General features: G+C 34.5%; 5 protein-coding genes, 1 long non-coding RNA gene and 1 other non-coding gene across 42 annotated transcripts; 3 read left to right on the top strand and 4 right to left on the bottom strand.

The window, feature by feature from the left end:
* Positions 1 to 8,836: 8,836 nt before the first annotated feature.
* On the bottom strand, positions 8,837 to 10,702 carry LOC112295390 (polyubiquitin). 3 transcript variants are annotated; one of them, XR_002973637.3, is made up of 3 exons: positions 9,659 to 10,702; positions 9,274 to 9,370; positions 8,837 to 9,121 (listed from the first exon to the last, which is right to left on the bottom strand). XR_002973637.3 is itself a non-coding variant. In XM_024546907.3 (2 exons), exons 1-2 carry the CDS (start codon positions 10,566 to 10,568, stop codon positions 9,127 to 9,129), a joined length of 975 nt encoding a protein of 324 aa, XP_024402675.1. In that variant the 5' UTR covers positions 10,569 to 10,702; the 3' UTR covers positions 8,837 to 9,126. The 3 variants fall into 3 exon arrangements, 2 of the variants coding, with proteins under 2 accessions (XP_024402675.1, XP_090100309.1); XM_024546907.3 differs by lacking the exon at positions 9,274 to 9,370 and having other exon boundaries at positions 8,837 to 9,191; XM_090244183.1 differs by lacking the exons at positions 8,837 to 9,121; positions 9,274 to 9,370 and having other exon boundaries at positions 9,571 to 10,702.
* A 22,440-nt stretch (positions 10,703 to 33,142) lies between these two features.
* On the top strand, positions 33,143 to 38,993 carry LOC112295416 (polyubiquitin). Of its 16 annotated transcripts, XR_016498344.1 has the most exons (9): positions 33,143 to 34,162; positions 34,451 to 34,547; positions 34,700 to 34,791; positions 35,023 to 35,715; positions 36,698 to 36,815; positions 36,963 to 37,008; positions 37,163 to 37,268; positions 37,437 to 37,521; positions 37,637 to 38,993. XR_016498344.1 is itself a non-coding variant. In XM_090244355.1 (1 exon), exon 1 carries the CDS (start codon positions 33,253 to 33,255, stop codon positions 34,168 to 34,170), a length of 918 nt encoding a protein of 305 aa, XP_090100481.1. In that variant the 5' UTR covers positions 33,143 to 33,252; the 3' UTR covers positions 34,171 to 34,250. The 16 variants fall into 16 exon arrangements, 1 of the variants encoding a protein (XP_090100481.1); XR_016498342.1 differs by lacking the exon at positions 34,451 to 34,547 and having other exon boundaries at positions 34,630 to 35,715; XR_012219578.2 differs by lacking the exon at positions 35,023 to 35,715 and having other exon boundaries at positions 37,163 to 38,993.
* On the bottom strand, positions 37,943 to 41,775 carry LOC141046515 (D-cysteine desulfhydrase 2, mitochondrial-like). 3 transcript variants are annotated; one of them, XM_073540877.2, is made up of 6 exons: positions 40,863 to 41,775; positions 40,592 to 40,671; positions 39,727 to 39,771; positions 39,247 to 39,409; positions 38,688 to 38,817; positions 37,943 to 38,453 (listed from the first exon to the last, which is right to left on the bottom strand). In XM_073540877.2, exons 1-4 carry the CDS (start codon positions 40,947 to 40,949, stop codon positions 39,403 to 39,405), a joined length of 219 nt encoding a protein of 72 aa, XP_073396978.1. In that variant the 5' UTR covers positions 40,950 to 41,775; the 3' UTR covers positions 37,943 to 38,453; positions 38,688 to 38,817; positions 39,247 to 39,402. The 3 variants fall into 3 exon arrangements, with proteins under 3 accessions (XP_073396978.1, XP_073396977.1, XP_073396976.1); XM_073540876.2 differs by having other exon boundaries at positions 39,247 to 39,570; XM_073540875.2 differs by having other exon boundaries at positions 39,650 to 39,771.
* A 63-nt stretch (positions 41,776 to 41,838) lies between these two features.
* Positions 41,839 to 45,344, top strand: LOC112295419 (uncharacterized). The gene is made up of 3 exons (XM_024546981.3): positions 41,839 to 43,330; positions 43,607 to 43,826; positions 44,048 to 45,344. The coding sequence occupies exons 1-3, from the start codon at positions 42,950 to 42,952 to the stop codon at positions 44,371 to 44,373; spliced, it is 927 nt and encodes a 308-aa protein (XP_024402749.1). The 5' UTR covers positions 41,839 to 42,949; the 3' UTR covers positions 44,374 to 45,344.
* A 5,473-nt stretch (positions 45,345 to 50,817) lies between these two features.
* On the bottom strand, positions 50,818 to 51,980 carry LOC149987426 (uncharacterized). Its single transcript, XR_016498394.1, has 2 exons — positions 51,613 to 51,980; positions 50,818 to 51,236 (listed from the first exon to the last, which is right to left on the bottom strand). It is a non-coding gene; the product is annotated as an uncharacterized LOC149987426 (long non-coding RNA).
* A 741-nt stretch (positions 51,981 to 52,721) lies between these two features.
* Positions 52,722 to 55,090, top strand: LOC112294944 (large ribosomal subunit protein eL20z-like). Of its 17 annotated transcripts, none has more exons than XM_073540525.2 (4): positions 52,722 to 52,859; positions 53,070 to 53,230; positions 53,460 to 53,566; positions 53,864 to 54,113. In XM_073540525.2, the coding sequence occupies exons 2-3, from the start codon at positions 53,082 to 53,084 to the stop codon at positions 53,557 to 53,559; spliced, it is 249 nt and encodes an 82-aa protein (XP_073396626.1). In that variant the 5' UTR covers positions 52,722 to 52,859; positions 53,070 to 53,081; the 3' UTR covers positions 53,560 to 53,566; positions 53,864 to 54,113. The 17 variants fall into 17 exon arrangements, 15 of the variants coding, with proteins under 15 accessions (XP_073396626.1, XP_073396627.1, XP_090100597.1 ...); XR_012219484.2 differs by lacking the exon at positions 52,722 to 52,859 and adding an exon at positions 54,262 to 54,380 and having other exon boundaries at positions 52,939 to 53,230; positions 53,951 to 54,030; XR_016498393.1 differs by lacking the exon at positions 52,722 to 52,859 and adding an exon at positions 54,267 to 54,380 and having other exon boundaries at positions 52,939 to 53,230; positions 53,951 to 54,030.
* Positions 55,091 to 55,709: 619 nt separating this feature from the next.
* On the bottom strand, positions 55,710 to 55,798 carry LOC112295673 (small nucleolar RNA snoR1). Its single transcript, XR_002973709.1, has one exon. It is a non-coding gene; the product is annotated as a small nucleolar RNA snoR1 (small nucleolar RNA).
* Between the last annotated feature and the right edge of the window lie 15,775 nt (positions 55,799 to 71,573).

Genomic DNA, 71,573 nt, shown 5'->3' on the forward strand with positions numbered 1-71,573 from the left:
GAGCTTAGATTGAAAAGAATCTATCAGGTAATTGCAAAACTATGATCAATCTAATTTAGAATAGTATTGAAACAATATTTTGAGTGTCACATCCAATTACATATCAATACTTTGTAAGACCTCCTTTGGCTTTGATAATTGCTTCCGACCCCCTTAATATACTTTCTATTAACTTTTGGTATAAATTTGCTTCAATATTATTTCATTCCATAGCTATTCTTTTCCATAATTTTTAAATTTATTTTGATTTTATCTTCCAAGCGTTGAGCTAGGATTTGAGGTGCTTTTAAAGAAGTTCAATGGGATTAAGATCAAGAGATTAGGTAGACTAATCTATTACTTTAATTTCTATGATGATCAAACCACTTTCATACTAATTTTGAGTTATGCTTGGAATTGTTATCTTGTTGAAAAATCACCTCTTTTTCATAAATGTCAAATTCTTGAATGCTAGGGAGTAGATTTTTTTCAAGAATTTCCATGAACTACTTGATATCCATCTTCCCCTCAACCTTTACCATATTTGACTATTTTTTTAATCTTCTTATCAAGCAAGAACTGAATTTTTTGTTTTTATACCCACTTCTTGCCATTTGACCCAAATTAGTTGATTTTTGTCTCATCTAACCATATAACTTCTTCCAATCCTCTATAATCTATTCTTTGTACTTTAAAGCAAAATCTAAGCATTGTTTTTGATGGCAAGCAAATAGTAGTGTTTTTTTTTTTTTTTTTTTTTTCACCACAACTTTTATATTCCATTTCTTCAAAACATTTCAAATGGTTTGGATCGACACAAGATTATTAATAATATTTTTAAGGTTTTTAGCAACCTCAACAGAATTCTCAACCTTTCTAATGTTAAATTTGGCTAATGATTATCTTTTTACCTATTGTAGTGAGCTTTTTTGGCCTACTTAATTTAAGATTCTTCTTATCAAGTATAATCCTTTTTACTTATCTAAAGATATTAGTTTTACTACAATTAAGTTCAAAAGCAATTTGGCCATAAGATTTTTGAAAATAAAAAAGAGCAAAGATGATATTATCTTCAAGAGAGCAAGGAATGGATCTCATGGTTGTCCGACGAATTGTGATTAAGAATGGTACTTTTATAGTTACTAGTAAGTATTAATGATGTCATTAGATTAGTAACAATATAGTCATAGTAAATGTGATGATGATAGAATGATGTATTATTGAGTAATTGATAGAATCCAAAAATTAGATATCACACTCAAAAAATTGTTTCAATACTGTTCCAAATTAAATTGGTCATAGCTTAACAATTATCTAATAGATTCTTTTCAACCTAAATCAATTTGGTAGGTATAATGTTTGAGGATTAGATAAATTGAGCATAAATTTCTTTACTTCATATTGCAATTTATAGAGAAATTGGTTAATCAATGTAATATTATTTTAATTGATATTAATTGATAGTTGTTTAAATTTTGAAGCATATATTGTTACAAATTGATTTTTTTATTAAAAAATATGAATCTTATTGATTGTAAAAAAAATTACATCATATTTTCCAAATATAGATTAAAATTCTACCAAAAAATCTTCCAAATTATCTATTATTGAATCATATAAAAGAAATTGGAATGTATATTATCAAAAGATAAAAAATCTAAAAATCCTTAAAATTAGACTAGAATTAAGATAGGAGTTGATAAGAGTGAAGAAGGCTTCATTCTTCCCTCTATGTATACTATCTAACTAAGAGCTATGTAGTGACATTTTATAGCACTTCCAATATATATCTTTCTTTTGGTGCAAGATAAGTATATCTAGAAAGGTTGTTTGAGAAATCTTTTATTTTTTTAGTTAATAACTAATCTTTAATTTAAATCTTGACAAAGATTTTTCAATTAGGCTTGGTTGCAATTTAGAAAATATGTTTACAAACATGGAATTCATGCTCTTCTATATTCTTAGAACAGATTAAAATATTGTCTAAATAAAAAATAACAAAATCATTCAGAAATTCTTAAAAAAACATCGTTTATTAGATGTTAAAAAGCAATTGGTGTATTTATGAGTTTAAAAGGCATAAAATTATATTTAGAATATTCATATTTAATTCAAAATATAATCTTCTATTTATTTCTTTTTTTAATGTATATCTTTTAGATCTATTTATTATATAGATCTTTGTATGATTTAATTAATTAAAAATTCTTAATATAAAAAATAAAAGATTCAAATTCTTAATAGTAATCTTATTGAGCTTAAGATAGTCCATATATATCTATAATGATCCATTGTTTTATTTCATAAATAAAATAGGTGTTATGTTAGAAATTTTAAATAGCATATAAAATTATTGACTAAGTTCTTAGCAATATTCGCTTTGAAAGCATTCAACTTATTTTTTGATAAAGTATATTATTGTCCTAATGGTAACTGAGCTCCTTCTTAAAGATCAATTGAATAATTATTTAGATAATATTTTGAAAGTGTATTTACATTTTTATTTTTAAAAATACCTTGATAATTCTTATACTAGCTTGAAATACCACTTAAAGTCTTTCAACTATTAAAATTGGATGTAGCATAAATAATATAAGAAGGCATTTCTTTTACAACATGCATGAAAATTTTGCACCTACCAATAAGAATTTAGATATATTAGACTTATGACTTTCTACTTAAATAAAAAAAAATTGAATTATATTATAATAAATATTGGGATTATAAGAAATTGAATCTATTTAAGACTTATATTTCTCTACTTACAATAAATCTAAAATAACTTGATTAAAAATATATATAATAATATTAAATATTACTAAGATATTATATTTATTAGTTTTTACATCTATAAAAATAATTTTAAAGATAATATCTCCAAAAGACAACAAATAACTATCTATTATTTTTATGTGCATGGACTTAGTTTTCTTAACTAAAAGAATTTTTTGATTTTTTAACAAAGTCTTTGTTTATAAAACAAGTTGAGGTTCTTGAATCTAACAAGACAAAGACTTTGTAATTTTTTGGTCCTAAACAAATATCTATTGTAAAACAAGGTGAGAGATCTAAGAAAAGAATAAGATATCTATTAGATTTTGCATAAGATTTCAATTGCATGGTCTCTATTATAGTTGGAAAAACTTATTTTTAGATACATTATGCTCTTTTGTAACTATATTCTTCATTTTGTGATTGTGTTGTTTTTTTGGATAATTTTGAATAGTGTACTTAGGTTCTCCAAAATAAAAGCACAATCCTTCTTGACAACATCAAGTCTTTTTTTACTAAGTGAAAAGTTTAAAATATATTGTATTAATTAGCATAGATTCAAGCTTTGATGAATAAATTTATAAAAACTTAAGATTTGTTGTTATGACTTGATTTATTGTTCTTTTTTCAAATCTTTGTCCTTGGCATCTTTCAAAAAGTCAATTGTTGCATAGAATGACTCGAGTAATAATTTTTTCTAATAAGTCTACTTTTGATGTTGTTAATAATCAATTTTTTATATTATCTTTTAATTTATATCAAAATTAATTGATAAAGGTTTTATTATTTCAATCTTTTTTGTAAATAAGGTTTTGAAATTCAATAGCTTATATGATAGTTGAACTTGATTTTTGTTGTAAAAATAAGAATTTTGTCTTTGCTACCTCTTTTTGATTATTTTTTCTAAATGTAGCCAAAAATACTTCTAAGAATAAATTTAGATCATATATAAGCTATGAATCTTTTTCCATTAAAGAAAAAAACTAAAAAAGAATATTTTTAGATAAAAATGGGCCTATAAATCTAACATAAATAAATCCATCAAGATATTGGAAAAAATATTAATTTAGATAGAATTTGGATTGTAAGAATATTGATCTAATTTTGTCAAACTTCTGTAGCATATTAATCCTTAATTTCCTTATAGTTGTAGTTGCAAGACTTTTTAGATTCAATTTTAAGATTGATTTACTTACTTCTCTTAGTTGCACAACTTCTTGGCCTAGATATTGGACCTCATTGTTAATTTCTTCCATAATTATAGGAATAATACTTCTATGGTTGATGTTGATAATATATAAAATTTCCATCCTAAGAATATTGATAAGCCTATAAATATTTATAATGGTTACAAATCTATTATCACTTTTACTAATTGTAGCATTTATACTTTTTTCTTTGATTTCTTTAATAAAAAATTTTAACAAATCTAGAAGTTTAATTAAAAGAAGATAATCTACAACCTCTAATATTAAATAAAATTTTCTACAAAGAGATATATTCTATTCTTCTTAAAAAAAGAATCAATATTAAAAAATAAAAAAATATTAATTTAAAGATAGATACTTCACCATCTTTAAAGCACAACAAAAGAAGTGAAATAATTTATTAATTTTTATAAATAAATAAAAATAAAAATTAGTATTCTTGCCAAAATATCAAGAACATGAATCACAAAGAATCAAAGGATAAATACACTCTTGTTTCATTAAAAAAGAATAGATAATAACTCAAAGGTGGTACAATATTAAGACTAAAATGGCTATTGCCAAAGACAAGAAGACAAGAGATTCTTAAAATAAGATTAAGAAAAAGAAAGGCATTGATAAGAGTGAAAAAGGCCTCACTCTTGCATCCATATATACTATTTAACTACAAGATATATAGTAATGTTCTGTGGGATCTCTAACACATGTCCAACTTATGGAACACATATCTGACTTACAAGATAAAATTTATATATATATGCCACAAAGCCTACTTGTATCATAAGTCGCCAATATGCATAACATGTGATCAACTTGTTGGCCAAGTTTCAACCTATCTATCACCAAAAAACACATATAAAGTGAAATTTGTATCTAAAAAGTTTTTAAAAAGCTATTCTACAAGATATCATCAAATTTACTTATTTCTATTTACTACTTTAATTTACATAAATATATTTGTTTGTGATACAAATTAGCTAAATATTAGACATGTTGACTACTTGTAATATAGGTTGACTATATATTACACATGTTGGCCACTTGTGATACAAATTGGCCATATAGAGCATATATAAGAAACTTGCATAGCAAATTAGATATGTACCTTATAAGTTGGATATGTATTGGAGGTCTTATAGAACATTGTCACATAGCCCTTAATTAAATAATATATATAGAAGCAAGCATAAGGCCTTTCTTACTCTTATCAATTCTTTTCTTACTTCTAGTTTAATTTCAAGAGTCTTTAATTTTTCTAATCTTTAATAATATTCATTTTTTTTAAAAAAAATCATCTTTTTTTTAGCATATCTCACTTCTTTATTTACAATCTTTGAATTATTATCTTTAATACTTATTTTTGAATTGATATAATTTCAAAAATAGCCAAAATTTAGGTCCTATTTTTAAAAGATTCAAATTCTTATTAAGATATATATTAAGATATATATTAAGATCCTAACATAGATAGTTAAAATTCTCATTTGAAAAAAATTATATTAAAAAATTATTATTATTAATATTTTATTTATTATTTAAGTAAAATTATTTTTTTGTAATTAAAAAAATTGAAATTTTAAATAAAGTTTTAAAGATTTGGTCTTTGAACTTAATTCTTATAGAAAAAAATTAATTATGACACTCATTTTTATTATTATTAACTATAATTATCTTCTTTTGGCTTTAAAGTAATAAATCTCTAAACTTTTCTAAAAATTTGCTTGAAAGTTTATCTATTAGTATTACTTTGAAAAAATTTGTTCTATTAAGTATATTTAGTTTTAAGGTTTAAGATTCAAGATTTCATTAAGATTTGTATGATTTATTTGCATACTTCTTTCCTTTAACATCAAATTTATGTATTTCCTTTCTAAGAAAATTATATCACTTACTAGTGCCACTAATTCCATCAATTTTTAGAGGAGCAACTTAAATTAGTTTCTCCCCTAACCACTAAAATTATAATCCTAACTTAGATCCAGTGATCAGTGGATGTTCAAACCTGATTACACAACCACAGTCGAATTTTCCTAATTTTCCTAAGTATCCGTGAAGAAGAGGTTATGAATCAAAACGGGTGTGCAGCAAAATGTGCCCAATACGTACGAAGAATAACTAGTGGAAGCCCTAGCGGAGCACAGTGGGGATACGCCATTGCCTGAGATGTCATTCAATATTGAGTAGGTCAATTTTTCAAAGCAATCATCAAGTTAGAACTTGCTCTGGAATTACCGACAACATCTAGAAAACTACGTTGAAAGTTTCCGAAGCACAGAAGATGAGTTACTCGGTCCTCGACGCCGTGACGACAGATCTTGCAAACCACAAACAGGGCCAAATACAATACAGATACAGCTTCAGATCAACACATGCACAAGGAATGGATCCACAGCAGCCTCTCCTTACCCAATCTAATCGACCCATTGTCACAGAATTGCCGTCATCATGCGAATAGTCATGTGAGTTTTATGCTGTGGGATGCAGATGTTCTCAAGTGGGCAAAAGAGACAGGTACTACTAAACCCTTCGACGAAGAACAATGGGAGAAACACTTTGCGACTTTTTTGTTTGTTTGCTGAGAAGCATCTCTTGAGTGTTGCATTTGACATCCTCTCATTTTTAATATAGTTATTAAATATATTTAATATCTTTCTAAAAAAATAGATATAAATATATATATATATATATATATATGTATATATATATATATATATATATATATGTATATATATATATATATATATATATATATAAGATTTTTTTTATCTGCAAATAACATAGTTAATAAAAATTTATCATATATTAATTGTATCTCTATTTGAATCTTATATTAAATTCAACGTACCAAGAAGAAAGAAATTACCATTAATATGCAATTAGATAAATTTTCTTTATTTAGTAATTAAACCAAGTATTTAATAATCCAATTTTTTAGAAGTTCAATTACTTTTAATATAACAATAGATTAAACACGCATTCTCACCAACTTTGAATATAACTATTTTTTTTTTTTTTTGAACACCCCTATTAGTTTTTTTGTCGTTCTTAAGCTTTAATATAGTTGTATCTTCATTGTAGTCTAAAGTTCTACTATTCTATAATCAAATTGTTTGCAATTGGTCTTTTAACTTAAAAATAAATAAAAATAATTAAAAATAAAACTCTTTTTTATAAAAGAATATAATATTTTATTATATAAATTATTCATTAATAACAAGAGAGTTGTTCAATTTTCTAAACAATGGTTGATAATGCATTATAAATATTAATCTAAATCTTGTCATATGTTTTGTTTGTTTATTATTTTAAACATGAAAAATTAAAGATAACATAACATAAAACATTTAATTTGTTAAAAAGTGTCTTCTAAAATCTTAATATAAATTATAATTTTCAATCAAATATAATATTATTTAGCTCTCCATAATATTAATTGATTTTATCTAAAAACAAAATGGTTTTATTTTTATGAATAAATTCTGTATAAAATAAAAAAATATGCTATTTTAGTTAAAAGAACTATTATCTCAAAATATAGTTGTAGAAATTTAAGATTAAAAGATCCATCAAAAAGATTAATTAAATGCTTTGATAACTTATTATATTTGAAGCTACTAAAAATATCTTATCATAAACTCCAAAGTTTTGTTGTATCTAAAATGTCTTAATGCTAGAAAGTCATGTCATGCTTGAAAACTATTTATAGTGTTTGACTTTTTAGAATATACAAACATTTTTCATGATAAAGAAAATTCTCTTTGAAATTAAAATTTTAAAGTCATCTTATAGCTTTGTTGATTGATAAAATATTTTCAATTTTCAATTATAGTGCCTAATTTGGATAACTAGTTTTTCATTAGCTTATTAGCAGGTTGTTAGGCAATTAATTCTTGCCAAATAGCTTGGTAAGAATTAAATTTAGTTATTGTAATTTGAATTCTATGTAATTGGAAAAATCCCAATAAGAAGATCTAGTTTAGTCAAGGAGATGTGACTCACACGGATTGGAAGTCATTGAATGATTATATCTTCTTATAATTTTAATCTTTCTTGTATTTGGATTTGTACTTGAAGTCCATAAAAAGTTTATGCAATTTGCCAAGAATGCAATATTAAGGCCAATTGGTTTGTGTCCCTAAAATTGATAATAATTGTGGTGATTCTAGAGAAGAAAGTATTACAAGATTGAGAATAAGCAATCATCCAATTGGTTGTATTGAAGAAAATATAATTCATTTTTTGAATTGATTAGTCTCTCGAAGAACGAACAAGTCTTATTTTAAAACAAACATTGAAGTAGATTCAATTGATTTATTATTGCAACATGAGATTTTTGATTGTAAGAAAGTATAGACTACTTGATAAAATTGTAGTGATTACTATGCAATCTATTTATTATTAGGTTTAAATTAAGTGATTTAATGTTAATAATTTAAAGAACCCCATACCATTTACTTAACATAATTTATACTACTAATATTTGATTCTATTTCTATGAAGTTTACACCAAGTGGCATAATTTGAAAAATAACTATGCTTCAAAAATCAATACATTTGTTGTTAACTTAATTCTATTCGAATGAAATATTTGATTAAAATATATCATTTGCATCTACTTGTTATAAAAACACAAGTAATGCAAATTCTGATGCACTTATTCTGTTAAGGTAACATCTTGAAAAAATTTTGACCACATACAATAGGAGCAGAGATAAAAAGCTATTTTCAAACATTGAAATGTTGATACTGCATGTCGACACGACTCCATTTTATATTATAGGGAAATTTCGTAACTGGAGCAACAACTCAGAAGAAATACTTAACGAATATATAATAATAGTTTATGAATTCTCACAAGTATATGACATCATGTACTATTCTTAAAGTTATAAAATCCATCGTAGTTGTACCTTCTCAAAACCCATTTGTAAACTCTGAGATAAGAAAATATACAAAAAGAATGTAAGGCAATTTTTATCATATCCATTCTCTGGATCTCTGCCAAGCTACACACAATTCTCAATCTATTTTAGCACACAAACATAGCAACATGAGATGATCTGTACTTACTCGGTCCCCAACCTTCCTCTGTCGATATTCAGATTTCGTATTTCACAGAGTTAGAACCGCATGATGCGCAAGAAGACAACCTTACAATTGGACTGCACTATCCACATATACACAAGTTCAGAACATGTCTCCGGTGTATTGTACCAATTTGAAGAGAATACACTGCACAAGCAACGGACTTTCATTGTAAGAACCAGAGAACGGTCCCGCATAATCTACTAACTGTGAGAGTCACGCTACATACCAAGAGATACTTCCATCCGTCGCAACTGTAAGAAACTATCATCGCTGCAGTTTGATTTCGAATTGGCCAGTAGAGTACACTCATCCAGAGAGAAAACCTAGTGAATAATGTGGCCGAGTTCAAAATGTTGCCAACACATCCAACAAATGCCTCAGATTACTTCTAAATGCAAAGTCATACACAACCTTTAATACATTCTCAAACGAGAGAAAAAGATGCAGTTCTCCCTCAAATGCCAGGAACATGTAACGCTTGCCAACACCAAGACGAAACTTTCAAACCATCACGAAGCCGAAATAGTGACCAAATCGGAAAAAAATCCTTTTATTCATTATTACACACACTATAAGGGACGTTTAACAACATAGTAGGACGACCTACTGACCACCTCGGAGGCGGAGCACCAAGTGCAAGGTCGACTCCTTCTGGATGTTGTAATCGGCCAGGGTGCGACCATCCTCCAATTGTTTCCCTGCGAAGATCAACCTCTGCTGGTCCGGAGGAATCCCCTCCTTGTCCTGAATCTTCGTCTTCACGTTATCAATCGTGTCAGAGCTCTCCACCTCCAGGGTGATGGTCTTCCCTGTCAACGTCTTCACAAAAATTTGCATGCCTCCCCTCAACCTAAGAACCAAGTGCAAGGTCGACTCCTTCTGGATGTTGTAATCAGCCAAAGTGCGGCCGTCCTCCAATTGCTTCCCTGCGAAGATCAACCTCTGCTGGTCCGGAGGAATCCCCTCCTTGTCCTGAATCTTCGTCTTCACGTTATCAATCGTGTCAGAGCTCTCCACCTCCAGGGTGATGGTCTTCCCTGTCAACGTCTTCACAAAAATTTGCATGCCTCCCCTCAACCTAAGAACCAAGTGCAAGGTCGACTCCTTCTGGATGTTGTAATCAGCCAAAGTGCGGCCGTCCTCCAATTGCTTCCCTGCGAAGATCAACCTCTGCTGGTCCGGAGGAATCCCCTCCTTGTCCTGAATCTTCGTCTTCACGTTATCAATCGTGTCAGAGCTCTCCACCTCCAGGGTGATGGTCTTCCCTGTCAACGTCTTCACAAAAATTTGCATGCCTCCCCTCAACCTAAGAACCAAGTGCAAGGTCGACTCCTTCTGGATGTTGTAATCAGCCAAAGTGCGGCCGTCCTCCAATTGCTTCCCTGCGAAGATCAACCTCTGCTGGTCCGGAGGAATCCCCTCCTTGTCCTGAATCTTCGTCTTCACGTTATCAATCGTGTCAGAGCTCTCCACCTCCAGGGTGATGGTCTTCCCTGTCAACGTCTTCACAAATATCTGCATCTTGAACTAGAAGGCGAACTACTGCGTCTAATGCTGAAACCCCACAGTGTACTCACTTTAGAACTGAACCTCACACCTCCGGATGTTCAAAGTCCTATTTCTCGAAGAATGGATCCCGGAATGAATCAGCCAAGTTTGGGCTCGCAGATATATACACTCAAGTCGAAAGACGTTTGCTGTTCGCGAAGAAACCGAGAAAGAAGTTTCAACGAATGTCGTTGAATGAAAGGTTGGTTTTAGTCATCGAAGATGACACCGCAAGAAGGGATAATAGATGATGTTCTGAGGATGGAAGATGCTGAGTTGGAAGAGTCCAGAGGTTTCCTCGAAATACGTGTGTCTAAAGCAACATGGGAAGGAACCGCTTGTTGGAGGGAGCCTCTGAAGGACCTCATTGAGGACAGTTCCATGAAATCAAACTCAGCTCGTGTCCTCGTTGAGAAATTATTTTTTTTGTAAATAAAAAAAATCTAAAAATACCCAAAATAATTTTTTTTTAAACATTAATAATTAGTTAGAACATTTTTATGTGGAAAATTCAAAGAATTATATTTAAAATAAACATATGTAATTTAGAATGCAATCTTCTATTTATTTTCTTCTTTAATACATACCAAATTATTGGATGCTTTTACATTTATTGTAGTATGGATATTCGTTTTACTCAATTAAATATAAAATTTGAACATCTAAAGCTTAGAAGAATAATTTTAAATGATTGCTTTCTAAATTCTATAATTATCTATACATATTTGTAAGGATTTATTATTTGTTTTCTTCATAAAGAAGATTGTATGCTCTTCATAGATCTATTTTTCTATAGATCTTAGCTTGATTCAACTGATCAAGGAGTCTAGATATCAAAAGTAGCAGATACCTGTTCTTAATAGTGATTTTGTTGAGTCCTCGATAATCGACACACATCCACAATGATCCATCTTTTTTCTTCACAAATAAAATTGGAGCACTTGTTGGAGATTTGAAATTGTTAGAGACATAGTCCTTAGAACCTTCTAGAAACAAGTCTCTGGAACCTTCTAGAACTTTCCTAGTTGGTGGAAGTTGCTTGAGAAGCTTCCTAGTTGGTGGAAGTTGCTTGAGAAGCTTCCTAGTTGGTAGAAGTTGCTTGAGAAGCTTCCTAAATAGGAGTATATACTGGAATCGAGATTGAATAGTTCTTTAGTCTCGACAACACATCTCTTGGAGCTCTAGTTCATCTCTCTGGTATTGTTCTTGTATTCATCTGATTAATCTAGTTCTTGCCAGTTCTTCTTGAACTTTTTGTTAGATCTGGAGCCTGTATTTCTGTGTCCATGACAGAAATGGCATATGAAGTTCTTAGCCAAATTTTCTTCAATATACTCCTTAAATTCAGCCAACTCATTTTGAGATAAATTGTAGATTGGTCCAAATGGTGATTGTGCTCTTTCTTAAAGGTCAATTGAGTTGTCATAGGAATGATGTTCTGGAAGAATATTCGCATTCTTTTTTCAAACACATCTTGAAAATCTTAATATTGGCTTGGAATGCCACTTGAAGTCTTTCCACCAGTAGAAACAGGTGTGGCATAAATGAGACAAGGTGATCCTTCTTTTGCAACATACAAGAAAGCTCTTGCACCTATAAATATAGGTTTAATTATACTAGACTTATGAATTTTTACTTGATTAATTACACTCTTAATTATACTTTCAGAAAAGTCAAGACTACGAGAAGTCCAATCTATTTTAGGATTATATTTTTCTAGCCATGATAAATCTAAAATGATTGGATTAGAAGGAGATCTAATGATATTAAATATATCACATACATAATCATGTAAGCTAGTAATTATATATACAAATAGGTAGAAGTAAGTAAAAGTAGGTAAAAGTAAGTTAATTCTATAATATTTAATGTAGAAGCTTCTTAGAAGCTTCATAGATGCTGCTTTGACTTCATAGGTGTCTTTAATTGACTTTTTGGATTAGAAACGTGGTCAAAAAGTTGGCCATGTGCCACACATGTTGTTAGCTTGAAGATCAAGCTAACTATGTGGCCTACACGTAGAAAAACTTACCTTGTAAGTCAAGGCATGTGTCCTACAAAGTCAACACATATTGATGGTCCTATAGAACATTGCCATGTAGCTCCTAGTTAGATAGTATATATAGAGACAAGAGTGAAGGCTTCTTCACTCTTGTCAACTCCTTTCTTACTTCTAGTCTAGTTTCAAGGGTCTCTAGTTTTCTTGTCTTTTGGCAATAGCCATTCCAGTTTCTCTTTCAATATATATCCTTATTTATATATTATTTGTTATCTCTCTTTGAGTAAAGGCTCACTTGTCTGAATTATTTTTTCATCGAGTTCTTGTCCTTGACAGATTGATAAGAGTATACCTACAATATCAGAGCTTTGTCTAATCTTGATTAAGAGTGGATTACCCCTTTTTCTTAATAAGATATAATCATATTAGAAGTTGTGGATTACCCTCTTTTAAACTGATATTGTCCTTAGTATCTTCTTTATTCTCAAGTCTTGTCTTCTATTTGTCTTGAGCGATATTAGACATCTTCTTTCTTCTAAGTATTATCATGGCAGAACTTGTTGAAATGAAGAGTGCAATGGCACAAATGCAAAAACAATTGAGGGAGTTAATGCTTGTGATGCATCAAATCAATTTACCACCACAAGGAGCAACAAGATTGGCAGGAAGTGAAGATATAGAAATGGTTGGAGCTGCTTCAACATCTACACCAAACCATGTCCTTTCTCCTATGGTGGAACGCCCTTCAAATATTAGAGAACCAAGAATTATCCTATCCAAGATGATTGATGGCACCAGATCCAAGTTTTGAGGATTTATCAATCAAGTGCAACTTGTGATTGAACTTCAACTCAAAGATATCCAACTCCAGGATCGCAAGTTAGATTCATTGATACGCTTCTTTCAAGTTCAGCACTATCGTGGTTTTCATCTTTTCTTGAACGACGAGATCCAATATTGAATAATTTAGAGGCTTTTCTAGTAGAGTTTTGATCCATGTATGGAGAACATGATACAATTTGTGTTGCAACCAATAAGATCCATATTTTACGACAAGGCAATCGATCAGTAACGTTATATGCTTCACAATTTTGACAACTTGCAACTGATATCAAGTGGGATGATGTTGCACTTATTAGCCAATTTCTCTACGGATTACAATATGAGGTAAAAAAATTAATGCTCAACTTACCTGATCCTCAACCATTGAGTCAAGCAATTGACTTTGCTGTGAAGTGCGACAATTGCCTTTTTAAATTTCGATCTGAGAACCGTACAAGTGGATCTTAACGTTACTATAATTCAATGGCAACACCAACACCTCTTCAACACATATATTTGGAAGTAGAGGATATGCAAATTGATGCAGTATGTTTCAAACTTCTTATTGAGTAAGAAAAGACTCGTCATCGTCAAGAAGGATTATGTTTAGATTGAGGAGAACCAAAGCACACTGCTCAACATTGTCCAAAGACATGACGCAATCACAAAATGAGGAGTATAGCTGTGAAAGAAGACAATATGTCGGAAAACGAGTTTGTCCAACTACAATAGGGACCGTGCGGCTCGAACCTTGCACGACATTTAGTAAAGGTCCTATTCTCTCCTCAGAGCCCTCTCTAGTTTTACATTAAATGTTATTTTAGGACCTAAATATTACAAAGTCTCTGCCTTATTAGATTCAGGAGCCTCAGCGTATTTTTTAGATGAAGAATTTACTAAAAGACATAGCATATCTTTAGTAAAGAAAACTAAACCTGTTCATGTAGAAGTCATAGATGGTCGTCCATTTTCTTTTAGAGATATTACTCACGAAACCCTTCCTATAGAAGTAATAATCAATGGTCATAATAATTTTGTAGTTTTTAATATCATTAGATCTCCCTCTAATCCAGTTATTTTAGGTTTATCGTGGTTAGAAAAATACAACCCTCAAATAGATTGGATTTCCCGAACTCTTACTTTCTCTAAAAGTATAACTAACAATGTACTTAATCAAGTAAAGAGTCATAAGTCCAGTTCAATTAAACCAATATTTATAAGTGCAAAAGCTTTCTTGCATGTTGCTATGAAAGAATCACCATATATTATTTATGCCACACTCATTTCTACTAGTGAAAAGACTTTAAGTGGCATTCCAAGCCCATATCAAGAATTTTAAGATGTATTTGAAAAAAGAATGTGGATACACTCCTGGAACATCGTTCCTATGATTGCTCAATTGACCTTCAAGAAGGAGCACAACAGCCATTCGGACCAATCTACAGTTTATCACAAAATGAGTTGGCTGAACTCAAGGAGTATATTGAAGAAAATCTAACCAAGAATTTCATATGCCATTCTAAAACTCTAGAAGGAGCTCCAATTCAATTTGTGAAGAAAAAAGATGGATCATTACAGATGTGTGTTGATTATCGAGGACTCAACAAGATTACCATCAAGAACATGTATCTACTACCTTTAATATCTGGACTTCTTGATCAGCTGAATCAAGCTAAGATCTATACAAAAATAGATCTTCGGGGAGCATACAATCTAGTATGCATCAAAGAAGGAGATGAATAGAAGACTGCGTTTCGAACTAGGTATGGATATTTTGAATACAATATGATGCCTTTTGGACTTACAAATGCACTAATAGCTTTTTAACATCTAATGAATGATGTTTTTTGAGAGTTTTTGGACGATTTTGTGGTCTGTTATCTAGACAACATCTTGATCTATTCTAAGAATCGAGAAGAACATGAACTTCATGTTCAATGTGTGTTACAAAAATTAAGAGATGCAGGACTCTATGCCAAGATAGAAAAGTGTGTATTCCACACTACTCAAGTCGATTTCTTAGGTTACATCATTTCAAATGATGGACTTATAATGGATCGTAAGAAAGTTCAAACTATTATAGACTGGAAGATCCCAAAAACGGTAAGAGATGTTCAATATTTTTTGGGATTTGCCAACTACTATCGGATCTTCATCAAAGACTTCTCTCGAGTTGGAGCTCCACTTACACGTTTGACTTGTAAAGAGAAACTCCAATGGAATCAAGATGCGGAAGTTGCTTTTGAATCTTTGAAGACAGTGTTTGTTTTTGTACCAATCTGGTATCATGTTGACTTTTCTAAAGCATTCTTTATGGAAACAGATGCATCGGACTTTGCTCTGGGTGCGGTTTTATCAGAAATGGGAACAGATGACAAACTCCATCCAGTAGCCTTTCATTTAAAAAAATTCTTAGCAGTAGAAATCAATTATGAGATCCACGACAAAGAACTTCTTGTAATTGTGGATTCTTTTCAAGAATGGCGTTATTATCTAGAAGGCGCTTCTAGTCTAGTCCTATGTATACAGATCACAAGAACCTCAAATATTTCATGTCAACACGCATATTATATCATCGTCAAGCTCGTTGGAGCATGTCTTTATCAAGATTCGAGTTCATCATCACTTATCGGCCAGGAAAACAACAAGGTTTGTCCGATGCCTTGTCTAGATGTTCTTATCTTGCACCAAAAGAAAGAGATGCAGCTTTTGAGCAACAAAGAACGGTTCTCTTGAAGCAGGAGTAATTTCATCTTCGAGCAATAAAATCAACATTGACAGTTGATTTAACTTTTTTTAAGCAAGTCCAGTTAAGTATGTCTTCAGACCCTCTTGTTCATGATATCAAAAATAATTCTTTTAAATCTCATGATCCCTCTAAATTTGAATTCAAGAACAACCTACTCTATTTCGAAGGATGCCTATATGTTCCAGAAGGAGAAGCGTGTTTACGTGTTCTTCAAGCTCGTCACGACTTTCCAACAACAGGACATTTTGGATATAATAAGACTTTGGAGCTGATATCTAGGAATTTTTGGTGGCCTCAAATGTGGAAGGTAGCTAAAGACTTTGTACAATCATGTGATGTTTGCTCAAGATCAAAAACTCCTTTTCATCGACCTTTTCGACTTCTTCAACCATTATCCATTCCAAAACAACCATGGTCTTCTATTTCTATGGACTTCATCACGGATCTTTCAATCTCAGGTTCTTATGATTCTATATTCGTTATAGTAGATTATTTTACCAAAATGGCACATTTTGTACCATGTACAAAATCTATCACAGGTGAAGAAACAGCTAAGCTCTTTCTTGACAATATCTATCGCTATCATAGACTACCCAAGGATATTATATCAAATAGAGGAACTCAATTTATATCAAGATTTTGGTAGACTCTTTTCAAGATTCTAAAAGTGGATATAAAATTATCTTTGGCATTCCATCCTCAAACTGATGGATAAATGGAGTGTATTAATCAAGTTTTGAGCAATATTTAAGATGTACTATCAACTACCAACAAGATGATTGGACAATTCTTTTGCCATTGGTAGAGTTTGCTTACAATAATACAGTACATTCTTCTACAAAATAAAAATATTTCTTTGCTAATTATGGTTATCATCTACAACTTGATACTTTTGATTTTTCAAAAGTTGATAATCATTCTACGAAAGATTTGGCGATTCATTTGTCAAAGCTACATGCAACGATAAAGGCGTAGTTAAAAGAGGCTCAAGAACAACAAAAGGTCAATGCAGATGTCTATCAAAAAGAACAACCACTATTCCACTTGGGTGATAAGGTATGGCTACTTCGTCGCAATATCAAGACCACTTATCCTTGTGACAAGTTGGACTATCAAAGGTTGGAACCATTTTCTATTTCTGCACAAATCAATCGAGTTGTATATCGTTTACATCTATCCGAGTCAATGAAAATCCATCCAGTATTCCATGTGTCTCTTCTTGAACCATACAAGACAATGGATATACCAAGAAGACAACAAGCTCCACGTCCTCCTATAGAAGTGGACAATAATGAAGAATTTGAAGTAGAAGAAGTCTTAGATTCAAGGCGGCGCCAAAATAAATTAGAATATCTTGTCCATTGGCGCGGATATGGTATTAGTGAATGCGTATGGAAGCCAATAAAGAATCTTGTAAATGCAGCAAAGGCAATAGATGCTTTTCATCGACGACATCCATCAAAATCAAGATGAAAACTTTCTTTATAAAAGAAACAACATCTAGGTAAGATAACATTCTACTTTCAATTCTTGTTCGTAGCTTCTTTGAAGTAGTGATGCTCAGGAGATGGAAAACCAACAACTAGCGGATTTGACTCAAGAGCCTCTATTTGCTGACCTGCTGGATGAGAAATTATGATTGTCACAACCTTCAAGACGACGCAATCGAGATGAAGATCTTCAAGAACGACATGTTCTTTCTCGAATAGATGGTGAGATACAATGCGTTTGGTATTACGATTTGGGAAGGGATTGCTGATGTTTGGTCATTGCGTTAGAGGTGGGAACAACTCCTGAAAGTGTTCCAAATATTCTATTCAAAGGAAGTTATTAAGGCCTCAACAATGATCAAATAACTGGGTGGTCTTTCCGCCCTGATATAGGACACTATCGATGGTTGAGAGGCCCTATCAATCATCTTCGAAGAGAAAAAAGATCAGAGTATGTGCCGAATACAATTCGTTGTATCATAGATTTCCTCAACATATGATGACTGCTCCTCGTGGAATTCGTCCCTAGAAAGGGGGGTAATGTCACGGACATAATCATGTAAGCTAGTAATTATATATATAAATAGGTAGAAGTAAGTAAAAGTAGGTAAAAGTAAGTTAATTCTATAATATTTAATATAGAAGCTTGTTAGAAGCTTCATAGATGCTGCTTTGACTTCATAGGTGTCTTTAATTGACTTTTTGGATTAGAAACGTGGTCAAAAAGTTGGCCATGTGCCACACATGTTGTTAGCTTGAAGATCAAGCTAACTATGTGGCCTACATGTAGAAAAACTTGTCTTGTAAGTCAAGGCATGTGTCCTACAAAGTCAACACATATTGAAGGTCCTATAGAACATCGCCACGTAGCTCCTAGTTAGATAGTATATATAGAGACAAGAGTGAAGGCTTCTTCACTCTTGTTAACTCCTTTCTTGCTTCTAGTCTAGTTTCAAGGGGTCTCTAATTTTCTTATCTTTTGGCAATAGCCATTCCAGTTTCTCTTTCAATATATATCCTTATTTATATATATTTTGTTACCTCTCTTTGAGTGAAGGCTCACTTGTTTGAATTGTTTTTTCATCGAGTTCTTGTCCTTGACAAAATATTACAAAGCTACTATGACCATTAGTTGCTATTTCAATAATAAGTATTTCATGAGTAACATCTCTTGAAGACAACAGACAACCATCTATGACTTCTATATGAATAGGTTTAGTTTTCTTCACTTAAAATATGCTATGTCTTTTAACAAATTCTTCATCTAAGAAACATGCTCAAGCTCCAGAATCTACTAAGGCAGAGGCTTTGAGATGTTTAGTTTCTAGAACATCATCTATTGTAAAATATGGAAAGGGTTCTGAGGAGAGGATATGACCTATACTAGGCATTATATAAAGTTCATGCCGCATGGTTCCTATTGTAGCTAGATAAATTTATTTTCTGACATGATATCTTCTTTAATTGCCATACTCTTTATTTTATGGTTGCGTCCCTTCTTTGGGCAATGTTGAATAGTGTGCTTAGATTTTCCACAATATAAGCACAATACTTCCTAATGACAACGAGTCTTTTCTTGCTCAATAAGAGGTTTGAAGCGTACCGAATCAATTTTCATATCCTCTACTTTTGAATGTATGTGTTGAAGAGATGTTGGTATTGCCATTGAATTATAGTAACGTTTAGGTCCACTTGTACGGTTCTCAGATTGAAATTCAAAAAGATGATTGTCACAATTCACAACAAAGTCAATTGCTTGATTCAATGTTTGAAGATTAAGTAAGTTGAGCATTAATTTTTTTACCTCACATTATAATCCATTGTCACGGACACAAAATACAGACTTGAAATCTAACAAGAAGTTCAAGAAGAAGTGGCAGAACTAGATTAAACAGATGAGTACAAGAACAACACCAGAAAGGTGAGCTAGAACTCTAAGAGATGTGTTGTCGAGACTGAAGAATCCTTCAGCCTCGACTCCTATATATACTACTAAATAGGTAGCTTCTCGAGCTACTTCCGCTAACTAGGACGCTTCTCCAACAACTTCTACTAATTAGGAAACTTCTCGAGCAACTTCCTAGAATCTATCAGAATATTCTAGAACCTTCTAAGAATATTCTAGAACCTTCTAAGAGAATCTTTAGGGAATATTCTAAGAATCTTCTAGAACCTTCTAAAGGAATCTTTAGAGAATCTTTAGAGAATATTCTAGAAGAATATTGAAAGAATCTTCCAATGTATGTCCATGACATCACCTCCTCTTCTAGCTTCGAGGTCTCCGAGAAGTAATGTTGTTATCAGTCAATACCAACGCAAGAAAATGAAAATCTGTCGCATCACATCCGCTATGAATTCCAATTGTTGTTCGCGAGGCAAATGATTTATCGGCCCTTGGAGCCAACGGTAGTGACCAACACCTTCAACCTCTGACCAAGCGTGGACTTCTGTGTCTTCATTGTGAAACTGTCCTCCAAACACACCTTCTGGCTGACCGTCGTAGGCAGGCTCGACCTCAAATACAATTACTAGCGATCTGTTGCTCGGTATCCTCCGACGTCGTCGTGGTGCAGGCGGTTCTTCATCTCGCGGTCGTCTTCGTGAGTTAGTCGCTTGAGATGACATAACAAGTGTAGTATCTTGACTATCCATGTCCAAAGGCTAAAATGATGAGAGCAAACTATAGTTGCTAGCAAAATTCTACACTATCAAACTATGGGTTTTGGAGGTGCCTTCTCCCCTTTTTATGCTACTTGATGAGCAAGCTTCAGCAAGAAGCTATCGTTGAATCGGCTTAGGTTTATGAGGATATCGTTGATGAAATTCTTGTACCTTTTTTGGTGCATTGGCAAGATTTTCGGCACGCTCCCACGTTCGTTCATTGATGTCGTATCCACTCCAATGCACTAAATACTCCAATTTTCTCCTATTATGCCGTGAATCTAGTACCTTTTCCACCTCGTATTCCTCATGGTTTTCAATTTCGATACTTGGTGGCGGACTTTGTACTCTTTGGGGAAAAGCTGACTCTCGATAAGGTTCCAACAAAGACACGTGAAAGACTGGATGTACCTTCATAGTAGCTGGTAACTCCAGACGATATGCCACCGGATTGATCTGCTTCCCGATAACAAATGGCCCTAATCTCTGATAGTCCAATTTGTCACATGGCCGCTTGGTCTTGATATTCCGTCGAAGAAGCCATACTTTACTTCCAACTTTAAAAGTAGGCGCCTCATTTCGATATTTATCTGCAGATGCCTTGTAACTCTCTTGGGCAGATTGCAATTGAAGCTTCAACGTCGCTTGAAGCTCCGATAGTTGCTTCACAAATCCTTCAGCTGCTGGGTTGTTATTTGCTGAAGAACTCAATAAATCGAGCTTGGGGTGGTATCCGTAGTTGGAGAAGAATGGTGTTTGTTGAGTTGACGCATGAAGAGTGTTGTTGTATGCGAACTCAGCAAGCGGTAGATATGCAGTCCAATCATCTTGTTGATAGTTGATGGTGCATCGTAAATATTGCTTCAAAACTTGATTCACCCGCTCCGTTTGACCGTCAGTTTGAGGATGAAAAGCCGAAGAGAGCTTAATATCCACCTTCAATATCTCAAAGAGGGACCTCCAAAACTTGGATACAAACTGAGTACCTCGATCCGACACGATATCATCTGGTAGGCCATGATAACGATATATGTTATCAAGAAAGAGTCTTGCGGTGTCTTCACTTGACGATGTTTTCTTGCAAGGCACGAAATGCGCCATCTTTGTAAATCGATCCACCACAACAAAGATGCTGTCAAATGAATTCGATGGCGGTAGGTCCGTAATGAAGTCCATAGAAACTGAAGACCATGGTCGGTGCGGAATAGGCAATGGCTGGAGAAGTCCATACGGACGATGTCGAGGGATCTTGGATCTTGAACAAACATCACAAGAAAGGACAAATTCCTTCACATCCTTCCACATTTGGGGCCACCAAAAATCTCGTGAAATGAGCTCCAAAGTCTTGTTGAATCCAAAATATCCCGCAGTTGGAAAGTCGTGGCGAGATTGAAGTACTCGGAGTCGAGTTGGTCCTTTTAGGATATACAATCGCTCCTCAAAATACAGAAGATCTCCCTCCACCTTAAACTTGTCATTATTGACACGTTGTTTGATGTCAAGAGCTATAGAATCCTCAATGGTCGCAGAACGTACCTCGCTGAGGAAGCCGTCATCGATAGTTGCAACAGTAGCAAAAATCCTAAATTTTTCCGGTTTCAACAATGTTGTACATTGTTGATCAAATGCTGCTTCTCCAGCCTTTGGTGCAAGATACGATCTCCTCGATAATGCGTCAGATAATCCTTGCTATTTTTCAGGGCGATAGGTGATAATAAAGTCAAATCGTGATACACACATATTCCATCGAGCTTGACGACGATTCAAAATTCGAGCTGTCATGAAGTACTCCAAATTCTTGTGGTCCGTATAAACAGTCACTGGATGTGTAGCTCCTTCGAGGAAGTGACGCCACTCTTGGAAGGCATCCACTATAACAAGCAGCTCTTTGTCGTGGATCTCGTAGTTGATCTCAGCAACAGAGAACTTCCGTGAATAGAACGCAACTGGGTGAAGCTTCTTGCCTATGCTCATCTATAAAAGCACAGCTCCCAAAGCAAAATCTGAAGCATCGGTCTCTAAATAGAAAGCCTTTGCAAAGTCAGGGTGTACCAAGATTGGAGCCGTAGTGAATGCCGTCTTGAGATCTTGAAATGCTTTTGCTGCTTGTGATCCCCATTCGAGCTTCTCTTTGCTTGTTAGATGCGTGAGTGGTGCAGCAACTTGAGAATAATTCTTGATGAAGATCCGATAGAAGTTAGCAAATCCAAGAAAACACTGAACATCTCTAACCGTCTTCGGAACTTCCCAAGATATAATTGCTTCTACCTTTTTTGGATCCATCTTCAAGCCCTCTGTAGTCGCAATGAAGCCCAAAAATTCCATCTCATTCTGGTGAAATTGACACTTCTCCAACTTGGCGTAGAGTCCTCGTTCGCATAGTTTTTCAAGAACCAAAAAAACGTGCTTCTCATGTTCTTCTTCATTCTTGGAAAATATCAAAATATCATCCAGATAGATGACAACAAAGTCATCGAGGTACTCCCGAAAGATGTCGTTCATCATATGCTGAAAGACCGCTGGAGCATTGGTAAGACCAAAAGGCATGACATTGTACTCAAAATGGCCATACCTTGTACGAAAGGCTGTCTTCCATTCATCTCCTTCTTTGATTCGCACAAGGTTGTAGGCTCCTCTTAAATCAATCTTTGTAAAAATTCTTGCACGTCCAAGTTGATCTAAGAGGCCGGAGATCAAAGGTAAGGGATAGCGATTTTTCTTAGTCACCTTGTTGAGTCCTCGGTAGTCCACGCACATCCGTAGTGAGCCATCCTTTTTCTTCACGAATAGGATTGGTGCTCCAGCTGGCGACTTTGAATGTCGAATAAAATTCTTGGCTAGATTCTCATCGATGTACTTCCGCAATTCTGCCAACTCCGTCTGCGATAGGTTGTATATTGGACCAAAAGGTGGTTGCGCTCCTTCCTCTAAGTCTATGGCGCAATCATATGGTCGATGTTCCGGCAGTATATCGGCGTTCTTCTTCTGAAACACGTCTTCAAAATCCCTATATTGCTCTGGTATATTCGATGTTGAGATATTCTCGCCGCTAGTTGGAGCTGCATAAATGACAAATGGTGCGCCTTCCTTGGACGATCTTAGGAACGCTCTCGCTCCAATAAACATGGATTTCTTCATGTAGGTTCTACCAACGAGTTTATTATTATTTTTTTCAGGAAATGTTATCCTTCGTAGCCTCCAATCAATGGACGGATTATGATCTTCTAACCAAGAAAGACCAAGGATAACAGGGCTTGATGGGGTTCTAATAATATTAAAAATAACGTGACTACTATGGTCCTTAAACACCACTTCTATAGGTTCTGATTCGTGGGTAACGTTGCCTGACAATAAAGGTCGTCCATCTATCACCTCTACGTGAACAGGTTTGGACTTCTGTACTAAACGGATCTTGTGGCGTTTAGCAAACTCTTCATCTAAAAAACAAGTAGATGCCCCCGAATCCAATAAAGCTAAAGTTTTTTGATTTTGAGGGCCTAAAAACAAAGGAATTGTAAAACAACGGGCAGGTTGGACAGAGAAGGAGGAACTTGATTGTTGTCGTGATATTAGATTGTCCAGCCGCACGGTTCCTACTGTGGCTGGGCGTCGTCGTTTTCCGGAATCATCCCACTTCTAGTCTTGACAGGGTGCCAATTTTGCTTCTTTCGGCAATTTCCAACCTTGTGACCTTCTTCTCCACAGTACAAACATAACCTTTCCTCCATACGCCGTTTCTTCTCTGTTGGAATAAGAGATCGGACACGCGCCGTGTCGATTTGCATGTCTGTTGCCTCCGAATGTGAGTTTAAGCTATTTGCAGACATAGTTACGTCGTAACGAGTCATTTGGTGTCTTGGACGTTGGTCTTGGCGACGATGGAATAGGCGGTTGTCACACTTTAGAGCTTGGCTAATAGCTTCGTTGAGTGTTTGAGGATCAGGAAGAGATAACAGCAAGTCCTTCACATCATCCTTCAAGCCCCAATAAAACTGACTCACGAACGCCTCTTCACCCCAATTAATGTCACTTGCCAATTGTCTGAAATCCGAGGCATAGACTGATGCAGAGCGTGTTCCTTGTCGTAGCGATCGGATCTTTGTTGTAGCCCATCGAACTTTATCATGCTCACCAAATGCTTCTGCAAATGCCTCCAAAAATGTTTCAAAGTTGTTCAGGATTGGCGATCGCTTCTCGAACAAGGGAGTAAACCAAGACAGAGCTTGTGCTGTAAGCAAGGTTCCAACAAGCCCAACACGCGCTTCCTCCGTCGGATAACGTTCGGGCTGTAAAATTGTTATCAACCTGATTTGGTTGACAAAACCTCGAAACTTGGAACGAGTTCCATCAAACTTATCCGGAAGACTAACTCGAGGCTCCTTTCGTTGTAGGACTACTCGATCTTATTGAAATGGAGGTAGAACTGCTTCTTCTGGCGCAGAAGTTTGAGGCTGATATGCTTTAGATGGCACTATCCCAGATGCTCCATTGTTATGGAGTCCTACCATGACTCCTTCGATCTTTGTTGTCCTATGTGACAACGAGGCAAGAGCATTTATGATGGCGTCTAGTTTGGATTCCAAACTTTCAGCCATTTTAACGTCTTAACCTTCGGCTAACCTTCAGAAAGAAGAAAAAAGAGTTTTGACAAGAGGACAATATTGATTCAGAGGAGAGTACTCCGCAACCTCTAAAACGCCTTAAGACTCCAAGATGAGGGGTAATCCACTCTCTCCAAGAAGAATAAGGCTCCAATATTGAGAAAGAAGAGATATCAGTTTAGAGGAGGGTAATCCGCAACCTCTAAAATACTAGCACACCTTCAAGAAGAGGGGTAATCCACTCTCTAACAAGAAGGAACTAGCTCTGATACCAGTGAAAATGTAGTCTCGACAAACTGTCACGGACACAAAATACAGACTTGAAATCTAACAAGAAGTTCAAGAAGAAGTGGCAGAACTAGATTAAACAGATGAGTACAAGAACAACACCAGAAAGGTGAGCTAGAACTCCAAGAGATGTGTTGTCGAGACTAAAGAACCCTTCAGCCTCGACTCCTATATATACTACTAAATAGGTAGCTTTTCGAGCTACACCGCTAACTAGGACGCTTCTCCAACAACTTCTACTAATTAGGAAACTTCTCGAGCAACTTCCTAGAATCTATCAGAATATTCTAGAACCTTCTAAGAATATTCTAGAACCTTCTAAGGGAATCTTTAGAGAATCTTTAGAGAATATTCTAGAAGAATATTCAAAGAATTTTCCAATGTATGTCCATGACATCCGTAGAGAAATTGACTAATAAGTGAAACATCATCCCACTTGATATCAGTTGCAAGTTGTCAAAATTGTGAAGCATACAACATTACTAATTGATTGTCTTATTGTAAAATATGGATCTTATTGGTTGCAACACGAATTGTATCATGTTCTCCATACATGGATCAAAACTCCGCCAAATAAGCCTTTAGATTATCCAATATTGAATCTCATCGTTCAAGAAAAGATAAAAATCACGATAGTGCTGAACTTGAAAGATGCGTATCAATGAATCTAACTTGCGATCCTGGAGTTGGATAGCTTTAGGATTGAAATTCAATCACAAGTTGCACTTGATTGATAAATCCTTGAAACTTGGATCTGGTGCCATCATACTTCTCCAATATGGTAGTTCTGGATTCTCTAATACTGAAAGGGCATTCCACTATAAGAAAAGGGACATGATTTGGTGCAGATGTTGAAGCAGCTCCAATCATTTCTATATCTTCACTTCCTGCCAATCTTGTTGCTCCTTGTGGTGGTAAATTGAGTTGATGCATCGCAAGAATTAACTCCCTCAATTGTTTTTGCATTTGTGCCATTGCACTCTTCATTTCAGCAAGTTCTACCATGATAATACTTAGAATAGAGAAGATGTCTAATATCACTCAAGATAAATAGAAAAGAAGACTTATGAACAAAGAAATTATTAGGGACAATATCAATTTAGAAGAAGGTAATCCGCAACTTCTAATATGCTTATGTCTTATCAAGAAAAAGAGGTAATCCACTCTTAATCAAGATTAGACAAAGCTCTGATATTGTTAGTGTATTCTTGTCAATCTATTAAGGACAAGAACATGATAAAGATAAATAAAAAAGTGAGACTTCTCTCAAAGAAAGATGAGAAAATAAAAATAACTTGATATGTATATTAAGAAAGAAACTAGAATGGCTATTGTCAAAAGCCAAGAAAACTAGAGACCTTTGAAAGTAGACTAGAAGCAAGAAAAGAGTTGATAAGAGTGAAGAGGGCTTCACTCTTGTATCTATATATACTATCTAATTAGGGGCTACGTGGCGATGTTCTATAGGACCTTTAATATGTGTTGACTTTGTAGGACACATGTCTTGACTTATAAGGCAAGTTTTTCTTCGTGTTGGCTACATAGTTAGCTTGGTCTTCAAGCTAACAATATGTGTGGCACATGGCCAATTTGTTGACGACATTTTAAATCTAAAAAATCAATTAAAGACACCTATAAAGTCAAAGCAGCATCTATGAAGCTTCTAGAAAGCTTTTATAGCAAATATTATAGAACTAATTGACTTTTATTTACTTTTACTTACTTCTACCTATTTATATATGTAATTACTGAATTATATGCATATGTCCATGATAGTAGATGTTCTTAAATCTAATAAGGTATTTATTTGAAATTTTTGTAAGCCAAGAAATAAAGACATAATAAAAAAAAACAAACAAGTTAGATAGAAAAAGAGGAATCTTGATGAATTTGACATGTTGAAATGTCGAGCCGCATGGTTTCTATTATGGCCGGGCCTCTTCATTTTTTTGAACAATCACATTTTTAGTTCTAATTGTATGTTGTTTCTTTGGATAATTTTCAAATTTATGATCTTCTTCATCACATTATGAATATAGGCTTTGTTGGAATTGATGCTTCTATTCTAATATTATGAAAAATTTGAACCATATTGCATCTATTTGCATATCTTAAACTTCAAAGTATAGAAGTAATGTATTTTTTGAAAGAACACAATATGAATTTTTAATGTATTTTTTTGTCAAAATTACCAAGTGTTGATCTTGATAGTATTGAAATAATCAATTATCATACTTCATAACTTCATTGATAGCTTCATTGAGTATTTAAGGATCAGATAATCATAATAATATATCTTTTATATCATCTCTTAGTCTCTAATTGAATTGGTTCATAAGAGCTTATTCATCCCAATTGATGTCATAAGCTAATTGCCTAAAATCATATGCATAAATTAATATAAAGTATGACTGAAATAGGACTACTCAATCTCAAGTATTGAAGATCCTTCTAATCTATAGTAATATAAGACCTCATCACAAGGTATGACAAATTGCATTAAAATAAAACTGAATAGAATTAAATACATTGGAAAATGGAAGACAAAAATGAACAATTAGAACTAGAACAAAATAGAATAAAACAAAAAGATACAAAATCCAATTGTATTTAGAGAAAAGATCCAAAGCCATATCTGACTAGATGCCTCAAAAGGCCTTGGCCAATCTTATTTATACTTTGTTCTATCACCATGGACTTTCTAAAATATTCTTAGATGATAGATTTTACTTAAATAATTATCTTAAATTTATTTTAGAAGATTTTATAATAGGCCTTACTTACATAATTGTCCTAAATTCTTTCTAAAATATTCCACAGTAGATTCTATCTGATCCACTAATCTAATTCTAATTCTACAAACTTCCATGGTTCTAATTGTCTATCACTATGTGTTAATAATACAAATATCTTATCTATACCTTGTAACAGTGATTCTTAACATAATCAATGAATCTTTGTTGTTATCAATTGGACCTTGTCATGTTTTCCAAAAGCTTTTATAAATGCTTTTAAGAAAGCTTCAAAGCTATTCAAGATTAAAGATTTCTTCTTAAATAAAGGAGCAAATTAAGACATGCATGTCTTGTGATTAAGATTCCAACTAAACCAACTTACGACTCTTTCGTTGGATAGTGCTCAGATTATAGAAAAATTATCAATTAAATTTGGTTGATAAATCCTTAGAATTTTGCGTGTATACTATCAAACTTTTTTGGAAGACTAATTTAAGGCTCCTTAGGTAATTGAATAGGTGAATTTTCTTATTAAAATATAAGTACTGCCACTTCCTTGAATATAAAAGCTTGAAAAAGTGGTTGCATCACAAGTTGATTTGTTCCAAGTCAAGTATCACCATGAAAACTTACAAAAAAATTCTCAATTTTAGTAGTTTTGTAAGCCAAAGTATTCAATGTATTCATAATAACATCTAACTTAGACTTGAGAGACTCAATTATGCTAATATCTTCACCTCTAGCCTTTTGGAAAAAAATAAAAATAAAAAAAAATAAAATCTAAAAAATATAAATTTAAAAGAAGATACTCTACAACCTCTAAAGTATTTAGATGCCTTAAAGAAGAGAGGTAATCTATTCTCTTTTAAAAAAGATCAAATTCTAGTATTGATAAAAGAATAGTCTCAACAAACTGTTATGAATATATTATACATGAGACAAAACAAGAAGTTGAGTGGAAGAATTTTAATAAGAAAGTTAAGAAGAACTTGATTAAATCAAATGAAAATAAGATCAACACTTAAAGAAGTCAGCTAGAATTCTAAAAGATGTGTTATCAAGACTAAAGATTTGCTCGACCTTGAGTCCAATATATACAAGGTATTAATAAGCTTCTTAATAAGTTTCTATATTGCTTAAAGTTGAAGGAACCTTAAGAAGCTTCTTAAGAAGTTTCCATGTTGCTTGAAGTTAAAGCAATCTTAGAAAGCTTTTTAAGCAATTTCCACATTGCTTGAAGATGAAGCAATCTTGGAAAGCTTTTAAAACAACTTTTTTAATCCTTCTAGAACTTTCAAAAACCTATTGAAATATTCTAAAAACCTTTTAGAATCCTCTAAAAATCTTTATATATTCTTTGAAAATTTCTATAATTTAATAAAATATTCAAAGAATATTTCTAAATCTTCTCATTGGATGGCTGTAATAAGTATTGTATAAATGTTAAATAAATTTTTTTCTTCTACAACTTGTATAAATGTCCTAGCTTCTTTAAATAATTTTTTTATTATCTAAGTGATATATATATATATATATATATATATATATATATAGATATATATATATATAGATATATATATATATATTTTTTTCTTGATTTTTTTCTTATATAAGATAAAAAAATTTAATACTTTAAGATACTTAATCTATATAAGAATTATATTTTTTAACCAAGATAATTCTAAAAATAAGTCTAAAATAAGATAAATTAGAATTTTTTTAATATAAAAAATACTACTTGATTTTTATGACCTTTTACAATTTTTTTTGCTATTGAGATTTTATAGAGGCCAATTCTTGAAGAAAAAAGGTTGTTCATCTATGACTCTTATATGTACAGTGACAAACAAAACCGAGTACAAAATCTGAAGTGCCAACTTTCAAGAGCAATTACAGAAATTTCAATGATTGCTTTATAAATCTGAAAGTTACATGGAATAATACACACAGTCTTCTACACATGTACAAAGTTGCACATCAAATTGATAACTAAACATCCTTCTACAAAGTCAAATCAATAACTATGTCTTGTACTCAGTATTGTTCAAAGAAAATCTTCAAACTTCAATATTTACTCCAATAACCTTTTGCTTCCAAAACAGCTGAAATCCTTCTTGGCATACTTTTGTATAGTTTCTCACAATCTTTTGTATCAAAACTAGGATAAATACTACAAACATTCTCCCACAATTCTTGAACACCTCTTGGCCTTGGAGTGACTTGGCTTAAACGTTGTTTGAGAAGGGTCCAAAAATGTTCCATTGGATTCAAATCTGGAGATTGAGCTGGCCATCAAAGGAGCTGAAATGGCTGTGAAGAGAGCCGAAACTGAATACTTTTTGCCGCATGTTTGGGATCATTATTATGTTGAAAAACCACCTTAGTAGGATCTAAGTTGTAATTTTGTGTGGTACTTTGCAAGTAGGTTTCTAAAATTTTTTTGTACAAGTGTTGCTCCATTCTACCTTCAATTTGATACCAAGCACCCAGCCCAAAAGCAGTCATACAACCCCAAAACATAATTGAACCACCACCATGTTTGATAGTTTGACTAACATGTTTAGGTCCAGGTCGTTCTCCTTCTCTCAACTAATACCGAGACCTACCATCTAAGTTGATTAGGTTAATCTTTGTCTCATCACTGAAAATAACCCATCTCCAATCATCAACGGTCCAATTTTTGTATTTATGAGCAAAACTCAACCTTGCAAGAACATGTCTTTTGGCAAGTAGAGGCTTCTTTTGTTGCATACAAGCTTCCAAACCAGCTTCTCTCAAACCACGCCTCAAGGTGATGTCTGAGAAGTGTTTACCTATTTTTTCTCGAAGTTGTTTTGCAGCTGCACTTGCCGTTTTGAGACAACCAGCAGTGACAAGGTGCACACCAAGTCGCTTCTCTTGCTCTCCTAAAACCTTTGGACGTCCTCCTCTTTGCTTTTCTATTTCACCACTAATCTCCCTCCTCAGATGAGCTACTGAAGACTGACTCATTCTAAGTGAGTGCAACTTTTCTTGTAGAAACACCACTCCTAAGCTGCACCAATGCTTGGTGCTTCAATGATTCACACAACCGAGGCATAGAGATACAATTGACAAATCAACTTTCACTATAGATAGTACACAACAAGAGCAACACAACAAACAAAAAATGCCCTCAAATCTTGCAACAAGGAGTGTACATTGAAATTTCGAAATTCAGCAAGAAGAAGCAACCAAAACTGAGTACGCACGTCTGTGTGCTTCTACAACACTTTTCTCATAAACCCTACCTCAAATGATAATGAGATTTTTCATCCATGTAGATGACTAGATGAATACACACAATAAAAAAATAATTCTATCAATTGACTTATGTGTTAGTTGGAAGGATCAATGAACTATGAGTGTTCAGATTTTGTACTCGGTTTTGTTTGTCACTGTATATGTTTGATTTTTTATATTAATAATATTTTATAATAACTAAAACTAAAATCATAAAGAAAACAAACAAAGGTACTATAATCTAACAAGGCTAATATAAGAATGTTAGGATTTATAGATCTTAAATCGATTTTTATTAAAAATACAAGTAATAGGTTTGAAAAACATATTAGATCTTCATTAAATAATGTGATGTAGGAACCTTGCCATATGTTTCCTAATGTTGTTGGACAAACTCATTGTTTAATATCTTGTCTTCTTTTACAATTTTATTTTTTGTATTGTAACTTTATTGCTTCTTAGGACAATATCTTGATTCAAAGATTGAGAATTAGACAAGTTGAATAAGAATTTTGTTACATTATGTTATAACCTATGAATAAATTGAGTGATAAATGAAAAAATGTTTTACTTCACATTAATTCTTAATTTTCTAAATTATAAAGTATATATTAATAAAAAATAAATTTAAATCCATTATATAATTTATTATAAAAAAATATAATATGATGTAATATATAAGAAATGTAAAGCTTACATAAGAGTTTAACAATTTCTCAATTTTAAATTATTTTATTTTATGCTTATAAAATAAATAAAATAAAAAATAGATTTTTATTTGTATCCAAAATTCTAAATAATAATCTAACACATATATATATATATATATATATATATAGATGCACATAACTTTACAATTTGTAACTACTAAATTATTTGTTATAACACAAAGAATCTGTTTAACTACTTATTATTTTTATTTATACTAGTTAGTTATTTAGTGGATGCATTCTAAAAAATAAAACACACTTACTCTTTGAAGTAATTAAAAAAACATTGCAGTGTTCTTTTTATTGATATTAATATAAAAACTGGTTTCATTCTCTCGGTGGCAGAAATGAACAAATTGATTTACCGTGACTTGTATTATAGTAAACAATAAAGTTGACCACAATATACACCATATCAATAGAATTAAAAGAACTCACAAGCAAGTCCAATCGTCAAATCTTAAGTTAAAACTATTGAAAACAAATTTTTTGTCATTATGTGCAGAATATCAGTCCAGATTGGTACAAGCTGTAAGTAGAGGAAAAACTAATATCTTAACACATTCAAACAAAGCTTCACCACCGACACTGTCCGCAACATGACTTGAAATTGAAGGCGGCAGTGCTCCACAACGAGCACCACCACATGAAAGCCGGGAGTGAATCCATGCTCGGAAGGTAATCTCATCCCACAAGCAAACTGCGTACACGTCCACCGACACTCCGCGCCAGAGGGGGCTTGCGTGGCGAGGAGATCACCACATCGCCACCAGCACATTGGATTCGACGGAGGATTCTCGGTGAAGGTGCCTTGCAATGTCATGATGTAAGGGGCCCTCAAACGACACGGCACAGGCCAACACTGGTATGCCACGTTCCGTAATCTTTTTAAAACAATTTCTCAACAAGGACACGAGCTGAGTTTGATTTCATGGAACTGTCCTCAATGAGGTCCTTCAGAGGCTCCCTCCAACAAGCGGTTCCTTCCCATGTTGCTTTAGACACACGTATTTCGAGGAAACCTCTGGACTCTTCCAACTCAGCATCTTCCATCCTCAGAACATCATCTATTATCCCTTCTTGCGGTGTCATCTTCGATGACTAAAACCAACCTTTCATTCAACGACATTCGTTGAAACTTCTTTCTCGGTTTCTTCGCGAACAGCAAACGTCTTTCGACTTGAGTGTATATATCTGCGAGCCCAAACTTGGCTGATTCATTCCGGGATCCATTCTTCGAGAAATAGGACTTTGAACATCCGGAGGTGTGAGGTTCAGTTCTAAAGTGAGTACACTGTGGGGTTTCAGCATTAGACGCAGTAGTTCGCCTTCTAGTTCAAGATGCAGATATTTGTGAAGACGTTGACAGGGAAGACCATCACCCTGGAGGTGGAGAGCTCTGACACGATTGATAACGTGAAGACGAAGATTCAGGACAAGGAGGGGATTCCTCCGGACCAGCAGAGGTTGATCTTCGCAGGGAAGCAATTGGAGGACGGCCGCACTTTGGCTGATTACAACATCCAGAAGGAGTCGACCTTGCACTTGGTTCTTAGGTTGAGGGGAGGCATGCAAATTTTTGTGAAGACGTTGACAGGGAAGACCATCACCCTGGAGGTGGAGAGCTCTGACACGATTGATAACGTGAAGACGAAGATTCAGGACAAGGAGGGGATTCCTCCGGACCAGCAGAGGTTGATCTTCGCAGGGAAGCAATTGGAGGACGGCCGCACTTTGGCTGATTACAACATCCAGAAGGAGTCGACCTTGCACTTGGTTCTTAGGTTGAGGGGAGGCATGCAAATTTTTGTGAAGACGTTGACAGGGAAGACCATCACCCTGGAGGTGGAGAGCTCTGACACGATTGATAACGTGAAGACGAAGATTCAGGACAAGGAGGGGATTCCTCCGGACCAGCAGAGGTTGATCTTCGCAGGGAAGCAATTGGAGGACGGCCGCACTTTGGCTGATTACAACATCCAGAAGGAGTCGACCTTGCACTTGGTTCTTAGGTTGAGGGGAGGCATGCAAATTTTTGTGAAGACGTTGACAGGGAAGACCATCACCCTGGAGGTGGAGAGCTCTGACACGATTGATAACGTGAAGACGAAGATTCAGGACAAGGAGGGGATTCCTCCGGACCAGCAGAGGTTGATCTTCGCAGGGAAACAATTGGAGGATGGTCGCACCCTGGCCGATTACAACATCCAGAAGGAGTCGACCTTGCACTTGGTGCTCCGCCTCCGAGGTGGTCAGTAGGTCGTCCTACTATGTTGTTAAACGTCCCTTACAGTGTGTGTAATAATGAATAAAAGGATTTTTTTCCGATTTGGTCACTATTTCGGCTTCGTGATGGTTTGAAAGTTTCGTCTTGGTGTTGGCAAGCGTTACATGTTCCTGGCATTTGAGGGAGAACTGCATCTTTTTCTCTCGTTTGAGAATGTATTAAAGGTTGTGTATGACTTTGCATTTAGAAGTAATCTGAGGCATTTGTTGGATGTGTTGGCAACATTTTGAACTCGGCCACATTATTCACTAGGTTTTCTCTCTGGATGAGTGTACTCTACTGGCCAATTCGAAATCAAACTGCAGCGATGATAGTTTCTTACAGTTGCGACGGATGGAAGTATCTCTTGGTATGTAGCGTGACTCTCACAGTTAGTAGATTATGCGGGACCGTTCTCTGGTTCTTACAATGAAAGTCCGTTGCTTGTGCAGTGTACTCTCTTCAAATTGGTACAATACACCGGAGACATGTTCTGAACTTGTGTATATGTGGATAGTGCAGTCCAATTGTAAGGTTGTCTTCTTGCGCATCATGCGGTTCTAACTCTGTGAAATACGAAATCTGAATATCGACAGAGGAAGGTTGGGGACCGAGTAAGTACAGATCATCTCATGTTGCTATGTTTGTGTGCTAAAATAGATTGAGAATTGTGTGTAGCTTGGCAGAGATCCAGAGAATGGATATGATAAAAATTGCCTTACTTACATTCAAGCGATGTTGAAGTGGTTTAATTTTGATAACTTTGATTATACTTGGAAATGATGTGCTCTACTGCTCATGGAATTGAAGATTTTGGCGGTAGTTGTGTTTGTTTTTCTTTGAAGGAACCCGTGATTTGCTGCCCTGGTCATTCTGTGGAATTTTGCGCAACTCCACTCTGCTCTGATTTCTCCTACGCCGCGCTCGTTTGCTTGTCTTCTGTACGCTTCAGAAGCTAAGTTATTTTTTGATTGTCCTTTGGTGCTCAGCATTGTTAATCAGGGATTGTCATCTCGATTCAGTAGGTTTGTTGAGAGTAGCTTCACTCAGGAGCATGTGATGTTTTTGCTTAAATTTGCACAGGGAAGTGCACGAAGCTTTGTTTGTAGAGAATTGTGAATATTTCTCTCTATTTAACTTAGCACATGTTCGATGTAGACGTTAGTATTGTGAGTGTCAACAATTCTGTGCGTTTTTTTGCTGATGTGATCCTTACAATGATTGTCTTAACTATCATATGTTGGTAGATGGTGTGTTGTTGTTTTTCCTTTAATCATCTGCTGGTTTTTAAGGGAGGCTATTTAAGGATATAAATTGCCTCATTAAAGGAACATTGGTTAATTGATGATTTGACTTCCTTATTGAGCTGGTTAGATATAATCGTCCAGTTGACATTTATCCTTGCGACATGGCAACTCGCAAAACAGCTCCGTCAAGCTCTCAGAAAATGTAGTGCAGCTGTTACGTGGATGGTTACATGGAAGGAAGACAAGCTGATCGAAGGGGTCCTTGAGAAGCTCGTTTCGTTTCGATCGGAGGTCGGTACTTTACTTGGAATTTTGTCGTTATTTGTTAAAAGCATTACCAAAGTCAAACACAATCTACGACTCTTTGGACTTGTAGAAGGACATATAATGATGGTGTATGTAGCTGAAGAAGTTCACATTGACTCGTACGGCTAGTGGTGCAGGGTAAGCGCCAAGTATTTCTGACGAATTCCACCCATGTCAAGGAGGCATAACAGGGAAATTTCTAGACATTAGAGTTTAATGATTTAGCGGTTTAACTTACATGTGTCACGCATTTCTGAAGTATCAAAATAAGATGATGCTGTTCATAGTCCTGCAGCCGTACATGCCACTCTTCTTTCTGCAGGAGATCTGTACTTCGTTTGCCGCTGCCGTATAATATGTGTCGATCAAGCTTTCTTCAAACAAAAGTCATGACCTAGGCTGATTAAATAGTTTTACATTGATATTAATGTTGCCAGATCTTTTCCGCCAAATATCATAATGTCCTGATGCTAGAGCACTGGAAATAGAAAAAAGTAGCTAAAAGATGGGATGCGTGAGCCATATTGTTATAGTCTGCGGTTGTTTATTTTTTATTTCAAAGCAAGTGAGTGAGCTGTCTGGAATTTTACTGCAATAAGGTAGTTCACACAAGTGGCCCTCAACTCTTATGTAAGTTGTCAGTTATCGTCCTCATTTACATTCCTCTTCTTTTCGTAGTCACCCTCCATGAACTGCTGATCTGAAGCTGCATTATGTACCTCTTTGCATCTTGTTCTGAGTTCTCTTAGTAAATATCTTTGCAAACTTTTGAACGTGGCAACGGTTTTTGAACATGTGAAATTGGCATTTAGTTGGAGCTCAAATAAGCTGGTATCAATTGCGTTGTAGGCCCACATGCTTTTCTTCAACATTGTTCGGATTTGATGATTGATCTGGTATGTTAAACATGTTCTGCACACTTTAGGGCTATTTTATTGGCTTCATTTCACTGTGTGGATAAATGCAGGTGTGTAAGACTGTGGGTTGGCTATAAAGTTGCAATTTACATCTGTGGACCTTCACAGGAAGATACAACGAAAACAGTCGCTCTATCACTTGGTCAGATTACGGGGAACGACCTTGATGTATGTTTCCCATAGAACTGAAATGAAGCATCCGTCTAATTGCCAATCTTGTACTCTGAAACGCCATCTTCCTTTTTACTAGTTGGTTTCTTCAATCTAATTCTTACTGAACAAGTCTTTCTGAAACATCACTTGCGAGGGTGGCAGCTGTAATGGTGGAATTCGATTAATATGACAATTACTACGGGCTTCAGTAAGTTTGCAAATTATGCTTTGTTTACATGTGGCCGTCAAGAACAGCGATTTGTTGTATTGTTTACTTTTTCTGCACGCTGATAATGAGTGTGTATATTAGAACGATGCTGGTTTAGATGGCATTGCTGAACTTAGTTCGTCATGTCTGTCAGGTATCCGGTTCTGTATCTTTGTGGATATCCTGGGTGCAAATTCATCAACACCAGCTATGATCCCGTTTTTTCCCGAATGACGACAATGGGGAAACTTACTTTCAATGTTGGTTTTTCAAATTGAATTTCTGAAGGGTTGTAATCTGTTTGAATCACTTGACGGACCTGCTAATTTGTGCATTGATTCGTACGTTTACACTTTTGATATTTGTATTGGTTTATATGTTAACAATGTGGAAAAAGCAATTACTGTGAAGACTTTTGGTTGGTACAGGAGCTGTATTCGTGGTCGGTGCCATAAAAGACAATGAAGGACAAGCCTGTGGTTGCAAAGCCCTCGCTTTTCATGTTGCAACAGAGTACAGCACCCATCCTTTACCCACAGTCTTTCTGTCCCTCTTATAATATTTGTCATTAGGTTATCATTTCACATCTTACAGAGCTTTCAGATCTTCCGGTTTGTGGATGAAACAGTTCTGATGGGCTCTACCACGCTGTAGGAGGTTGAATTCAAAGCCTTCAAAGATAAATGTATGTGAATGTGAATACATATACACACACACATGTATGTATATATATATATATATATATATATATATATATATGTAGAGACTGATTGTAGGCTGACATCCTTTATGGCCAAGATGGAAGTTGCGCAATCCTCTCCTTTCTTTCAAGTAACCGACCGTGTGCAAGTACTTCTACAATGTGAGCAACTAATGACCATCATTTGTTTTAGCATTGCTACATCTGAAGTTTTTATGTTTTTCCTGCATGCACAAAGGCTTGTAGACTGGAATTTTACAAGTGGTACCGCGTTGAAGATACATCATAGTGCAGATAACCAAATCCAAACTGACACTACACAAACAAAACTCCAGATATTCTGGCTACTAAATACGCCGTGAATGTTTGAGCATATTCGACACACAAAGACACTTTCAATAGCTTCTACTGTTCCCTCGTGACTCTAGAAATACGACGATGTGGTTTATGATAGCTTGTTTGATAGGTTTGGTCGACAAGCGGAAAGGTAAAAGATGTGTTGCTATGGAGCAGCTCACTGGTAATTTGTTAAATATAGCTCTTATTGAGGCTATGATGGAACTGAAGGCAAATTTTATCCAAATTATTTTGGGTATAATGGGACAAGAGGCCAAGGTATTACCTTTTCACCTGGTCCGTATCTGCAGATCCAACAAGTGGAGACCACCGTTCTCTCTAGGTCTTGTTACTTCAGGTCTTCTTCAGCAACAGGGACTTTTTTAAAGTATTGTGCTCGTTGGTAATTCTGCAATCGATTCGTTTCCACCCCACAAGATGATTCTTAGAATAGTGATTTGTTTTGATTCTTGATTCTAACAATCACGATTACAGTGAAGGAATGATCTTGCTCTGTTGCCCTTTCATGCCAATCAAACCTGCTGAGAGTGGACACCTTACACTGCAGATTTACTCAATTACAAGCCTTCTCTGTTTCACAAACAAAAATATTCTAATGTCTTCAAGGTACAAGAAATACTACCTTCGGCACAAGTATCAATGACCAGTAACATTCCATTGTTCTTGCTGAGGATTCCACATGTGGATAATCCATCACTCGTTGATTACTTTTTTATTAATTATAGTTATTCTTGTACATTCCATGGCATGTTCTGCAGGCATCTCTGCAAATATTAGAGAAATCCTGACCTAAGCAGTAGCCAGGGAGGTAAGTTAGTGGTGTTCCCGGAGTTAGTATTTAGAAATAGCACCAACAGAGAATTTTACCCATAAGTTGACTGGAAAGTGGCAAGACGACAGAATTCTTCATAAAATATCTTATACTATCTTTAATGTTTCAAGCGTTCTTCGAGAATGGTCAACGGGATATGCCAATTTCTTGGACTAGTTAGCATGTGGATTGTCTTGACATTTTTTCATCCATTTTCAATTAAAATGGAATGCGGCTCTTTCACCATAATACAAAATCCCACACAAAAGTTTTTTGTAATTTGTTATACGTTTTCTAATAAATATAAGAATGAGATTAAATTTTTATTTGTTCCAGTTGGTGAAAAAGTTTAGAGATGGTCAAAGATTACATTCTGCACGTGCTGCTTATGTTTCACCTTCAACTTGTGCTTCTTGGTAGTATTTTGTAAAAAAGATAATGGTTGCACTGTTTTACTACACGTATCACTTGTTCGAATCCTTTGAAGCTCCACATGTCGAACCTCGTCTTCTGGTGTTTAAAATAACTAAAAACTATGCATTGAAACACACATTATCGAATTAGATCGTACATTAGTTTGAAGAACCTTGGATCTTGTTCCCCCTTACAAAAAGGAAAGATAATAGCCAGGTTGACAACCGCAAAAAAGTGGGGAAATGATCTTTTCCAGATGCTCTCCAGATTATCAGATGATCTGAGCAAGTTGGGTTTGAAAAAAGCACAAAACTAGTAAGGTTAGTTCAGAGTCTCAAAGGTTGATTCTGAGTGCCTACCAGCAACAACTGGCAGGACATGCCCACATGACGAAACAGTTGCTGCAGATTTTCTATGCTCAAGTTGCGAGCCAAACCTTATGAATGGATGTGAATCTGGGGGTTTCAGTGACTTGTCTTCGCTGCTTCATCCGAAGACCCCGCACCATGAGAAGCGGTTGGCCACCTTTTTAAAAAGACTTACGAGAGAGGATGCAGAGATCACAACTCACTCAACATGATTCCCACAGCAAGCTAATTCCAAGGGAAACGCAACCGAGATAGAACTAACAGCAGCAGCAGCATCAGATAAAGATTGGAGTTTGAATAGAAGAGGAAGAGCTGCAATATATCAGAATTGATGACTCCCACATCTTTTCAGCCGATTTGTGAGCTAAAAAGATTTAAGGCTCTTCCTAGTGAACATTCACACCTCAAACGATGGGTGCGTATCACATACTTGGTTGAATTCACATAGAAACCTATCACCTTGCTCTCTATCGCCTTCTCCAATAAATGATGTTAACATTTTTCAAGAACAAAATTCTTCACACCATTACATTCTCTAATCTGTAATGGGATCGTCTTTCAATCTAGACGCGCATGGTAGTCACAAGCACTCTCGTTGTGTATTTTGTTTCCGACCACAAGCTCGCTTGACATCTCGTTTGACAATCTGTTGTGTAATGTACTGACATACGAAGTAGCACGATCTACTTGCGCAGGATGTTTCTGAAGCATTGCCTTCCTGCCGACATATGGTGAACGAGGAATATATATAAAATGGCCAATCATCCCCGCACAGAGGTTATATCCTGCCGGGCTCCCAGATCTTTCTCACTCAAGGCAGCAAGTGACCCTTCATGCCCTCTGGACACGCAACATTCCCAAAGCTCCGACGATTTTAGTTGCCTCGATACAACACGATCTTAACTTCAATTGAAAATGGGGAAAATAACTTACGACGAAGTTGTTGACGAAGAAAATGTGCAGGACACACCTACAGCAGCCATAAGTGCACTTTTACTACCCCAACACGAGACCTATCAATGATAGAATGACGTCACAAAACATTGGGTGTGAGTAACGTCTGCCAAAATGTAGACGGACAGAAACATCGAGTTATGATTACGACCAATAACGGATTTGCAACAGAACCCGCTTGATGGGACCAATTGCTCAGAGAAACTTGTTGGGGTGTTTCTTAGAATCGAGGGCTAACAACTTCAATGACCTCATGAGCTTGGAGAACGGGAATGAGAGCATCAGGTTGATGGAGCTTGTTACTACTCCAGATGCGATGAATCAAGCCGTCTCGCATCACGTGGAAACAATAGCTCTAGTCTTCGGTGGAAACTGCCTTCGTCGATTCAGTCGCCGCAATCTGCAGTAACCATAAGCTGTTAAGGATGTGCCGTCAGTCATGGAAGTCTTCAAGGCTTGACTCTAAGCTTCCCTGCACCATCCAGCAACTCTCGAGTCTCAAACCTCTAGGTACTCCCTTGAATGTTACCTAATCTAATGCTTGAGTTCAACTTTGGCTGCAATTTGGAACCCTTGCACCCACAATTGACGTAGACGCAAATGCGTCTACGTCAATGTAAAATTGTAATCACCTTGAGAATGGTGCGATGGTTTGATACACTGATACCGAAGAATGCAGGGGGACAACCTTAATAGTTCACTTCGGGTTTAGGTCTACCATATCCAGAAGATATATCTTAAAATAAGAGGAGATACCGGAATCTCAATCGATTGCTCTACTCCGCAATCAATTCACACGAAGCTTCACAACGACGCGTTCGCAATCGTGCTCCAAAACGAACTCGTGCCCAGTTTTCTAACCCTGTATCGTAACGAGAGAGTAACACGAAAGGATCATACACTTACTCGACGAGCGTCACATAGACTCAAGTAAACTTGTGGTTGACGCCAAGAGAATCTCTCCACGGACATCCCATTGCGACAGTAAACAAGACTCGAATTGAACCCAACTGCTCTGCCGCAGTATTGCAGTTGCAGAAACTTGCTTCCCCGTGATGTCAGATGCGGAGCCTGTCGAAACAGAAATGGATGACACATCCAAGTAGCGACGAAGCAAGACGTAAAGTCTCCGCAGGCAGTAAATAAACAAATGATCAAGGCGTCCGCGACCAGAGATTGCGTGTTTCTCCAGGCGCATTCCAAATCCGGTAACCCTTTGAGTAACTTACCTGATGCCTTACTTAGCACGCCACAGCTTCCAGGTAAAATGCCCCATGGCTCTCGGCAAGGATACAAAAGCCAGCACCTCGAACGCTCCCCGCCTGCAATCTCAAATGCGTTCTTCCTTTCAAACTTACATTCAAAGATTGCTCCTAACTGACGCCGACCTGACGCCACATATAGTTCAGTGGCAACTGGCTGGCGGTTCCCCTTGCGATTGGGTCATCGCTTGAGGTGGTCAATGATTTCTGAGAAGATCGCCACTAGGAGATGCACCACATGTGATTGTCTCGTTGGGATTTATTGTTCTTAGTTGTACGATAGCTGTCTCCGGTAGAGAGTAGTGTCTGAGGTTGCTAGCTGTTTGTTGTCTCCGTCTTTCTACTTGTCGAATTGGGCCCTCGATTTGCATACCTAGTATTGTAATTCTGAAGTGTTTTCTTGATGAGCAAGGTTTTTTCGAAAGACTTCGTGTTAGAAAGTGGTTGGATGGTCGAAGAGGCCTCCAGCGAGAACAGAAAAGGAGTTGAGGTTTTTGATCTCATGTAAGTTGCAGTGTGGTCGATTGGGTGGTATATTGAAGGTTTTGATAGTTGGCAGTGGTGGTAAGGGAGGGGAGATCTGGGTGGTGATTGAGGTTGTTCACGTGAAGGAGAGCATTTTTCAACCAGTGCACTTTCTGGCTGAATCAACGCGAGAGTTTTTGCTTCATTGCTTGCTTCTGCCTCCCTTTGTTCCCTAGTCACCTTCTTACTGGGTACTTCGGAGGAAGAAGGCACAAAAACAACAATGCAAAAACAACAAAAGCATACGTAAAACAAAAACAAAACGCGGATAGATTTTGGGGTTTTGAGTTTGTCTTTGAAGAAGACAAATGTTTTCGTCGCCGAGCTCTACAGTTCTCATGTACAACACACGCACCAGCAATTACTACACCTTTCTTTCGTCTGCATACTTGGAGACGTAGCATCAGTGGACAGGTGTTTTAAAAATCCTTGAAGATTCACGACGTCGTCTATCAGCTCGGGGGTATCTCCTTTCTTGCGGTGGCTGGAGAATCTGGAAATCGTCGCCGAGTTGGGGAAGATCGCTATTGAGAACCCCGTGGTGAGCACGATGCCGGGTCTTCGGAGACAGCCAAGCATTAGTTCCTACACGAACTCAATCTACCACACCGATATGCTCACGCCTGTCCCTTCTATCCATCAATATTCATGGCACTGCGAGAGTTTCATCGTGTCTCGACCTATTGCGACCCGGGAGGTTGTGCCGCGCCAGCCCCTGAAATCTCAGAAGGGGACTAGGGACAAGTGCAATTATCTGGGCACCAAGGCAGCGAGCACCGCGCTTGCCGCGCCAGTCTGCTACGGCAGCATGGAAAGTGACAACTTGCTGGCCATGGTGCATGATTTTATTGAGAATGACCCTTCGGAGTACATGAATGGAGTGGACAGCGATGACTCTTCATCCGCCAAGAAACTTGTGGAAAACTTACTGGTGAGTTCACTCTGTCAAGTGCTGCCCTCAAGTATTGCGTCAGTTCAATCCCGATGGATTGCTATCGCAACGACAGGGAAGGGTCGTATCGCTGTTCTTTGAATCCTTTATTACCAGGAAAGTTTCTCAATTTAGGAGGCTTGGATTTTGCACGACATGGAACTGGTCACGTCAGTATTCACACATGTCCTGTCCGTTTCGTAAACAGTACACTAGCTTCAACTATGCAACTTGAGATGAGAAATCATACTCATTACCAGAAAATGGGGTTTGCAGATGCGCATAGCGCCTAGTGCGTTGGAAAGAGAATTGACAACCGAGGTGGAGCTGCTCCTGATCCTTGTCAACGACGTCATGGACGCCATTTGTGAGCCTGGGGTCTCTGATTGCAAAGGAAGTTGTGTGAACCGCTTTGTGGTCAAGCATCTAAGGGTTGCCGGTTACGATGCCGCTGAATGTAAGTCCAAGTGGCACTGCTCCGGCCGAATCCCTGGAGGTATCATTTCACATTCAAATCCCACATGGGTTCTAGTTTCTTGTAGGTGTATTCCGATAACCGGATTTTTCGGAGGTTGTGTGCTACTTGTGTGATTGATGCAGCTTCCTCGTAATCTCGAATCTCTAAGGTCTTTCTAATATCTCTTTTTGCCGATTTTCTTGGCAAGAGGTGATATGGTGTCAATGCACTTGCATGCTGACGGTTGCGAATTCCTGCAGGTGAGTATGAATACATCGACGTTATCGTGAATGATGAGCAACAGACGGAACGACTGATCGTGGACGTGGACTTCCAAGCCCAGTTCGAGATCGCAAGGCCCACCCAGCAATATGAGGCAGCTTTGAAGATCCTCCCTGCAGTCTTTGTCGGTTCACCGACCAAGCTAAAGCAGATCCTGGAGTTCATGTCGGAGGCTGCAAAAGCCTCCTTGCAACAGAGCGACATGCACCTACCTCCGTGGCGCACACTCGACTACATGAGGTCGAAGTGGCTGGGCACGTCGGAGAGGAAGACTGACTCAATCCCATCATCCCCGACCGAATAGCCCCGCAGCTTCCACCGGCAGAGCGAGGCGCTGATCCCAACCGCTGCTAGGCAGTACTGGGAGTAGCTGCGGCACACGAAAGAGCCCCTCGTCGTAAAAATGAAGTCGACTGGCATTGCGAGCAACCTTACTCGTGGGAGAAGAAACTGCGCCAATCCCTCTGTCCGAATCGTCATGTACGTAACACGCTGGGCGTCGTTAGCAAACAAATCAAAAATTGATAGCTGAATCCAGTCTCTACCGAACTGGAGATCCTTAATTTTCTAAGTTACACGAGATGAACCGAAATTTTGTTACCAGTCCTTGCAGTTGAAAGAATCACGTTTCCCGTCGACAGGCTTAGTTGTAAGCTATGAAGGAAAACAAAAAACAAAAAACAAAGAAGAAAAAAACTGAGTAGAATTTGCGTTTAATGTATCTAGCTGGAGCGACCGCCCCTAGTGGTCATTTTTTCCTTTCCAGAACAGTTGAGCGTAGAGAGCTTTGTAGAGAATAGGTAGCCTCGAGCAGTCGGAACTCCAATCTGCTTGATACATACTGACACTGTAAACACCGAAATTGTGGCACAACTGCCTCGTCATCGTGGACAGACGTTTTTCACGTCTGGCCAAGTGATCTCGAAGAGTCCTAGGCGTCAGCTCATCGCTCAAGTTAGACACCAGTGCAACTAGTTTTGAAAAACTGGGCTTTGAATGTCCTCGCTGCAGCCGACACCGCCGGAGGCTCTGCTCATAGTTTTGCAGACAGCTCATTCGTCGTAGTAGATCTCGTAGTAGACCTCGAACTAGAATCCGGATTTGAAACATATCGATAAGCATCAGAAATGTCATGTATAGACAGCACCGACAAGGCTTCGATCAGAAGACTTGTATCATTCTTCGAGGAAAATCTCGAGTTTTTTCAATAATAAAACAAAGAAATGGGTGACGCGGCATCGATGTCGACTGGCTGCCCGAAACCATCACAACTCATGTCGGTGAATATAGTAACTCAACCCCATCCCCAGTTGCATTCATCTTCGCCTGGCATGTCTTCTTCATGTCGTTATTGCTTCTTAACAACTGTCATATAATTACAATTGAATCTTATTGTATAACTTACTGCACAATTCTACGTGTTCTATTTTTAGATTGTTCAGTTCCCAATTCAGTGGTCAATTATTTCTGCTGTGAAGATGCTATATTGAATATTTGTAGGCTCAGGAACCTTGGCAGTGGAAGTCACAAAAGTAATGGGAAACAATCTCTCCAAGTCTCTCATATTGATGAGACATTAACCTCTACAATTTGAACTTTTTTTCGCAGTGCAGAACCTGGGCTTGGAATCTACCATATCTGTCTTAAAATATTTCATTGCATCGAAAATGGGTTTGTGATTGAGACGATTTTGTTGTTAAAAAAAAGGTGGGGTAATCATTGTGGAATAAATCATTGAGTCAATCATGTCACACAACTTTTGAGGATTATTACAAACCTTTTTATTGCAATGTTTAAAATTAGAAAATAGGTTAATATGTGAAAATATTAGGTCATTGTAGAATAGGTATCCAACTAGTACTTGGTACTATATGAAAAGAAAATCCAAATGGCTCTTTGCACCAAAAAAGTTTAATAAATCTTGATTCTTTATCCATATTTAATTGCTCAAAATTGATTTTGTGTGTGTGTTTTTTTAAGACCCCAAATCTTTGATCATACATCATTATTATCAATATTTTAGAGATTCAACAATTGGTTGCTTGTCACTCAGATATTTACACAATTTGATACACCTATTTAACATCTGTATCTTCAAACAAGCATAGATAACAAGCAAATGAAGTAAAAAGATCAAAGTTACAACTTCTTGAATTATTAAAAAATTATATTAATTTTTTAAGATAAACTTTATTAATTAATTTAAAATTTTAATCAAGATATGTGTGTATGTATATACATATATATATATATATATATGTATACACACACACATATATTTATATATATATATATATATATATATAAGCCATATATGTTGAAGAATGAAATTAATAAAAAAACATTTAAAAAATATTTTTTTCAACTAAATAAAAAAAATTGCTCTTATCTTTTAGATATTTAATTGTTTTCAGATTCTAAAATTTAAACTTTGCATTATACAATTATTTTTTTTTTAAAATACTATAATAGTTTACTACATTTGCTTGAATAATGCAATAAATAGAAGCAGATAGAATCTATAGATGTAGATAATATATTTTTATATTAACTTTGAGGGAGTTTCCTAGACATATCTTATATGATTTGACTCCTAAAGATACACCTTGTGACTATTGAAAGTCTTTCTTCAAGTTTCATATTTTTAGAGAATTAAAATAGTAGCAATTTATAACTTGACACTTAGGCCACAAGCCTTGTGGTCCTTAGAAAGCTTCTATAAAAACATTTTTGGTAGCTAGTATATATGAAGGCAAGACTAAGGCCATCCTTAGTCTCGTTAACAACTTTCTTGTTCTACTCTTGATTTAAGATTCTCAAGGTTCTTTGTAATTCACAATAATCATTTTAGTTTCTTTCTTTCTTATATCTATTTCTTATTTTTTTACTTCCTCTATTTTAGTAACAATAGACTATATAGTATTTTCAACTTGTTTAGGAAGTCTTCAAGATTTTACAATAAAAAGGCACCAAGTTAATGATTGTGTATTTCTTTTATTATTACTTATAAATTATTTGAAGCCACAACAAAATATTTAAGTTTTTTTACTTTATATTCATTAGTAGATAATCCTACCTTACTACAACCTACTTTAGATTCAAAAAATCTAAATTGTGATATATCAACATTATGTTTTCTATTATATCTTATCTAGTTTTCTAGAAATACATCTAAGTATCTGGATAGATCTCTGTAAACTCAAGGATTAAGCATTTTTAAATAACACAAAGAACATTGCAATCAATTTAGTTTTATGACATCAAAAAATCAGATGTGTATTTGAAAACCACAACGAATTCAAAAAATAAAAAAACAAAAAATAACTTCAAAAGTTTCATGAATGAATTCATTATGAATTCTATAACTGAAAAAATTGTGAATACATAAGAATTGACATATAGATTCTGTAAATTTGTGTGGTTTTAACAACTATATCATAAATCAATTGTCACATGCATATATATGTGATTGTCTCTCCCTACATAAATACTTAATTTAACTTATAAGGTATTCTTAATGACACTATATAGTTTCTAATTAAAAATTAAAAATCTTAAAAATGCATCTATTTCATATTTGATTACAGTAGCGACGTAATCCTGTAAGATGGAAGTTCCATTTTTTAGCAAAGAAAAATGCAACACAAGTCCAAATAAAAAACATGCTATCTCTTCCACCATCGCAGCCTTTGCATCTGCACTTCTGATCCTCCTCTCCACCTCCACCAATGTTGCGTCTTTCGACCTCATGAATGCCTCGGGAGCTCTGTTTGTGTCATGCAGCTTTGATATCTGCCACCACACACATCTCTGCATCTCTCATCGCTTCACAAATCAATTTTCTCCATCTCTCTCCACAACCCATTTGCGCCTTCCTCAACACAACCCTTCCCCGACATATCACCACACCCACTCACACCTACCTCTTGATGCACCACCGTCACCTCTGCCTGTACCGGAGCCAGGATCACCTCTAGCAACGACACCTTGTTGCTCTTCTGAGATGCCTGAACTCTTTGCATTGTGGCCTCTGCTGCACTTTGTGCAGCTACCGTTGCTTTCCTCTCATCATTCAGTGTCTTCACTTCAAGGTTCTGCCAAACCATCCATTCTACAAAACTTTGAAATTGAGCTCTTTGAAATCTAGTGGAAATCCATGCCGTTGGCCACAGAAAAAGATGTTAAAGTTGAATTTGCCGTTGCTAATTCAAAAATTGACCACTTCTAAAGAACGTTTTTAAGAGGAATCAAGGGAGTCTACAAGAACTATCTTTCTTAACACATCTAGTGCTCTATAAAAAGATTTCAACATGTGAGTTGGTGCTGTACCAAAAAAACAAAAAATAAATAAATCATATATGTGGATATATATACCAAAAATAAAAAGAAATAAAAAATACCATATATATGTACATTAATGCTTTATCCAATATGAATAAATGTGCAAATTATTTTTAAAAAACTGGACGTACATCTCTAAATAGAACCAACTTTAAGATTGGTAATTCAAATCACATTTATTAATGCATTATTTGTACAATAGAGTATTTGATTTTGATTCCATTAATTTTTATGTTTTTATTTTTAAAGAACATCTCAATTATCGAGTATTTTGAAAAAACTCTGCAATTTCATTATTTGTTTCGAATATTTTAATTCTAAATTCTTAGAATAAAATATTAGTTTTATTTTATGTGTAAGATACATTAGATACTCAAGTTGTTCGAAATCAACAATCTATTTTCAATACGTTATATATTAATTTCAGTGGTTTCTTTGTACACAACTACACAATTTATTCTTATGTATGTATGTAAATGTTTGCATACATCTGTATGTAAATATAGGCACACATGTGTAAAAGCAACTACAACGAACAAAAATAAACAAATGAATAATGAGAATATATTCAAGATTTGCATTTCAATAAGAATTCATAATTAAGATGCAGCAAAGTGCTCAAATGGAAATGGAAAAAAACTAACTTTGAAAAAATTTATGATTGCTTTATTTTCAATGGATTATCGAATTTATTAGACAAAAAAAAACGTGCAAAAATCACCAACAGTAAACCTCCAAAACTTTGACACAATTTATGAACCTCCTTCACATGGAACTAAACCAATTCATATTAAACAGTGAGATCAAAAGACACTCGTTGTGTATGCTCAATATTTTATAATCTACCATTTCAGTATGCTCTACACTTCAAAAACATAGTATGAAGTAATAATAATAGTAAAGAAAAGAAAAGAAAAGAAAAACCCCAATCACTGTAAAACACACGCTGTGATAATCACATAGAACATTAATCCTATTTTTAATGAATAACTATGTTCAACACACACATACACATATTTAGTCATTGTTCTTGCAAATTTGTGAAGCACAATTACAAAAATTGATAGTTGCAGAAAATAATTTGACCCAAGCAAAATAGACTCTGCACAGGCATTTGATACCGCTCATGAAAGTTTAGCTTCTCCTTATATGTTTACTCTTGTGTTTGATAAAAATGCTTAATTGTAACCAAATATTTCAAGATTTTAGAATAAAAAACTTTGATTTAACCAGTTAAATTGAATTTTATATTCAACAAAATCAAGTTATATCTCCAATGTCTTTGCTACTTGATTTCAATCCATTATTAATAATTTACATGCCTACTGAAACTTTTTATCAAAAATCCAAATCATGTGTATATGTATTCTTTAATAATATAAAATATCTCAAGTTTTTGTTTAAGAAAAATATGTATACATATTAAAAATTGTATTTAATTTATGGGATATTAAAATAATTCTAGTAATTAATACTGTATATAACTATTTTACATGTTGTTACTCTTCGAAAAGCCTATTGTGAATTTGATGATTAAAATATCATATTTCATTTTAATTAAAAATATTACTCTTGAAGTTCTGTTTTGCAATTAATAATATTAAATTGCAAATTACTCATAAAAAAACCAAATTAAAAATATGAACTTCTTAATTATTTATTTAAATTCAAAATACTATTTGTAAATTGACTGTTTGTACAATTCAACACATAAATATACTGGTCAATTTTTTTTATCCTTGTTAATCATGTAATTGTAATACAAAACTAAAAATTATTGTGTATATGTATATCTATACACATAAAATCATAATTTTATATCTTCTTCAGTTTTAATAACTTTAAAAATATGCACAAATGAGTTTGTGGTTATGAGCATGCACTCATCTATACATTAATATTATAAATTGAAATATAAATGTATGGATGCATATTTTTGAAATTTTCTTTCAATCATTTTATTTTATTTAATTATAAAATTTTAATTTAGAAAAATCTGAATGTCTGAATTTTATTAATAGAAGATACACTTTTATAAATTTATTTAATAATTATGATTATAATTATAAGATACATCAATCTGATACATCTAAATTACATTGAATACTTGTATTTTGATTTGAGATTTACATGAAATAGGTAACCATAAGAATAAAAACAAAACAAAACAAAACAAAACAAAAAACATGAAAAAAAAAAAAAAAAAAACTATTATATCTTCAGAAGTTGTAGTTATAAAATTATGACTGGATATTTATTTATTTTTGAAATTATTTATTTTGTATCTATTGATAACTTGCAAAAATAGTTAAAATATGCATGCACTTAAACAAATAATGTATATTGATAATTTGCAACACTCAGTGATTTGATATGAAAAATTAAATGATGATAAACATTTTAACAACAGTAGAATCTGCTAAATGTAGTGTAATGCACAGAATCTGGAAAATAAAAATTCTATTTAAATAGAGAACACAATTATCAAATGTTTGTGAAAAATGTTCTCTGTCCGATAAATTTTTATCTAAAAGAATGGATAAGAAACTAACGAACACCAAATGCTGTACCTTTTCTAAAAAAATTATTTTATTTTTCCTCATTTGTAATTTATGAAACCTCCAAGCTCAATGAATTTTCATCATCGTAGTCCACTGCACTGAAAAATTCTACCATCCCGCGAAGATTTACTGGCAACACCGACATCTTCGCAACACATCTTTCAATAGCACCCGTTCATTTTCAACTTGCAACTGCTGGTGAAATGAAACATCCGTTTTTTTGTTGGTATTACTCGTATGTCCACCCTCGTGTTTTCAGCGAGATCTGCAATATGCTTGCAGGTGATGGCAAGCATGGAACCAAGGTAAAGAATGTGGAAAAAAGTGCAACATCCGCTGCTGTCTTGCAGAAAATACATGAATGAGCAGGCAAAGATTAAGGCATGAGCGGTAGCTGAGGGCCACCCATCTGGATATCTTTATTGTGTGCATAGTACGTCAATTCTTCCATAAAACTTTATCCAGTTGCAAAAATATAAACTTAGATTGCGTGAGAGTTTTGTTGGAGGCAGCGTGATACTCCGCTGAGCTTGGAATTGAAAGGGAGCCAAAATTGATAGAAATACGGCAGAAACAGGCGATCGGTCATAGAAACTCTAGCGGCTACAAATCTTATGATATGTTGGTGCAGGAGACAATACCTGAGTCAGGTCGTCTCTTTCACGTTCGAGAGATTCACACCGCGGTTCTAAACGTTCGATAGCTGCTAATCTCTCAACAGCCAGTCGTTGAGACTCCAATTTTTCCTTCTCTGTTGCTGAAGAATCATTCCGAGCCATGTCCGCAGCTTCAGATGCAAACTTTTCTCTCTTCTCTGCAATTTTCCAGTGCCGTTCAGCCTCCTCCATTCTCTTCAGGGCTTCGGCCATTCGCTGTTCAGCATGTTGTCTGTCTCGACGTGCTTTGTTCAGTGCCAATTGTCGTCTGCAAAGCCCAACTACAACACAAAACAAACACACATTCCACTCCAAAAACAGATCTAAAACAGATCAAAAACTTTAAGTTGGAATTCCTCGAGTGTGCGGGGACGAAGGAGGAGATGTTGGCATAGAAGTGGTTTTCAAAATTCCAACAAAGTTCGCGTTCCCAAAGATCTCAGAGTTCCCTCTGAATAGCCAATCAGATTGCATTTTTGTCCCTTTATCTTATACCTATGTTGTCTTTTATAATAGATGCATATGTTTATGTGCACATGTATTTATATGTATTATGATTAAAATTTTATCTTTTTAAAATTTAAATTTTGACAAAACTATCGAAACATTGACATCATTTTTCATCAAATTAATAAAAAATGTTTTATAAATATTTTGAATGTTTTTTTTTAAATCTATTTTTTCCTAACCTTTTTTCTTTTATTAATTTCAAATAGTGGTAATGTATGTATAATAATAATAATATCCTCAAGTGAACAATACCGTTGCATATTTCTTATTTCTTTTATTTCTTTTATTTCTTTTATTTCTTTTTGTAATTATTTTTTAAAAGAAGAAGCAAATTCAATCTATTAAGTTTCATCTGTTCAAACCTTTGCCATGCTCAAACAGTAAAAATAATTTTGAAAAATAATAAATAACAAAAATATAAAATTAACCACAAATTTTTAAAACTAAACTGCACCTACAAAAGTTCCATACCCAACAAGAAAATTTCATGTCAACACAATCAAAACAGAAACATTAGATCAACTCACAATTTCCTCGTGTGCTGCAAACATAGCAGCTCAAAGTCCACAAATCCCTGCTCATTTCCAAAACCCTAAAGATGGCCATGGAAGTATGACACTTGCATGTCTGGAAACCTTCAAAACCAGCAAAGAAAGCCAACGTACTATGCTCCTTTACACTCCTGAACAGAACCCTCTTTTTCAAATGAAGGAGTGTACACAGTAAGAACCAAACCCAATTCTCTAACGCTTCTTTTTACCCACTTTATTATCGTTGAAAAGATGGGTGCCATGTCATCACCGTCAAACCCTAACCCTAGAATTCTACAGCGAGTGTGTCGCTGACATCCGCTCGCCAGTCAGTGTGTCCACGCTCATCCACTCGCTCCCTTGCGTGCTCGCTGATTACCCCGGCGATTAACCAAATGCCAGGATGGAAAATCGATGGAAGCCAAAAGGACGGGGAAGCTTAAGGAAAATCCTGACAACCCATGTGGACCGTCAAGACCGGCTGACTACGCACATTCTCTGACACCTCACAATGATCCGGTATTCGAAGGTGGATGTTTGGGAGCTATCCGCTCGCCTTCGAGGTGGTTGCCACCACGACATTGACGTGCTTCGCTTAGTCCACGATTTTGTCAGTGCTCGAATGTGCAGCTCCAGGGTTGAGTTTTTGTCAATTGCGCTTGGTGCATGATTTGTAAGGATTCTATGTCGCGGTTTTTTTTTCTGGGTTAGTAGGTGGGTGGGTGTGTTTGTGTTGGTGTGTATGGCGGATGGTGTGAAGGTTAATGGGTTTGTATTTGATTTGTGAATTAGGAGAATGTTGGCGGCGTTCTTGAAGGGTGAGAAGCTGCAGCTACCTTATGTGAATGGATGCGTTCGTGGATCGGGAATAGCAAGAAGTTGGTGGATGTAATGCAAAGGTGCGTGGAAGTTTGTAGAATTAGGACGATTTGTTTCCATTTCGTCTTGCCGCAATCGGGGATGCCACTTGAGTTAGGACGCATTTAGGTCGTAGTGGTCACTTTGGTTATTTCCCTCATCGCGATTTGCTGCGATTCTTTCTGGAACAATTCGTGGATGTTTCATGCATATTGTGGAATTGAGAGTCTTACAGTATTTGTCGTGATTTTCCTTCGCTGTGACACGAAGTAATTTTCAAAATTCGACTAATTGGCGCGCAATTTTATGACCTTACTGCTTTGGGGATGTTTGGGCAGGTTCTCTTTTGTTCTTTAAGTGTATGTAGAGAGTCTCTATTGAGGGCTTCTGTAGGAGATCAATGGTGAAGTCGGGCTTTGTGATAGGGTTGCGTATTTTAGCGCGAAGCAGCCGTATAATACAAACAGGATGACGTGACCTAGCTACTACGAAAGTTTGTGTAGAGGTGGGGAAATCATGGGACGTACCAAACGGTTTGTGATAGTATCGGCTCTAAGCCGCATCGAAATTGTTCATTTGTTTCAATTCTTAAGCTCATGCTTTGTTTTGGTTCGGAGCATGTGAATTTGATGGAGATCTCTACTACACTGCTCTGATGTCCCTTATCAGTCTTATCATTGCATATTTGATAGATTTTTGTGTCTTTTCTGAGCAAGTCTTGTCTTTTTAATTTTAGGCCAGGATCGGAGGTGGTTGATAGAAGAGGTCGCAGTCGGCTTGAAGCAGATTCAATGCAAGGTGGTGTATTTTGACTCTGTGGAGGGTTTCAAACACTGGGCATTGATATGGAGAAAAGGGAGAAGAATCCTCGGGGCCCTTACGAAGTGTTGCTGAACTCTGAAGAATATGCCTCTGATTCAGATCTACATCCTTACATTGGCATCTATGACAGACGTCTTCCTTGCTGTGGTTGTGGAGTCGGGTGGTTCTCGTTCCTTGCGGGATTCTTACTCCCCTTGTTCTGGTATTATGGCACAATTCGATTTCTACTGACCCAACATCATAACGACCCCAGAGAGAGACCGGGCCTCGCAGCTTGTGCAATTGCTACACTTGTAAGCACTGTGGCACTGGTCATCGCTCTCATTGTGCTCCTGGTGGAACACAAAGGCTGGCTCCCTTTGCCAGCTTTAGGTTGAATGGTTGCTATTGTGTTACGTTAATCAACGCTTTGTAAAGCACTATTGAGGGGTGGCCATTAGCGCTGTCTAGCATATTCCCTTCAGATTGGTTTCTGTCGGTGTTGTGAGATTGACAGCTTTCCATACCTAACAATGGAGGCTTTGCTTTAGTCAGGCGTAACGTGTGTGGACATGCACCGAAGCATTGTAAACCGATGTTGAGCAGAGAGATTGGTTTACAGTGATTGCGAGCACATGTACTGTGTAGATAGTAGAATATACCCCAAGGTTGTAGTTTTGAATGGATATTTGTTTCATTGGTTGAAATTAAGTCAATGGACGATGTAAATTTTTTTGCAGTAATTGTTTTGTTTATTTGAGAAAGGAGGATTGGTAGTGGTTACTGGTTATTTTACTGGATGCAATTTAAGGGTTAATTATTTTTTGTTACTACAGCTTTATGATAGGATGACTGAGGGAATAAGATGTCGATTGTGATAAATACATCAAGGATGGAACGCCCTGGCGAGAAAATAACGTTCAGAATCTTTTCTATTGACCTCACGTGTCATCAGAAATTAAGGACGTGAGACATAAACGTAAGAAGTGCAGAAAGAGACCGGACAGTGACGCTCTCTGTAGACAGTGAGATGTATCCAAAATCATAAGGCCCGCTTACATCAGTATTCAGCGCAGGTGAGTGAGTTGGATTTTATTTCCCAAAAGGAGTATACTATACGAAGCAGTAAAGGATCCGTATAGGTTGCAAATAAGTTTCATTTGGATTTTCGCGCAGAGGTGCATGACACAGCACTACGAAAAACACCGCGCATCCCACGATCTGAGAAAGATCTGCACTATGCTGAGAAAGGCACAGTGAGGTTTTCTATGCGACTTTTATGCACAAAGCACACGAGAAGTCCGCCTCAGGGAACACACTCTCAGATGACATGACGATCTATTAGGGTACTGATACCGAGGAACACACGATTAGGTCAAAAGGTGCTCAGAAAGACGCATTTCCGTTCAACGGGCACTGTGAATGCTCTCATACAAGAGGTGTCAGAAAAAATATGCATAATCATCACGGCACCACTGGGGGGAGTCAAACTACAAACCATCACTGGTTGCGTCGAAATGCACGCACACGCCAGAGATTGAGGGCATAACAATGCGGTGCACTGCTTGCGAAATCGAACATCACAACCTCACGACGCAAATCAAATGCTAGAACACAAGCGGCGACCTTAACGACGCAGGAAAGACAAGAACACGGCTGTAAGGAAATCAATGAGAGTTTCGGGGCTCGATGGAGTACAAATAGGTCACCGAGGCCCAAGAGACGAACGCAGAGCCGCAAGATCCTGCGTCCAACGGCAGCAGCCACTCATGCCTCCTTGAGAGACTTCACTCCGTCTATTGGATGTACGAAGTTAGGGTTTCGTTGACGACGCACGACGGTCGTCGAGACAAACAGAAAAAAGTGGCCTCGCTCTTTGAAGGAGACCATTGTAGATGGAGGACATAAGCAAAACTGAGATAACTACATTGATTATTTCTATTGAGGTGCTTCTAAGCTTTATGTCAGCATGGAAGAAAAGAAAAACCTTGAGAAATGTTTCTTATTTTGTCTTCTTTTACAAATATATATATATATATATATATATATATTATTGAAATGTTATTTCTTGAAACACTAGAATATCTCAAGGTGATTGAAAGAATTTACTTTTAATCTTAATTTTAATTTTTTAATTAAAAAAAATATTTCACAAATTATTTTTTGTCAAAAATCTATTCCAAAAGAATTTTCTTGCTTCTTTATTTTTAAAACTTAATAAATCTTTGATTAGATTAATAAATATATACTTTCCTTGAATTGAAGTTAATAAAAAAATAAAAAATATAAATACATTTATAGATTCATATATAAAAACTTATAAACAAAAGCCAAAAATATTTTTTTGGACTATTTTTTGAATTTTTTGAAACCCCAAGTTTAATAATTTTAGTCAAACTTTGAAGTTAGTATTCTTGATTATTAATAATCTTATAAATTTTTATTTCTTCTTTATCTAATGTTATAAGTATTTTATTCTTTAATAGCCAAGTTATTTCTTTATTTCTTTATTTTTATTTTTTTATAATTATTTATAAAAATATATATATTTCTTAAACTTATTAAATTAAGTTATATAAAAAATAAAAGTACTTGATAATCCTACAACTTTATTATTTTTATTATAATCTTCATTTTAGATACATTATGACATATTACTTATAATTTAATTTTTTAGTAATCTTAAATATAAATTTAATGAGTTTCATTAAGTAAAAAAATTATTCTTTTAATAAATATTATAATATTTTATAACCTAAGAATTGTAGAATATTGGCAATACTTCAAAAAGATTTGAGCTGTAAAATCCATTCTAAAAATATTAGCATGTGAATTGTAGAAAATTATAGTCTACAAAAATAAATCTTGTAATAGAATTTTTTGGCTAAAGAAAATATTTTTAATCTTATTTTTAATATATAGATATTTAAAAACAAAGATTTATTAGATTTCAATTATTTTAATTATCACACACAAAGATCTAATAATGATATTGATTATTATAAATTTATAAATTCTTTTTAAAAAAAAAGTATTGATGGTTGAATTTTTGTTTGGTATCATGGACATACATATTTACATTAAGAATTATCTAAATAAGAGAAAAATAGATATAAAGAAGTAAAAATATTTAAATTATATAATATATTATAAAAACGTTTCTTAAAAGCTTTATAGATGCAAATTTTAGTTTATACATGTCTATAAGTGATTGGTAGGTTGAATATTTAGGTAGATGATTTACATAAGGAATATTCTATAATTCTTAAGATGAAAGAATCTAGCTGTTCACTTTATCTTTTATTAATTGAAAATAGATTACTTCTTTTTCTTGATTACAAACAAACATATTAGTAGTTGTAGATTAACTACTTCTAAACTAGTATTGTTCTTAGACTTTTCTTTGTTTTTGAATCCTATCTTGTACTTCTCTAAAGTTATACTAGAGCCTATTGAAATAAAGAGTGCAATTACACAAATGCAAGAAAAAATATAGTAATTAATGCTTATAATTCATCAATTCAATTTATTACCATAAGGAGTAATAAAATTTGCTAAAAGTAAGATATAAAGATGTTAAAGTATAATCTCTTATAATAGAACATTATTCAAGTATAAAAGAACAAAAAATTGTTATGCTTGAGAAATTTGATGGTACAAGATTAAAGTTTTGAAAATTCATCAATCAAGTACAATTAATACTTGTGCTTCAATTTCAAAGTTATCCAACTTTAATATGATAAGTTAAGTTTATTAAAACACTCCTTTTAGATTTGGTTTTATTATATAAATATAAATAAATAAACAAAATATATATATATATATATATATATATATATATATTTATATTTATATTTAAATAATATGATCTAATATTAAATAATTTTGAGGTAATTTTGATAAAATTTTAATCTATATATGGAGAATATGATATAATTTGTATTGTAACTAATAAGATTTTCATTTTGCATCAAAGTAATTATTTTGTAATATTATATGCTTTACAATTCCAACAACTTATAATTGATATCAATATAGATAATATTGTATTCATCAACTAATTATTTTATAAATTATAATATAAATTAAAGAAGATGATATTGCACTCATTAGCTAATTATTTTATTGATTATAATATTAAGAAAAGAAATTGATGCTAAACTTATCTAATCCTTAGACATTAAGTCACAAAATTGATTTCACAATGAAGTGTTACAATCAGCTTTTTTAATAATGATTTAAAAACTATATAAGTAGATCTTAATATTTATATAATTTAATAGCAATACCTACACCTTTTCAATATATACATCTAGAAGTAAAAGACATGAAAATTAATACAATACATTTTAAACCTTTTATTTAAAAATAATAATAATGTTGTGAAGAAGAATTATACTTATATTGTAAAGAACCTAAGTGCATTGCATAATATTATCTAATGAAGAAATTCAACTACAAAATAAGAAACATAATTATCAAAGAAGACAATATCTTAAACAATAAGTTTGTCTTGCTACAAAAAGAATCATGTTATTGAAATCTTATAGAACATCTAGTAAATGTCATATTCTTTCTTCACAATCTTCTTCTTGTTTTATAATAGATGTTTGTTCAGGATCTAAAAATCACAAAGCTTTTTTCTTATCAAATTTAAAAGCCTCAATGAAACAGGACCGGTCTATCTCAAGTGACCAAGATCCTTCTAATCCACAACATAAAACCTTATTACAAGGTAGGACGAACTGGACCAAAATAAAATTGAATAGAATTAAACAGATTGGAACATAGAAGATAAAATTGAATAATTAAAATTAGAATAAAATATAATAAAATAGGAAGATAGAAAATCTAATTATATTAAAAAAAAGATCTAAAGCCATACTTGCTTAAATGCTCCTAAAGGCCATGACCAATCTTATTTATACTTTGTTCTATTACCTTGGATTTTTTAGAATGTTTTTAGATGATGGATCCCACTTAAATAACTACCTTAAATTCTTTTTAGAAGGTTCTATGGTGGATCCCACCTAAATGACTATCCTAAATTCTTTCTAGAATGTTCTACAATGGATCCTATATGAACCACTAACTTAATCCGAATTCTAGAAACTTCCATAAGTTCTCAAACATGGTTCTAACTATCTATCTCTATGCGTCAATAATACAAATATCTTATCTATACCCTATTATAATTAATTCTCCTTTTCTAATGCGAAACGTCATCATTTCACTTCCAATGGTATTTCCAAATTGTTTCTTCACAATAGGTGAAATTTTGTGCAAGTTCTTATATTGCATCATGGATAGAATAACCTTTCTAAAGAACTTTGTACTGAAGTTGTAGACGTCCAGTGCCATGACAAAAGTAGTGATGTTCCAAAATGTTGTCCACTTCATATTTTTATTGGTCATCAACTATAATTGGTAGTGGTAGTGATTGATGTCGATCTAGAAAGCACTTTGGCTCAATATAAAATTCCTTCAATTACAAAACATGGAAGACTAGATGGACCCAAATATGTGGCAGAAGCTCAAGGATGTATGCGACATTAGAAATCATTGCAAAAATGTGAAAAGGTTTGAGCTACCAAGGTATTAGTTTATAAATTTAGGGTGATTTAGCAAGTGGTAAGTTGGCGTTGGAGAATAACATGTGATCACCTTCCCAAAAGATCTTATGTTGCCAGTAGTTAACTTTACACTGCTTTTGTCAATTCTATGCAATAAAAATGTAGTATTGTATTTCTTGTAAGGCCATTGTAAGTTGTATAAATTCCTTTGTTGTTGAATTATTGGTATTGATGGGACAATAAAAAGTTATTGGTATAATCAAATATTGAGCAATGTTAAAAAAAAATGGTGATTAATTGGTACTTTCTTGAATACTATCATTATAAGCAAATTCCAAAGATGTCAAGTATTCAACCCAATCATTATGATGAACCACCACAAATATGTACAACATATCTTCTAAGGTTTGATTTACACGCTTTGTTTATCCATCTATTTAGAGATGAAAGACTGTAGATATGGCAAATCGTGTACCTAATAGTTTGAGCAAGGCTTGCCAAAAACTTCTTGTGAAGTGTGGATTCCAATCTGAAACAATGATACAAAATAATATATAGTGAGAAAAGATAATATCAAAGAAAATTTGTGTAAATGATGGGATATTAATATTCAACTATATAACAGCTAAATGAAATTGTTTCAAGAGTCAATCTACAAAAATGACAATTGTGATATAATTATGAAGTATTTACAATAAACACCTGATAAGATCCATAGTCATCTATTATAAACGTATCGTAAATAATAAAATTAGTAAAAATAATTTAAGAGACGTTGCATTGAAAGCTTTATTACATTGACATGACTTGCAAGAGCATACAAAAGCTCAAATATCATGATCTCAACCTACCCAAAACTATATCCTTGATATCCATTCTAAAGTCTTATCTCACCGAAAATATCTAGATATTGGGATGTCATGTCTCTCTTAAAGTATGCACATGGAAAGTATAGCATTATCAGGTACATAAAATTACTTCTTGAAATGGAGCAAGCCATCACTAAAACTATAATCTTTATACCATATATTGTCCACTTTTAGTTGATTGTTAACCATCTTGAAATAAGCATCCAAATGCATAGCTTCCTTCCATCTTGTCTCTTTGGTTAAATTTAAAATGATACTATTAATAGTAGTAATTTCTTTCTTATCTCTTAATTTATCTTTCTAATGTAGTCTCTACAATAAGCTATCAAGTAAAGTCCATTATCGCCCTTCCTTATACTTAAGGTAGATATCAATAAGCTACAACTATTTTTCTTATATTGATGTTGTGATTTCATATTTTCTAAATACAAATCATGTAATAAGAATTGATGGTCACTCCAAACAACCATTGGCTTCTCCAATCAATAGTGTCATTACATCTTTGTAACATGTACAATTAATAATTACTCTCAATATGTATAGTGTAATTGCACTCTATCCTTTTGAGCTTGTATTGTCGTATTATGTGTTGTATTACTCAGGAATGCACCGGGCACCTAGTTGTAGAAGGTGAGATTAAGTTTCAAAAGTTGTCAAGAAATCCTAATAGGTTTCATTCATGCAAGAAGAATATAATCTGAATTTCAATTCAAAAGTGCTTAAAACACTCTTCTTAGTAGTATTAACCATACATAAATCCCAATTACCTTTTTACTTTCATATTTAAGCAATTTAGATTTTTCTTGTAAACCCCAATCCTAATCAGTGAGCTTTAACAAGCTGTAACTTCCAATCCGACCGTCCACTTGATGTAGAATTTTTCGTACAATTGCCAATGCAAGTCTTTTAAATGCTCAAGAATATTTAGCCCAATCCAACTTACGGATTCTAAAAAAACCTCCAAAAATTGCACCAATGTCACTCGGCAATGTCACGGCCATAATCATATAAGCTAATAATTACATATAGAAATAGGTAGAAGTAAGTAAAAGTACGTAAAAGTAAGTTAGTTCTATAGTATTTAATATAGAAGCTTCCTAGAAACTTCTTAGACGCTGCTTTGACTTCATAGGTGTCTTTAATTGACTTTTTGGATTAGAAACGTGGTCAACAAGTTGGCCATGTGCCACACATGTTGTTAACTTGAAGATCAAGCTAACTATGTGGCCCACACATAGAAAAACTTGCCTTGTATATTGGGAGCAACGACCAACTCCAGTGCAAATACTGAGTGGCCAGGTTCAGTCACCCCGTTACAGTTAGTCGGGGCATACAGAAATGCTCCGTTCGATTTCAATAACGGGAGTCACCAGGAAGGAAAAGGACCAATTCACGCGACAGGTGAGCTTGGTTCGAAGAGCCAATAGGATCCAATTTTGAGAATCCAATCCGGGTCCTCTTATCCAATATGAGACCTGAATTGGTCGGGCAACCCAATGCGATCTAATTTCGAGAATCCAATCCGGGTCCTCTTACCCAATGTGAGACCTGAATTGGTCGAGCAACCTAATGCGATCCAATTTCGAGAATCCAATCCGGGTCCTCTTATCCAATATGAGACCTAAATTGGTCGGACGACTCAATGTGCACCCGAGTACGGGGTTTCGATTCTGTTTCAGGGTATCCTATTCTCTGTGCCATTTCGAAAGCTTTGACAGCGGGAGCCAATTTCGGATCTAAGCTCTGACGACGGGAGCCAATTTTGGATCTAAGCTCTGACGATGGGAGCCAATTCCGGATCTAAGACGGAAGATTGAAGAAATTCAGAGGATAAGGTTAGGGGGATAGTTTTTTGGGGGGGTTTTTTTTTGAGAAGGATTGTGGAGAGCTAGCTTCATGCTTCGGGTCGGAGAAGGAAAGACAGAGAATTGGACTTTTCTTTTTCATAGGGTTTTTGGGAAGACGGAGGCAATCGTTGCTGAAGTCAGTGTTGTAACGGTGAATCAGGATTTTTAATGAAGTGGGTTTGATTACTCTCGACTGTTTTGTGAAATCGAGTTATGTCCGTGATTGAAAAATTAAAGAGGTGTCTATAGGATTGAGTATGCGGAGTGAATGAAATTTATTGGGTTAATCTAACAAGACAGTCAGTGGATACAAGATCGTAAGTACAAAGCGGTATTGGAGGTTCTCTATAATGTCTAGAGACCTATCGGTTGGGGTAAAAGGGACTTCGGCGAGCAGTCAAAGGACATCCGTATAGATTTACGGTGTGTTCTTGCAGTTGTTTATATTCCAGCAGTCAATAACCGATAAACTGCTTGAATATTGGCGAATCTCCATACTACCTTCTACAGCCAGACGCCCGGCGCGTTCTCGAGCAGGAAAGCACGTAATACGACACCATAGTGCCCATCCATGTTCCATATCAATTAGCCACCTTTACTTCATATAAAGATTTTTAGACATAAGGTTTATCTCTGAACTATGGTCAATCAAAGCAACAACCGGTTCATCCATATCTCCAATCTTCACTAATGCCTCTGTAGTTGCTCTAGCCCAATGCTTTCAAGTATAATGATTTGAAACATCTCTATCTTTATTACCGTGATCATCAAAACGTATCCTTTGATTATGACTCCTTTCTTTACTTATTGATTGTTTGTAACAATTATCGAATACATCTTCTTCACCTTCATATATGTATGCATCAATAGCATGATTTAATCCAACTTCTCTCGCTATTTGCCTCTTTCGTTTAATATTGTCAATAATGATATCATAGAATTCTTTCTTGGCGATTCCTAAAATTTCTTTCAATGTAAACTCAATCTTAGCATTGAGCACACGTTCTTCAAGCACTCTCTTTAAATCTGTTGCCGCTTCAATATTAGAGAGTAGTTTATAAGTTGTCAATTTACTTTTATCTTTTATCTCCTTTGTTTTTTCTTCCGATATTATTGAAGTATCCTTTGTGGGTAATTCTTGTGAAGTTGATGTACGAGCCTTATCTCCTTGAGTTTGTCTTTTAGAAGAATTTCTTTCTCTTGAATCATCAAAATTTCTTCTCCTCTTTTCTTCCATTAAAGCTTCATGTTGGCTTTTAGCAATATATGCATGTACTGATAAAGCTTCTACAGGATCCTCTCAACCCGTAGTACCACAAATTATTGCAGCAGTTCTTAATAAAGCTTCCCGTGGTATCTTCTCTTTTTGCATTGTAGAAATAGCAGAAGTCTAAAGTCCACTTGGTTGAACATTTCCAACAAAACTCTGTCTACCATCATTATCCACCCTAATTCCATAACTTACAACTTCTATTGCCGTAATTCCATGTGTTGTCAAATAATCTTTAACCAATGCTTTCATGCCTCCTTTATCAAAGTTGGTTTGGAGAAAATCACTAGTGTCTTTCAATGCAACCTTCCCATCTTTACAATAAACAATGCCTTGTTGTACCATTTCATTAAATTCACCACAATCTTTTTGAGAATGAGAATCATCATCACACCAAATACATCTTTGTACATACCCTTGTTTAAAAGTAGCCTTTGAACTTATTGTAGAAGTCTTTTCTTTAAGCCTTGCAAGTTTGATTTGAAGATCTCACATCCCTTGTACAATCTCCTCAAGTTCCATATCTTCTTTCTTTGGTGTAGCTAATGGAGGTTGAAGAATAGGCACATTCAATCTTGTAGTAGGTATTGGAGTCTTTGGTACTTGTACCACTCTTTGAGTACTAAACCTATCCTTTCTCCTTTCTTTTTTTGCAAGTAATCCAATAGCATTGTCGGGATAGAGAGAATTTACCTCAAGAAAACACTGGGCTTCTTGCTGTCACTAATCATTCAATTAAGCTTCAAAATAAGGAAAGCCCTAAGTTTATATATAAATTTTTTCTTTTGAGCAATTACACCAAATACACAAGCCTCAAGTAACCAACAACACCCAAAATATGATAAAATTCTCTTAAACCTTGTATATTCTTATGTGAAAAATTTCTTGAACTTGAACACCTCATATCTCTTAATCCGACCGTCCAAACAAACTCAAATTTTACGTGAGGTATTGATGTATTCTTATTAACTTCTAAAAAACATTTCAACCGCAAATTCATTGCAGATCTTGAGATATCTTGAAAACCCTAACAGCCGCTTCAAACCTTTGTTTTTATATACCCGCGTGCAATTTTCTTCATATCTCACAAAATATAAGCTCAAATTCCACGAAATTTTTATTTATAGCTTTTTAACACAAAATATTACATTTTCCAAAATGTTTGAGCCAAAAATTCGTCCGAAAACTCAAGTTATGGCTCCAAAAATTACTATAATCAAAACCGCTCACTTATTGCCTTTGATTTGAAAGCGCCGCCTTCAACTCCTTATAACTCCTTTATATAAACTTCAAAAGCAATAATTTTTTGTGAAAGATATAGGCCTTAAAATCGCTATTCCAGTCAAACCTTTCGATCTTCAAAAGCTGCTATAAAACTCCTCATATTGTCAAAAGAGTAATAATATGTCTTAAATTAACACCTTAACTTCAAACAACTATAACTTCTTCATTCTAACTCGAAATCTTCTAATTTTTGCACAAAAATTGTACCCCAAATCCTAAACTTTACAACCTTAGCTTCTAATCTCCAAATGACTTCGAAAGAAAAACCCTAATCCCTAATAAGGCCTCGGACAGCCTCCTTGAAGTCCATTGGGCATGGCCTTCGACCAATAGGAATGAAGTTTCCCATTCCTTGCCTTCATCCAACCATGCCTTGCTTTCATCCCTCCCAATAAGCTTCCTATTAGTTAAGATTTCCTCCTTAGGCTTCCACCTTCTTTCAAGGCTTCATACTAAACATTTAGGTCCTATATTATTTTTTAATGTCAAAATCAAAACAAGTAAAGAAACAAAATAAAGTTTCTTATATCAACTCCTTTTAATTTAATCTACTAGCCACTCTAACACACATTTAGATTTATTAACATATAATATATTTTAACTAATTTTTACATACTGTAAGCATTTACAATATGACAACGTCTTCAACAGCTCTCCACTTTGTTGTCAATCCTTCCTCTTCTTCTTTATCTTCAAGAAGAACCTCTAACTTCTCTTATAATTCTTCATTAGCAGCTTGAAGAAACAATTCAACCTTGTTTGATTCCAATGTTAATTTTTTCATTTTTGGTAATCAAAAAAATTACCTTTCAAATTCTTTTAATAATTTTGTAGCTTGCAAATTTTTGTTAGGTTATTCAATCCATTCCAAGAATGATTTCTTGGTAACTCAATCAATATCCTCTAAAAAATACTCATCCTTCAATACATGTGAAAATACCTCCCATAAACTTCCAAATTGTCCCATAATAGACCTTATACGCTCTCTTATCTTTGGTACCTTAACAAGCTCAAATAATTGAATCATCTCCTTTTCAGAAATGCGATTCAATTCCATTTCATCCACATAACATCTTAAATATTTGGAAATATCCCTCCCATCAAATTGGTCAACCATGTTAACCACTGCTGGTAATGCTTTGGTTGCCAAAGCCTCTTTGCGATCATTGCCTTGTTGTTGTTGCATAAATAATGTAAATGCTTGAAACATTTTTGTAGTGTTTGAATCAAGGTACATACCTTGTTCACCAGTAGAAATTCCACTTGAAGTTGCATTTAAAGATCCACTTGAAGCTCCATCCAAAGCTCCATCAAAAAGTCCAAATTCAACCTTCTTGCCTTCTTGCGCCATCAATTCTAAATATCCACAAATATAATCCAATACCTTCCATCCCATACTTTCATGTTGGGTTCACCACTTTTGTCATATTACGTGTTGTTTTGCTCAGGAACGCATCGAGCACCTAGCTATGGAAGGTGAGATTAAGTTTCAGAAGTGCCAAAAAATCCTAATACATTTCATCTATGCAAGAAGAATATAATCTGAATTTCAATTCAAAAGTGCTTAAAACACTCTTCTTAGTAGTCTTAACCATACATAAATTCCAATTACCTTTTTACTTTCATATTTAAGCAATTTAGATTTTTCTTGTAAACCCCAATCCTAATCAGTGAGCTTTAACAAGCTGTAACTTCCAATCCGACCGTCCACTTGATGTAGAATTTTTCGTACAATTGCCAATGCAAGTCTTTTAAATGCTCAAGAATATTTAGCCCAATCCAACTTACGGATTCTAAGAAAACCTCCAAAAATTGCACCAATGTCACTCGACAGTCAACTTGAAAAGTAAAGCAAAAGTTTCAGCAATGATTTTTTCTTCTCCAACCATTAATTTTGTTTCAAAATTGGTGTGTAGCTTGATCTTTAATTCTTCCAACATCATGCCAATTTTTACCTTAATCCCACTGATAGATCTTCAAATATCATAGAAACCCTACCCAACCTCAAACTACTACCTTCTAAAATTCTCTTGTGCTAAAAACTAGATATCTCTAAACCACACCATTAGATTATCACAAAATTTTGAATACAATTACCACACCTAATAATCCAAAAAATGTCAAATTTTCAACCATAGATGTCATGCCAATTGTACGAACTAGCCAAAATTGCTAGCCCTAATTATATTATATAAAATCCAAATCATTGATACAAACCCTGATTTTGAACAACAATTGCTAAGTCTTCCAAAACCGTCTCCAAACAATTCTTATGTCTCTAGAAAGAACTTCAAGCTAGCTTTCAAATTCTAACCTTCGATCTTCAAATGAAACCCTATTTTGTCCTAGGCCGTCGCTTTAGTGGCCAGAGGTCTGATTTCGATCCTATCTCACAAATAGTCGATCCTTGGGTATCAATCTATCCTATTCCAAGGATATTTTAATCCAATCCTATTCTCAACCTAATCTTAGTACCAACTATACTAATTATTTACCTCTTCTGTCTTGATTTCATTAATTTATAGTCTTTCTAAGATAGTAGAAGAGTCTTTACAACCTAGAACGTAAAATTACTAACTAACCTTCAACCTATTAATTATTAAGAAAAAAAAATAACCTAAGAAGCTTTTATAAAAGCCATGTTTAGATACATCAAATTATAATTAAACTAAGATAATTAGATATTAATTATAAATTCAATTTTGAATATAATTTCACTTTATAGTCGTATTATATCACGACAATGTGATTTGTATGCTATAAGTTGAAGGCTCCTAATAAAGTCTTGTTGAAAGATTGTTCTAATAATAAAGTTGGAAGCATTAATGTCAAGCATACAAGGAAGGTTGAGATCATATGGTTGCAATATTGAAGTAATAATGAGTGCTTCCTTCAACATATCAAAGGCACTTTTCTACTGTAGTTTCCATTCAAGTGAGGCACCTTTTTCCAATAGATTTGTTAATGAAGCAGCAATGTGTTCAAATCACCAAACTTAATGGTGATAATATCGAGTTGTCATAGACATATATATTTATTCTAATAGTTACTTATATGATTAAGTAGAAATAGATAAATATAGATTAGTTTCATAAAGTCTTCTAGAAAAGCCTCTTAGAAGTTTTATAGGCACAATTTTAACTTTAGATGTATTTGTAGGATAGAAACTTGGCCAATAAATTAACTTCATGTTGGTGGCTTGTGGAATAAGTTAACTCTATGTAGTAGCTTGTGAAACAAGCTAACTATATGGCACATAGTTTGACAAGAGTACTTACATATTATTTTTGTGTTATTTTAGAAGTCATTGGATTATTCTACTTCTATAGTTATCTTTTGAAGGTTGTAGATTATCCACCTTTAAACAAAAAATCTTATTTTTAATATTAATCTTTTTCTTTAAGAGTGTGGATTTTTCTTCTTTGTAATATTTATTATTAGAGGTTGTGGATTACCTCTTCTTATTAATTTTTTTGGATTTATTTGAATTATCTATGAAAAGAAAGATTATGGATGCTATTCCTAGCAGAAGTGAGAATAGATTTGTGTCTATTGCAGATCTTCATAAGTTTGTCAAGACTCTTAAGGCAGAAATTTCACACATCACCAGCATCAACCATGGGATCATTACTTCTTTACCTATGGAGGTAGCAAAGACATGAACTAAAAGATGATGCATAAACTAATGAAATCCATGATAGAGAAAGAGTGAAAAAATAGAAATAAAAAAGTACATATATTAAAAGAAATTGGAAAGACTTATTGCCAAAAGACAAGAAAATTTAAGATTCTTGAAACTAGACTAAAAACAAGAATGGAATTGACAAGAGTGAAGAGGGCTTCACTCTTATGTCTATGTATACCATCTAACTAGGATCTACGTAGGAATGTTCTATAGGACCTCTAATGTGTGTTGACTTTATAAGAGACATGGCTTGACTTATAAGGTAAATTTTTCTATGTGTAAGCCATATAGTTTGCTTGGCCATCAAGCTAACAACATGAGTGGCACATGGTCAACTTATTGACCATCTTTCTAATCCAAAAAATCAATTAAAGACACCTATAAATTCAACACAATGTCTATAAAGCTTCTAGGAAGCTTTCATAGAAGATATTATAGAATTAACTTACTTTTACAAAACATTTATTATTTCTATCTATTTATATAGGTAATTACTAACTTATGTGTGTATGTCTATGACATTATCATCATTTCTAGGAAAAAAATCTATGAGGAGTGGTCATCATATGTTGAGAAAATCTATGATGCGACAAATTATATTTGTCACATATTCAAATCTTTGTTTTCTTCAAAGATGGTTGATAGGGCCTTTCAATCATTGATAGTATTTCATACCATGGCTAAAAGACCACCATGTTATCTGATTGTGTTCCAAATATTTTATTTAATAACTTCTTTCAAATAAAATATTTGGAACACCGTCAAGAATTGTTCCTACCTCTAATAAAATTATCAAACATTAGGAGTCTCTTTGAAGGTCTTGATATCAAATGTTGTCAAGGTAGAGTGAGTTTGCCTCAAAAAAGTGCTAGGCTTTTGGTTAACACTAAATACTCAATCAAGTATTTAAGATATAAAAATATCAAGTTAATACATATAATATTTTTTTTTTTGGGCAATTACATCAATACATAAATCCAAGTACCAAAAAAACACCCAAATGTATGATAAAGTATCTTAAAACTTTATATATCCTTATGAAAAATATTTTTTGAACTTCAACAGCTCATATCTCACGACTAGACCGTCGAAACAATACTAAATTTTATCTGAAGTATTGATATACTTTCAAAAATTACCACAAAAAAGTTCAACTGCAAATTTGTTATGGATCACCAAAATCCTAACAAAAGCTTTAAATCCTAGCTTACATACACCCACATGTTATTTTCTTCATATCTCACAAAATAAGTACTCAAATACCATGAAACTTTGATCTATTGCTTTTTAACCTAATAACTCACACTCACAAAAAATTTGAGCTAAAAATTCGTCTAAAAATTCAACATATGGTTTTAACCATTACTATTAATAAAATAACTCATTTATTGCCTTTGAATTACAAGTACTATCTTTAATACCTTATAACTCCTTCATTCAGACTTGAAATTCATCAAAAAATATATGTTAAGTATAGCAAAGAAAATATTCTCTCCAACTTCAGTCGCCGATCTTTCATTGCTCTCTGTAAATATATGTTACACTTCAAGAATGAGAGTAGATACAAATTTGATACCTTAACTTTGAACACCTATATCTCCTTTACAAAAACTTAAAATCAAACAAATTCTTCATCAAATTTATACCTAAAATCCTAAATTTTTTGATTCTAGCATCCAAAGTTCGAATGACTTCAAAAGAAAACCCCAATCTCTAATAAGGCCTTCGATAGCCTCCTTGAAGCCCATTGGGCATGGCTTTCTACTAATAGGAATGAAGATTCCTATTCCTTGTCCAAAAAAAGAAAAGTACCTTTGATAGGTTGAAGGAAGCACTCATTATTACTTCAATATTGCAACCATATGATCTCAACCTTCCTTGTATGCTTGACATTAATGCTTCCAACTTTATTATTAGAACAATCTTTCAACAAGACTTTATTAGGAGCCTTCAACTTATAGCATACAAATCACATTGTCGTGATATAATACGACTATAAAGTGAAATTATATTCAAAATTGAATTTATAATTAATATCTAATTATCTTAGTTTAATTATAATTTGAGGTATCTAAACATGGTTTTTATAAAAGCTTCTTAGGTTATTTTTTTTTCTTAATAATTAATAGGTTGAAGGTTAGTTAGTAATTTTACGTTCTAGGTTGTAAAGACTCTTCTACTATCTTAGAAAGACTATAAATTAATGAAATCAAGACAGAAGAGGTAAATAATTAGTATAGTTGGTACTAAGATTAGGTTGAGAATAGGATTGGATTAAAATATCCTTGGAATAGGATAGATTGATACCCAAGGATCGACTATTTGTGAGATAGGATCGAAATCAGACCTCTGGCCACTAAAGCGACGGCCTAGGACAAAATAGGGTTTCATTTGAAGATCGAAGGTTAGAATTTGAAAGCTAGCTTGAAGTTCTTTCTAGAGACATAAGAATTGTTTGGAGACGGTTTTGGAAGACTTAGCAATTGTTGTTCAAAATCAGGGTTTGTATCAATGATTTGGATTTTATATAATATAATTAGGGCTAGCAATTTTGGCTAGTTCGTACAATTGGCATGACATCTACGGTTGAAAATTTGACATTTTTTGGATTATTAGGTGTGGTAATTGTATTCAAAATTTTGTGATAATCTAATGGTGTGGTTTAGAGATATCTAGTTTTTAGCACAAGAGAATTTTAGAAGGTAGTAGTTTGAGGTTG

The sequence above is a fragment of the Physcomitrium patens genome, chromosome 18 (genome assembly GCF_059467195.1).
Source record: "Physcomitrium patens ecotype Gransden chromosome 18, ASM5946719v1, whole genome shotgun sequence".
Taxonomy (NCBI): Eukaryota; Viridiplantae; Streptophyta; class Bryopsida; order Funariales; family Funariaceae; genus Physcomitrium; species Physcomitrium patens.

Bases quoted from the DNA above. Each gene is read 5' to 3' on its own strand.
- LOC112295390 (XM_024546907.3), bottom strand. From the start codon at position 10,568: ATGCAGATATTTGTGAAGACGTTGACAGGGAAGACCATCACCCTGGAG. The intron at 9,192-9,658 runs GTCAGTAGGTCG...TTGCTTGTGCAG, and splicing joins GGTGCTCCGCCTCCGAGGTG to TGTATTCTCTTCAAATTGGT.
- LOC112295416 (XM_090244355.1), top strand. From the start codon at position 33,253: ATGCAGATATTTGTGAAGACGTTGACAGGGAAGACCATCACCCTGGAG.
- LOC141046515 (XM_073540875.2), bottom strand. From the start codon at position 40,949: ATGCGAGACGGCTTGATTCATCGCATCTGGAGTAGTAACAAGCTCCAT. The intron at 40,672-40,862 runs GTCATTGAAGTT...TATCATTGATAG, and splicing joins CCGTTCTCCAAGCTCATGAG to GTCTCGTGTTGGGGTAGTAA. The intron at 39,410-39,649 runs GTAGGCACTCAG...TTCAATGCATAG, and splicing joins TGTCCTGCCAGTTGTTGCTG to TTTTTAGTTATTTTAAACAC.
- LOC112295419 (XM_024546981.3), top strand. From the start codon at position 42,950: ATGCCGGGTCTTCGGAGACAGCCAAGCATTAGTTCCTACACGAACTCA. The intron at 43,331-43,606 runs GTGAGTTCACTC...TGGGGTTTGCAG, and splicing joins AACTTGTGGAAAACTTACTG to ATGCGCATAGCGCCTAGTGC. The intron at 43,827-44,047 runs GTATCATTTCAC...GAATTCCTGCAG, and splicing joins CTCCGGCCGAATCCCTGGAG to GTGAGTATGAATACATCGAC.
- LOC112294944 (XM_090244471.1), top strand. From the start codon at position 54,371: ATGGAGAAAAGGGAGAAGAATCCTCGGGGCCCTTACGAAGTGTTGCTG.